Here is a 69341-nt window from a genome sequence, read left to right as displayed (position 1 = left end):
GTCATCTTTCATTTCTTTCTTCAATGTTTTATACTTTTCATTGTAGACACCTTTACCTCCTCAGTTAAGTTTATTAGTAGGTATTTTTGAGGCTATTGTGAATGGGATTGTTTTCTTGATTTCTTTGTCAGCCTGTTTGTGAGTGGCATATAGAAAAGCTGCTGATTTTTTTATGTTGATTTTTGCATCCTGCTACCTTGGCAAAAATGCTTATCAGATCTAAATGCTTTTTGATGGGGTCTTTAGGGTATTTCAAGTATAGGATCATATCATCTGCTAATAGAGATTTGAACTTTTCCTATTTGTATCCTCTTTTTCTTGCCTTATTGCTGTAAGAACCCAAGCATTATACTGAATAAGAAGGAGAGAGTAGACACCCTTATCTCATTCCTGATTTTAGAGGAAATACTTTGTTTTTTCCCATTTACTACAATGTTGGCTACAGGTTTGTCATAGATAGCCTTTATTTCATTGAGCTAATCCCTTATAGTTTCTGCATGGCTTTTATCATGACAGGATATTGAATTTTGTTAAATGTTTTTTGTAGAAATTTATCTATTTCTTTATTAGAATATGAGCTCTCAAAGAACTCCCTAATTATCCTCTGACTATTATGGGTATTGGTGAATCCTCTTTTTCACATTTAATGTTATTAATTTTGGTCTTTTCCCTCTTTCTTTTGGTTAATTTCACTAAGAGTTTGTCAATCTTGTTTATCTTTTCAAAGAACCAACTCTGTTTCTTCTATTCTTTGTACTGTTCTTTTAGTCTACATTTAATCAATTCTGCCCCAATCTTTATTATTTCTTTCCATCTATTGAATTGGGGTTTGGTTTTTCTAAGAGCTTCAGGTACATCATTATTCTGAGATCTGAATTTTTAGTGTAGGTACTCAGCTATAAACTTTCCTTTTAACACTGGCTTTGCTGTGACCCAAAGGTTCTGCCAAGTTGTGTTTTCATTTTCATTTCATTCTAGGGATTTTTTATTTCCCCTTTTATTTCTTTTGAATGATATCATTCAAAAGTATATTGTTCAGCCACCACATGTTTGGACATTTTCTGTAGTTCCTCTTGCATTTGTCAGACTTGCTTTATACCCTAAAATATGATCTATTCTAGAGAAAGTTTCATGGGCTATGAAGTGTGCATTCTGTGGCCATTGGGTGAAATATCCTGTAGATGTCTGTTACCTCTGTTTGATCTATAGTGCTATTTAATTATGAAGTTTCTTTGTTGATTTTTTTGGTTCAGATGGCCTATCTACTGGTGAAGCAGGGTGTTAACATCACTCACTATTATTGTTGGGGATTTATCGGTGCTTTATGCCCAGTAGTGTTTGTTTTAAGAAACTGGGTACACCAAAGTTCTGTGCATGTTTGTTTATAGTTGTTATTGATGGATTGTTCCCTTTATACATATGAAATGACCTTTGTCTTTTCTGAGTGAGTATAACTACTTCTGCTTGCTTTCAGACTCTCTTTCACATTATTCCTGTATTTGTCAGTGAGGTATGTTTCTTGTAGACAACAAATGGCTGGGCCTTGTTTTTTGATCTAATCCACCAATATTTGTCTTTTGATTGGACTATTGAAACCATTAACAGAGTTATTATTGAAAGTTTTATAGTAATTCCTGCCATTTTGTTGTTTTTATAGTTTTGGTTCTTTCCTAATTATCATTCTCTTTCCTACTCATATAGTGAGATTTGTTTTTTTCCTATATTTTCATGGTTGTGTTTATCTTCCTCTTCTATGTGTAGGATTCCTTTAAGTATCTTCTGCAGTGGTGGCTTAGTGGCCAATAATTCCTTGAATTTTGTTTATCGTGGAAGGTTTTCATTTCCCCTTCAATTATGAAGGATAGCTTTGCTGGATGCAGTAATCTATGTTTGCAATTACTTTCTTTTGAGGCTTAGAAGACATCATTCCATGCCCTCCTTGCATTTAGAATTTCTGTTGAGAAATCTGTTATTTATTCTAATGGATTTGCCCTTATATGTGACTTGACACTTCTCTCTTGCAGCTTCCAATATTCTTTTCTTATTCTGTATACTTACTGTTTTAACTATAATATCTATGGAGAGGTTCTTTTCTGCTCTTATCTGTTTGGTATCCTAAAAGCCTCCTGTATCTGGATAACTATCTCCTCAAGATTTTGGAAATGTTCTACTATTATTTTATTGAATATACTTTAAAAAGATTGAAAAGATTAGCTTGCACCTCTTCTCCTTCTCTGTTTGGTTTTTAGGAGCGTCCCAGAGGTTTCGCATATTCCTTTTGTACTTTCTTTTCTTCTTATCTAAATGTTCTAATTCATCTATCTTATCTTCAAGCACTGATATTCTGTCTTATATTGATCCAGTCTGTTGATGATGGTTTCAGCTGAGTTTTATTTGACTCACTGAGCTTTTCATTTCCAGAATTTCAACTTTATTTTTCAGGGTTTCTATGTCTTTATTAAATTCCTCTTCTATATCCTGCATTGTTTTTCTTACTTCATTCAGCTGTTTATCTGTATTCTCTTGGAATTCATTCAGGCACTTGTGTCCTGTTTAATTTCAGAGATCATTTTATAATCATTGTTTTGAATTGTCAGGCTCACATCCACTTCACCAAAAATAGTGTCCATAATTAAGTTGTTGATGTTTTGAGTAGTCATATTACCTTATTCCTTTCATATTTCTTATGTTTTTTTCATTGGGATTTGTACATTTGAGGCCAAGTTGTTGATTGGAAGTTTTAATCATCTCTAGTCTTTCAGTTGAAGTATTCTCAATGTTCAGGAAGGACTGTGTAGTGGCTAGTTTGAGGTGCAGTTTCTCACACTGCACTGGGGGTATAGCTCAATAGTCATTCATCTATATGTTCAGAGTACCAGACCTGATGCCCAGCACCTCTCTAAGGAAAACTAGCTGGAGTCCCTTGTAGTTCCTAGTGTAAAGGTTGTTGCTGTATATGGGGTGAGTGTGAGGTAAGTCCATTTTTGGACTTTCACTTTAGAAGCTTCCCTTGTTTGTGTACTGCAAGCCACTTTGAAGCCTATTGGCTGGGTAGATTCTACTTACCTCACAAGCTCCCTCCTCCCCCAGTTTGTGACTTCAGGAGCAGCAAGCATCCAAGCCTGTAGTATCTCTAGAATGCCTCAGAGAGCAAGGGAAGCAAACAGAATACTGAGTTCTGGGCTGGAGTGGGGGTAGACTGCAGAACTCAGGTCAGACTCACTGCTTTCAGACCCTGTCCAGTAGATCACCTACCTATAAGAGAGAGAAGGCTGGAAGAAATTGTGATATGAGGATCCTGGTCTCAGAGCTCTTGGTCCCATCTAGCAGCAAACACATATAGCCTGGAGGCAGGTTCTGAAGGTCAACATTTCACCACAGATGGGCTCAGTGTTCTGTTTCTACAGTGATACTCAGAGAAGCTCAGTCTCAAACAATAGACCCTCTCTCAAGATAGTGCCTTACTATAACTCAGAGACAATAGGAGCAACATTCTTCTCTGAAGCTAGCCTGCCATGCAGGAGCAGTCATACCAAACCCCACACTGGGTTTAAGGTTTAAGGAGGTGTGGGCTTATCCTGCAGTTAGAATTGCCAGTCTGTTGCCAGGGACATCTCAGCTTACCCTCACCCAGGAGTGCCAGGATTGGAGTTGTGGACTGTTTTCTCTTTTCTCTGTTGCTTTTCAGCTGTCATGTTACCTCTTTCTTGATTCCCAGTGTTCCTCCTCTTTATCTTCAGAACATAGTCTCTCCTTTGTTACCCTGGCTTTTCTCATTCACAGAGTCAAATGCTTGTAATCTTACATGTTGGCTCACCCATCCACATCTTTGGTGAAGAAGTCTTGCACATGTTTTAATAAAGCTGTTCTCTTTCTTATTTTTTTACTTTTAAGAGTTTTTTGTATATCCAAAATATTTTAAAACTTCTTCAACCATGTGTTATTTTAAAGTATGTTGTTTAGTCTCCAAGTATTTGGAGACTTTGTGGTTATCATTCTGTTAACAATTTCTAGTTTAATTCCTTAGTGGTCTGAGAACTCAGTTTGTATGATTTATATTCTTTTACACTTTACACAGTGTTTTTGTTTTAGTTTGTTTTTTTGAGACAAGATCTATGTAGCTGAGGCTGGCCTCAAACTTGCTATGTGGCCCAGGCTAGACTTGAACTTGAGATCTTCCTGCCTCAGTTTCCCGAGTGCTAGGATTATAAGTATGTACCACTACACCTGGCTTCAAGGTGTGTTTTATAACCCAGAATGTAGTCTTGGTGAATGTTCCATGTGAGTTTGAGAATAATGTGTGTTCTGCTGTTAGCTGCAGTATTCTACTCATGTTGATCAAATCTAGCTACTCAGTATTATTGAGCTCAATGGCACCTTTGGTAACTTTCTGCCTGGTAGATCTGTCAATTACTAATAGAAAGGTGTTGAAGACTTCAACTACAATGAGACTCATCTACTTCTTCTTGCACTTATCTATTAGTTAGGAATATACACATTAAGGATTGTTAAGATTTCTTGGAGAGTATTATGTAGGTAATGTCCTTTATTATTCCTGATAATGTCTGTTGTTCTGAAATCAGCTGCTTCTGGAGTAAATAGAGATACTCAGGCATTCTTTTTTTTTTATTAATTATAGCATGGTATACCTCTTTGCATCCTTTTTGTGTTTATATTTTTTTGTGTATTATATTCTAGGCTGAGGGTGTAGCTCACTGGTAGAGTTCCTATCATACTTGAGGCCCTGAATTCAATCCCCAGCAGAGCAAAAATAAGTAAATAAATTGAGTTTCTTGTAGGCAACATATAGTTGGGTCTTAGAGTTTTGGGTTGTTTATTTGTTTGTTTTTACCTGCTCTCACAGTCTTTTTTTCCCATTGGTATACTTAGACCACTGCTGCTTAAGACTATCATTGCTATAGTTAAATTAGTGTCTACCACATTTGTCACTATTTTCTATTCATGTTCCTCCTTCTTTATTTTTTTAATTCCACTCTTACTCTGTCTCCTGTGGTTTTAATTGAGCATTTTATATGATTCATGTTGTTTCCTTAGCAATTTATTATACTTAAACTGGAGGTTAAACTCAGGGCCTCATCCTTCCTAGGCTCTACCTCTTGAGCCACATCTCCAGCCCTTTTGTGCTGGTTATTTTTGAGATGGGGTCTTGCTTTATGTTCAGGCCAGCCCGGACTGCAATCCTCCTAATTGTACTTCTCTGAATAGCTGGGGATAAGGGGTGTCTGCCACTACACCCAGCCATTAGTTGTGATTGAGTCTTGTGAACTTTTTGCCCAGGCTGGTCTCAAATTGCTATTCTCCTGATCTCTACCTCCCAAGTTGCTGGGATTACAGTCTTGGGCCACTGTGTGCCAGTCAATACTTTAAAATTTTAAAGTGGCTACCCTTGATTTTGTCTACAGATTTATAAGCAATAATCCAAGTCTGCTTTCAGATAACACTATACTTCTTCATAGTCAGTGCAAGTACCTTATACAGGTCAAGCACCCCAATTTGAAGATCCAAAATGCTCCAAAATCTCAAAGTAACATGGTGCTTGAGAACTTTTGGGTTTAGGAATAGTTCAGATTTTATCCCTAATTTCTTAATTAGGGATGCTTAGTTAGCAAAATCTATGCAAATGTTCCAAAGTCAAAAACTACACCCATTGGCTGTTCTGAAAAGCCATCTTTGCAAGGCCACAGCCACCTCTGCAGCACCTCCTCCTCCTCCACAACATACTCCAGCAGCTTTCTCACCAAAGTCCCCAAACTCTAGCTTTCTTTTTCATCTGTTACATTGGATCACCAGTGTGTCCCACCATGTCAGATGTAGCTGGGGACACCAGCTCTGAGATCACCAAGGACTTTTTTTTTGTACAGATTGGTTTTTTTCATTATTATTCATATGTGCATACAATGCTTGGGTCATTTCTCCCCCCTGCCCCCACCACCTCCCTTACCACCCACTCCACCCCCTCCCTCTCCCCCCACCCCCTCGCTACCTGGCAGAAACTATTCTGCCCTTATCTCTAATTTTGTTGAAGAGAGAGTATAAGCAATAATAGGAAGGAACAAGGATTTTTGCTAGTTGAGATAAGGATAGCTATACAGGGAGTTGACTCACATTGATTTCCTTCTGCATGTGTGTTACCTTCTAGGTTAATTCTTCTTGATCTAACCTTTTCTCTAGTTCCTGGTCCCCTTCTCCTATTGGCCTCAGTTGCTTTTAAGGTAGCTGCTTTAGTTTCTTTGTGTTGAGGGCAACAAATGCTAGCTAACTTTTTAGGTGTCTTACCTATCCTCATATCTCCCTTGTGTGCACTCGCTTTTATCTTGGATCACCAAGGACTTAAAGGAGAAGGAAGTTGTGGAGGCAGAAAACAGAAGAGACAATTCAGCCAATGGGAATGCTAATGAGGAAGATGGAGAGCAGGAGGCTGACAATGAGATAGATAAAGGGGAAAAAGGTGGAGAGGAAGAAGGTGATGGTGAGGAAGAAGATAGAGATGAAAGCAGCCACAGGTAAATGGGCAGCTGAAGGTGATGAGGATGGTGATGTTGATACCAAGAAGCAGAAAACTGATGAGGATAACTAAACAGCAAAAAAGGAGAAGTTAAACTACAAAAAAGACCTTCTTGACCTATCCACCCTACACTTCCTGCCCCAGAATCTAAATGTGGTCACCTTTGAGTAGAGAGGCCCATCTGTCCACTGCAGGCAGCCCACTCAAGCTCTCCACCACCCACAAAACCACAACATGAATCTGCAACAGGGGAGGAAAAAACAAAGCTTCCAAGGCCCTGCTTTTTTTTCTTAAAAGTACTTAAAAAGGAAATTTGTATTTCTACTTACAGTTTATATTTTTGTACATGTTGTTAGGGGTCAGCCATTTTTAATGATCTCACATGACCAAACCACCCTTCAGAGTGTTCTGCGTCCTACTCTGACTTTACTTGTGGTGTGACCATGTTCATTATAATCTCAAAGGAGATTAAAAAAAAAACTTTGCAAGAAAAGGCAAAAACAAACAAAACCAATCTTATTCCAAGCATTCCAATAACTTTTTTGTGTGTATGTACTTAGCTGTACTATAAGTAGTTGGTTTGTATGAGATGTTTTTAAAGCCAAAGATAAAATATTCCTTTTTTTTCCCTTTTTGCCTATGAAGTTACTATTTACTTATTTATTTTGGCCTGCTTGATGTGTGAAATGATGTTGTCCACTGATAAATCAGAATTTTATTAGGCTGAGTTCTAACAACAACAACAAAAAAAAACCTACAAAATTTGAAACACTTCTAGTTCCAAGCATTTTTTGGGTACGAGATACTCATGTGTTATAACAAAATAATTCTAAACCTCCTCCTGTTCCTTGTATCACTGTTGTCATTCCTATCACATACATAAGTTATAATCATCAAATATATTGTCATTATTATTACACTGACCAGTTGTTTTCTTTTGGAGTAATTAAGGATAAGAAGAAAATTATTCTTCCTTATTCCCTCCCAATGCTTTCCCTTTGTGCAGCTCCTCAGGAAAATCTTGATCACTTTCCTTCTCTCTGAAGAACTGTTTTTGCAGTGCTGATGATCAAACCCAGGGCCTCACACATTAAGCAGGTGATCTACCAATGAGTTACACCCCAGTTCTGAAAAATTTTTTAAAACATTTCTTGCTGTTTATTCTATTTGGTAGAATTCACCAATCAAGCCACCTAGTCCTGGAATTTTCTTTGTTGGGAGATTTTTAATTATTGATTCAATATTCTTATTAGTTATTAATCTATTCAGATTTTGAATTTTTATCACTTAGTTTTAATAAGTTGTTCCTGGATTTTTTGTACTTCACTCATTTTGATGACTTATGTATTTGTAATATACCTTTAGTACTTTTTTCATTGTATTTAGCCAGTGTGTTGGCATAGTATTCGCTTATGTTATTTGTGTAAAATAATTAGTACTATCTGCTCTTTCATGTCTGATTTTAGTAATTTGAATATCTCTTTTTTAGTCAATGTAACTAACAGGTTGCCCATTCTGTTGATATAAAAAAATAAACTTTGTTTCATTTGTTACAAATTAATTCTGTATTTCATTAATCTCTGCTCTTATGTTTATTATATTTCTCTTCTAGTTTTCTGCATGCCTGAAAAATCAGCATTGTGTGTATGATGGCAAGGCCTGCCACCAGCTTGAAAGTAGCCAAGCCCACTTAGACCACGGCTGCATCAGCCTTCCTGGAGGTTAAGCACAGGGCCACACTTCCCCAGGCTGCCCTATGTGAACCAGTTTCTTGGAGCTCCTGTCTTTCAGAGTCAAAACCTTTAACCCTTGATGGGGAGTCTGGCCAATTCCTGAGATGCCTTCAAGGCATCTTTCCTGTTGTTCTGATTAAAAGTACTTGGCTTCTTTTTTAATCACACTAATTTCTTTAACACCTTCCTTGGCCTCAACTTTAAACCTGCTGCTTTTCTGGCTAAAGTTCAAGTTTTTCAAATCCTTCCTCTATGTTTTTTCCTGGTTCTTTCTGTAAATCTGGAAATAAGCAGCTAGCAATACTCATGCCACAGCCTGAATACTCTTCTTCTTTGAAATATCCTCTGCCAGACTAGTCTGTCACTATTAAATTCAGGTTGACACAATGTCTCATAATAAGAATAATAATAATGAAGACAAGTCCTTTGCCTCAGTGTAATAGAATATGGCCTCTAGTGAAGCTCCCATCTGAAACTTCATGAGCACAGCCTTTATTCTCTGCATTCCTATCAGCACTCTGATCTTCTGAACTCCCATGAGAGTCAGGGATTGTCTCCTTTCCATTTTTTAGGGATTCTCTAGCCTGCATCTCAAAACTTTCCTAAACTCCTCCCACAAATCAATTCCAAAGGCTTCTGAACCACATTGCTATGTATAATCACAGTGATATGAGTCAGCTTGGGATGTAGGCAGCTAGGGTAAGGAAAATTGCCAGAAGTGGGGATAGCCAGAAGATAAAGAGTGCAGGCATGGCAACGCACATAATTCTTTAAGAAGAAGATACAAGACAGAGAAGGGGGAGAGGGAATAACCTTGAAACAATGCCCTAAAGAGAATGGATAAAAACCTCAAATCATGTCATTTCTTGGGTACCCTCTCTTGGGATCCCCCAACTCTGGGGATCTACTCTCCCACTTTACACTTTTCAATCTCAGTAAACTCTCCACTTTACACTTCCCCCTTGAGTCTGAACTCATCATTCTTTGCTAACTCTTGGACATGAACTTGGTCCACACCTGACACTGGTATCAACAACACCACTCCCGGTACCAATTTTCTATGTGAGTCACCTTCTATTGCTGTGACAAAATACCTTAATGAATAACTTAAAGGGGGAAAGGTTTATTTCAGCTCATGGTTCAAGGTTTCAGTCCATGATTGGCTGCCTTGATTGCTTTCAAGCCCATGGCAAGGCAAAAGCATTAAAGAGGATGGGCATGGTGGAAGAAAGCTGATTACCTCATGGCAGCCAGAAGCCAGAGAGAGAGGAAGAGTCCAGGAACAAAATATACCCTTCAAAATCATGCCGTCAGTGACCTACTCCCTCTTACCCAGGCCCATGTCCTAATAGCTCATTCAGCTATGAACTTATTCATGGACTAATCCCCTGGTGTAGTAGCCTCGTGATCCAACAATCTCTCTATAGCATCACCAACTGGGGACTGAGACTCCAATATATGAGCCTTTGCTGGGGGATGTTCCCTATCGAAACCATAGCAATGGTCAAATGATGTGAATGGACACCCATATTCATGAGAGCATTATTCACAATAGCAAGAAGGTAGAAACAATCCAACTGTACATCAGTTGATAAATGGACACATAAAATGTGGCACATGCATAAAATGGAATATTATTCAACCATAACTAGGAATGAAATTATAGCATGTTCTACAACATGGACACTTGAAGACACTAAGTGAAATAAGTACTAATGAAAGGGCAGAAACTGTGTGATTATTCGAGGTCCTGTTCTGTCTCTAACTCATAGAGTTGTTCTAAAGCCAACCTTAACCCATAGAAATAGAAAGTAGAACAGAGATTGCCAGAGACAGCTTGTAGGGGGAAATAGGGACTTGTTTAATGGGCAGAGTTTTTGCTTGGAATGATGAAAAGTTGTAGAAATAGGCAGTGGTGATAACATTGTGAGTGAACTTACTGCCACTCAACTGTGTGCTTGAAAACGGTGAAAGTGGGAAATTGTGTGTCTGCTCCACTGTGAGGATGTAAGAGGATCTGGCTGTGACATCTGTCACCCCATTGATTACAAGCGTTAACTCAGCTAGTCTGGCTGGCTAGGCGGGTGTCCCCTTCCTCCCTCACTACTCCATGTTTGTCCCTCCTGAAGCTGCGCGCTCGGTCAAAGAGGATGACCATCCCCAATAGAGGAGGACCGTTCTTCGTCAAGGGTATATGAGTAGCTGAGCTTCCCTATTAGAACCTCCAAACAAGCTCTGTTTCACTATAATGAAAACAGAAAACAATTTTTAAAAACCCTAAGGAAATCTTAATAAATTATGGCCTATTAATTCATTATTGGTAACAAATTTATCATACTAATGTAAGATATTAATAATGTGAAAATGGGCATATGTATATAGGAACTCTTTATATTATCTGCTCAGTTTTTTGTAAATTAAAATTCTTCTAAAAAAATTAAGTGAATTGGGCTGGGAATGTGACTCAGTGGTAAAGCACTTCCCTTGGGTGGCTGAGGCCCTGGGTTCCATCCCCAGCACTTTAAAAAACAAAATGCACATATTTTTAAAAGCAAAACCTTCACATTGGTCCATTGTGGGGTATGTATGCTCACCTGTAAAATGACCTCTGGGGGTAGGAATTTAATGTACTGCTTCTGAGGGGCAGCCCAATTCGATGCATAACAATAACAATCCCAAGTTGGCAAAATTGTATATGGAAAAAATGAATAGGGAATAAGGGTAGCATGAGGGCTATCTTTGTGCTCATGGACTATTTCTGCAGCTTGATTGCAATGATACACTGCACCAATATTAATGCTCTTACTTTGAACTCATGCTGTAGTTAGATAACAACACTGGTTAAGTGGTGAATGACACATGGGTCCTCTGGTGAATCTTTACAGTCTCCTGTGTATCTATATTTCAAAATAAAAGTATGATGTGTATTTGCAGATATTCTCAGACTAAAACAACTAAGCAGCTTCAAAGACAAAAAGAAAATTCAAGCTTTGAGAGAAGTAAAAAAGAGGACACACATAAACCTTCAACACAGAACATCCTCAGAACATAAAAAGATGGAACAAAGTCTTCAAAATTCTGAAGGAAAATTATTTTTAACCTGGCATTCCATACCCAATCAAAATATCTACCAAGTACGAGGGTGGAATAAAGATACATTCAGACATATGAAGGACTGGCAGTGTGGCTCAACTGGTAAGAGCACCTGTCCTAGCAAGCATGAGTTCAAACCCCAGTACCTCCAAAAAAAAAAAAGATATACTCAGACATATGAAAAAAAATATGGGGGGAAGAAATATCCCATTGACCTTTTCTCAAGAAGTTACTGGAAGGATGTGCTCCAGCAAAACTAAAGAGCAAATGAAGAGGAAGATGTACAGTCCAAGAGACAAAGATCCAACCAAGAAAGTGAAGAGGAATTCCCAGGATAAACAGTAGCACAAAAGCTAGTCGGTTCACAATGAGCAAGTGTCTAGCCGAATACTGTCACTATTAACAGAGAAGCCCATACTTTCCTAAAGAGAGGCTAGCAACCTCCACTTATAGAAGTTCGGTGAGAAACCTCAGATAAGATGGCTCCCATCTCAGGAGACTAATTTCTTTTCATGTCTTCCTGTGGGATCCTAAATTGCAAAATGTGGATGCTAATTCACATGTCTCACTGAAGGCTACTGGGATGAAGCATAATGGGCAGCTGGGTGGGATGAGGTACTCTTCACTTGGGGGATGGCTTCATGCTTACCTCGAGTTCATGAATGGGTACAGGTTGTGATGGAAGGCAGGAGGCACACTTTATCTTTATGGTCAGGGGGTTTAAGTCCTGCTTTTGCTCCTCAGTCATGATGGGAACTTCTGTTTTTAAAGTCAAAAAGCAATCCAAAATGTTGGCAGACTTCTCACTGCCGCGATTCAGGACAGTTTGCCATCCTGGGAGGAAATACAGCATTAGTCCTGTACTCGTGACAGCCCAGGTATGTTCAGAGGGGTAAAGTAACCTGAGAAGAGCTAATGATAAACTCAGAATCCAAAAGGAAAACTTGAAAGAAAAGAAAAAAAAGAACTGAGATACCAGGCATGGACTTGGACACCTGAACCTAGCACTCAGGAGGCTGAGGCAGGAGGCTCAAGTTCCAGGCCAGCCTCAGCTACACAGTAAGGCCCTGTATCTTAAACCAAAGACTGGGGATGTAGCTCAATGGCAGAGTTACTTTCCTAGCACACACAAGGCCCCAGGTAGGATCCCCAGCACCACAAGAGTAAGAAAGAATTAGGAAATGCCCACAGGCAGCATGTTATATTCCAATTTCTCAAACTAAAGTCCCATCAATTCCCTCTGATGACTGAATGTTTCTCATTTAATTTTTGTCATCTTGATACATATTTCCTGAATCATCTGGGTATGCATGCCATCCTAGAACCCTGAGTTCATTGGCCTGGAGTATGGCCTCATGCTGAGAGATTTCAAAAGCTCCCCAGGTGATTCTAGAACCACAATTCTAGACCCATGCTGTCCTCTATATAGTACCTCCTGGTCTATAATACCTCCTGGCCACATGGGTGATTAGAACTTAAATTAAAACTAAATAAAATTTAAAGTGCAGTTCCTTAACCATGCTGACCACATTTCAAGTGTTCAGTGGCCCTGCGTGGCTGTGGGCTACTGCCCAGGTAGAAGACAATACCCTTGGGTAGAGCTGCTCCAGGCAGAACAGTACAACATCAGGAGCAGTAATGTCAGTGTGTGCACAGGGGGCTCGGGGAGCCAACTGTTCTAATGAGCACAGAGATCTGTGTCTAACATAACTGGCACATTTCAGCCAAACCTATATATGCATGCCCCCACCATGACAATTTTTGCAACTGTTCAACTACAAAAAAGGGGGAGGGGTAAGTTGAGGCACTTCATGGTACACAGATATCTGTGAGAATGCTTTTCCTATTAAAAAGGGCCCTACCTACATTTTACCAGTCAGAGACATACCAGGGTAGGCAAAAATAAAATGAAATAAAATAATTAAGGCAGCTTAAATTTTAGAGGCAGAGAAATATGAGTTCAGATCCCAGATCTGTTACTTATGTGACAAGCTAGTCTTTTTGAGACTCAGTTTCTTCACATAATACTTTTCTCAGGCTCAGAGGGCTAAGAGAGATGGTGAAGATGCTAGGGGTGCTACCAATACACAGCACATGCTCAAAAAGCAATCAGTCCTTTTCCTTTCAAAGTGCCTGTAAATGTATTTCTAGGGCACATAAAAGCCAAATTGCAGGTTGGCAGAATGGCTCAAGTGGTAGAGCATGTACCTAGCAAGCATGAAGCCCTGAGTTCAAACCCCAGTAACTCAAAACAAAACAAAAACAAACAAAAAAGCCAAACTGCTCTCACTCAGGGAGAGTAGTCACTTCCAAAACAAGCCATGAATAGGTGAGCCCCCCATATGCATGATTCTCCTTCATGAAGCAAATCAGAGCTATAACTAATTATGGTTTGAGTTCTATAACTTAGTAAGCTATTTCAAATAAGACACTGCCCAAGACAGAAGAAATATCTGGAACAAACATGTGCTGATATCATCATTAGGAGTTTGAGAGATGGCAGCCATAACTCAGGTCTCTCAACCTCGGACATTTGGGGACTGCTCGTTCTTTGAGATAACCATTCTTTGAACTGTTGGATATGTAGCAGCAACCTGCTAGATGCCAGTAGCATCCCACTCCCAGCTGTGATGACCAAAGTGCTTCCACATACCATCAATGGCCCCCAGGGACACAACTCCATGTTGAGAATCTTATTCCCAAGTGAAGGAAAAGGTGGGGCAATGTTTATGTTCCTTCAAGTGCCCTCTCCAGACATGTGTTAATGTCATTTGCTCTTTAAAACAAAATTTTGTGGTTGCTGTCACCTCTACTTTACAGATGGAGAAACTGAGGCCCAGAGATGTTAAGTCATCATCCAAAATCTCTTGGCTAATGAATTGTGATGCCAGCATCCAACCCAGTTCAACTTGGCTCACCATGGCCCTCCATTTTCTACCATTTCCTTTTAAAATAAGAGTTCACAGCTGGGTGTGGTGGGGTACACTTTAACCCTAGCTATGCAGAAAGTGGAGGTAAGAGGATCACAGGCAAAAACATGAGACCCTATCTGAAAAATCAACCAAAGCTGCAGGCACAGCTCAAGTGGTAGAGTGCCTGCCTAGAAAGAGCAAGGCCCTGAATTCAATTCCTAGTACAACCAAAAGAGAAAGAGGAGGGGCAGGGAAGGAAGCAAGGGAGGGAAGGAGGGAAGGAGGGAAGGAGGGAGGGAGGGAGGGAGGGAAGAAAGGAAGGAAAGGAAGGAAGGAAGGAAGGAAGGAAGGAAGGAAGGAAGGAAGGAAGGAAGGAAGGAAGGAAGGAAAAAATTGATTCCCAAGCCTGAAATCCTTCTAAAACCATACTGGGATTCTGGACAACCAAAATCTACCATGAAGGTCATAAAAATCTATGGCCTAATTTGAAGTTGAGGATGTAACCTCATGTCATTATTTTCTGGCAAAACCAGACATCATCTGCATTTTGAAGCCAGTCCCAGTTTATGACTATACTGTCATCCATGTAAGGGAGCAGATTTTCCTTGCTGAAGTCCCAGTGCCCTGCACCAGCCTTCCCAATGTCCTGGAGAGGCAGCTGCTACCTCCCCATCAGCCCCCAGAGTCCTACTGTGTGCAAGGTCTCTTGCTATCTCCTGTGACCCCTAAGACAACACTCTGAGGTAGAAATTATCACCCCCGCTTTATGGATAGGAAAACTGGGGCCCAGAGAGAGCAGATAATGTGGTAGTGAGTGTCTGGGTTGGGATTCGAAGTCTGTTTGTCACCAAGGTTCTTGCACCACCTGCCATTTGCACATCGTGGACAGCACAGGCTTCAGAAAAGGGCTGCACATTCCTGGCTCTCCCTGTGAGCCAGGTGTCTTGTGAGGTTCTCCCATCTCTCCCAGCAAAGTGAAGGAGCAGTCAGCCGGGCCAGGGAGATGAGACCCTGGAAGTCACTCACATTACAGCACTTGTGCACAAGGGATTCTGAGCCACAGGGAAGTTAAGGCAGTTGGAGACAACCAACTTTAGAGGAAGGCTGGTTTTCAACACTCCACTTAAAAATGAAAACTGAGGCTGGAGTGTGGCTCTGTGGTACAGCTCTTGCCTAGTATACTGGAGGCCCTGGTCCCACCACAGCACTGAAAACAAGCAAGCTCAAAAGTTAATAGTATTTTCTCTGGGCTGGTGGAGTGGCTCAAGTGATAGAGTGCCTGTCTAGCAAAGCCTACCAAGCAGGAGGCCCTGAGTTCAAGCCTCAGTACCACACACACAAAAAAAAGTTAATAGTATTTTCTCAAAATGTATCACCATCAATCCAAGAGCTGTGAAGATGATGACTGTCCTGACACTTGTGGGCCTGACAAGGTCAGACTAGAGCCTGAGCCTCCACATAACAGCCAGCAGAGGACACACATACCACCTGCCAGTCAAAAGCCCCCCATATTATCATGCTTTAAACAAAATTGCATAATTTTACCAAAATATATTCTTATCTTTCATAAAATATATGAACGTAATTATTGTTTACCATAATGTAGAAAACTTAGTTTAAAAATTGTGGTAAATCTTACAAAGCAAGAGACCCAAATCCTTGTTCTGCCACTGACCAGTGTGGCCTTGGGTTAGTTGCTTAATCTCCCTGAGTGTGACAGTGAAGACCCTTGTCCCCAACACCACCACCACAGGTTCACTGAGAGGAAAATGATGTACATATGTAAGACACCGGATATATGCTCAGTAAAAACTGGTTCTCTTCCTTCATTCCCTTTACTAGTTCTTGTAAAAAAAAAAAACCTGTAGGAAAGTGTTCATAAAATGCAGTGCCTATTTAACAAATAAAATCATGCCACCTATTCTTGCAGGTTTCCTTGGATTTTGGAACCAAACAGACCTGGGTTCAAACCCTGACTTTGCACTTACTAGCTGTGCGATCTTGGGCAATGTACCTGACCTCCCTGGGCCTCTATTTCTTCCTCTGTACAGTGGAGACAATTACGCCCACAATCCTGAGGTGGCAGTGAGGATGATAGATGGTACAGAGCAGGGGCTCGATCACCAGGAACATCCCAAATATGGACATGTGTCACAAGACAAGCAGAAACTGTCAGGAACTATTAGCTACCAGCAAGGAGAGGCATGACTGCCAGCTGGAGGGAGAAGGCACTCTGCTTCCAGGGCTCTGCTAGCTTGGAATCTGTTTCCTCTTCTGCTCGAGATTTCTTCCCTCTCTGAGGGCTTTTCCTTTTCCACTCTGACTCTTTCCCTTTAACTGTGAAAGCAAACAAAGAAGTCTATGAAATGCTTACAAGGGACCAGGAATTCAGCACCTACCTGCAGGGCCTGGAGGTGGGTGGAGAAGGACCTCAACACTGTTGGCAGGGTAAGGAGGCCCAGCTCAGAGTAACAGCCAGTACTGGGGGTCCTGCCCCAAAGCAAACACCCAGGGTCCTCACACAAGTACACAGATGCTCACCATAACAGTGCTGGAGACAGTAAGACATTAGGGAAATTCAGTGCCCTCAACAGGGACCAGATAAAGGATGACACTCCATCTAATGGAGTGCATTGCAGAAGTCAGAATGTGAGTGCTGGACTTACATATGGACATGAACAAATCTCAGAAATAAAGCTGACTGTAAAGAGCAAGTTGCAGGAAAGTTTGTGGGACATCACACCATTTCTGTACCTCATAAAACAAAGATCAGTGCGAGGGGCACCGACTTTGATCAGGGAGGGCATGCTTTCTAAGAACAGGAAGAAAAGGGCACTTACACTCTATTACCTTTATTTCTTTCAAAAAGAAAAAATGAGAGAAATGTGGCAAAATTCAGCACCTAAGTTGTGGGTGCATACTTGTGTTTTTCTTCTGTGACTTTTCTTATCTTTATTCCAAAATAAAAAAGAATGGCTTGAAAATCTCATCGAACGCTTAAAGCAATTTTAAAAAGGAGTGATGCTGTTTAGTCTGCAAAGGGAAAACTCCAAAGGAGTTGAAAGGTTTCAGATGTGAAAGTGTGGACTAGTTTTCACAAGCCTTAAAACACAGACAAGTTTTATTCATGTCCATACACTCAGCAGAGAGCCAACTCCCAGCCGCTTCCCTGTGCAGACTCAGATTGTTGAACCAGAGCCAGGTCATCAGAAGGAGAAGACAGGTTGAGAGGTGAGGAAACAAGCCCTGGTGACTTGCAGCAGCTGTAGCTGGACAATGAAATGGCCCATCCCAGGAGGCAGCAGTGACATGGGGCTCTAAAGTTCCTACCTCATACTAGACACCCAGCTGCTTACTGAAAATTGGTGAGGGGATCTAGGCTGAGCATGAGGACTCTTGTCTTTCCCCAGTCTGTAACTAGGGTTGCATGGCATGAGCAGGCCCCATGACATGGGAGGCTGTGTCCTTTCCACAAATGGTTTGTCTTTCTGGGAGTCTTTCCATAACCCCAACAAGCCATGTACCCACCCCACCACAGCAGCTCTCCTATAGAATTGTAACTGTTACTTGAAAGTGTCCACCAGGCGGTAGTGTCTCCCTAGGCCCAAATCATGGATCAGGCAAACATAAACATTGTGGAGTGGGTTAGGACCAGAGGGATAGGCTGGGATGGAGAGATGGGTAAGGTGAAAGTGCATGTAGTACAGTATAGCACTTAGTCAGATACCTTACTGAATCTTACTGAAGTAGCCAGATTTTGAAATATTTCCTAATTTTCCAAGTCTAGTTATATTATAAAATTTCAAGTTCCAGGACAGCCTGGAACTATATTTAGTGAGACTCTGTCTCAAAAATTTCAAAATCCCATCCTCACTTACTTTGAGACCTATGCCTTTCTAATATGTTGGTTAAGCTAGTTAATGATGTTTTCTCAATTGATTCCTTGATCTCCATCATGGTTGTTCCTGCCACAGAAGTAGTTGGTGGTCTTGAAGTATTCCGCCTAGAAAATCCACAAAGAGAAAAGTTAATAACCATGAAAACTCAGAGGCCAGACCTGAGACTCTATTTACTACACTAGATGAAGATAGATGTTTCAAAATAACATTTTTTGACCAGCCTCTCAAACTCAGTGTGCATGTGAATTGGATGGGGATCCTGTCAAATAAAATGTGCATTACACCTCAGGAGCCAGGGGAGGCTGGAGACTTGAGTTCTACTGAGCTCCCCAGAAGTGCTGACCCAGTGGTCTACAGACCACACTTATACCATCAAGGTACAGCCAACTAGGAAATGTAATGGAAAACAATATGCTTTTATGAAAGTAGCTAAAACTATAACATCTAGGAATTCACATATAGGAATTGCTACAACATCTACAGGAAGGAGGAACTAACTCCAGTAAAGGTCATAAAAGAGGTCTGAATTAAGTAAAAGGATATGCCCTGATCATTGATGGGCTAATGTGACCACAAAAAATGTCAGTTCTTCCCAAATTAATCTATAAATTAAATGCAAAAACAATTTCAAAAATCAAGATTGTTAACCAGGCACAGTGAACTTCACCTTTAGGCCCAGATACTTGGGAGGCTGAGACAGAGGATTGCTTGAGCCCATGAGTTCAAGGCCAGCCTGGAAAACATAGAAAGATGGACAGAAGGAAGGAAAGAAAGGGAGAGAGGAATGGGATGAAAGAGGAGGGAGAAAGACAGGAAAGAAAGACAGAAGAAAGGAAAGAAGGATGGGAGAGAGCGAGAGTGGGGGGGGGAGGAAGGAGGAGCAAGAGAGGAGAAGGGAGGGGAGGGGAGGAAAAGGAAGGAAAGGAAAGACTGTCCAGTGGTACTTGCTCTGGTTCCTCATCACATTCCCCAGACCAGCAGCAAGGCTTCCGCTCCCCATGTCTCCACAGCACACAAGGAGCCTCCTTCTCCACACACTTCTCAGGCCACCTAAGGCCCCAAAGACTCACAGCAGGAAAGGCCAAGGCTCAGGAGTCTGAGGGTGTGGGTTGGAATCCTTGCTTAACCAAAAATTCTAGTTTTATGACTTTGTGCAAATCACTGAACCACTCAGTCACCTTGTGTCGAAAATGGAAAAGTGAGCATTGTATCCCGCTAGAAAGTTATTTGAAGGCAATGTGTTTATGAATTATGGACTGTCTAATTTGTATCAAAACCATCATCATTGTGCAAAATCTCCAGATGGTGAGTGGAGATCCAGTGCTTGGTGAATCCTGGTAAGGAAAGTGAGTCTCGTGGAGGAAATGAAGGCGAAGCTGCAGCCCTGCCAACACATGGTTAGTGATGCGTTAGCATGATTTCTGGTTGCCAGTGAATCTGATCCTACGCATAGGATGCACAGTCTTGTGTTTCTCATCTATGGATGAGTTATGAAAATATATAATGGTTATACTGATCATGTCAACTGACTGCTAAAATGGCACTCTGATGTTTGCTTTTCACTGGGCCAGACCACAGGAATGCCTAGCACCTCTTTCACGTGAAATTCATCTACTTAAATGTCTGTACTGTGGAGAGAATACTGTACTGACTTCTGGTGTAGTATATGTGTGCCTGTCATGTGAGAAAGGGGTTACAGATGTATGAGTGTAATGACTTGCTAATCTTTCAGGATTCAGAATTACAGAAAGATGAAGAAAAACCAAATCTTCATTATTTTTTTTAAAAGTGACCATTATGAGGATCAAATGAGAAGAAATGCTGCAGGCAGGAAGTGCAATCCTGGTGCATGTGCACATAAACATGCTTCGCTTTCTTTCTCTGTTCCTTTCATTTTGTCTGGATTGAGTGAGTGCAGCTTAACAAGAATAGGGCCAGTATGACCACTCCTCCCCCACAATAACATGGTTCCAGCCTTACCGAAATGAGGTAAAATCATCAATTTTGAGTGACTTTTCATATTCCTCACTATTCCTGGAAGAAGTTTCAGGCTCTGCTTGGTGAGAATCTGGAAATATTAGCAAATGTCACTAAACTTCTTGTTATGTGCTAGTTCACTACAAAATGATGCCCCTTACACATTTCCGTGGTGCTGCATGCAGGCAAAGGGCCTGGTTCACGGTATGCATTCAGTAAAAAAGGTTTGCCAGTAACACCTGAGTGACTAAATCATGAGTATACAAGCAGAATCCTGCATGAATTTATATATTGCCCCCATAGAGAAAAGACAAAAATCTATTGCATATCAAATTGTTGCTTCACCACAGTTTACGAGAATGTAAACTCCCAAGATCCCCAAGCTCCCACATATGGGGAATGACTATGCAAATTGCAGTCCCCCAGAAGATGCAAGACTGTTCAGTCATCACAAACAAAGTTAATGCAAAGTTCATAAGAAAACAGAAAAGTGCTTGTGATGACACATAAATAATCTCAGAATACAGAAATACTGTTCACATCCAGGGTAACTTCATATTAAAAAAAAAAGTTCAAGAACAAAAACAAATTCACTATACCATGGTAACCAAAGTGTTATACTAATTACAACTGGTGATGAATTTTTATTTTTCCTGCTTTTTTACTTTTCTATACTCACTGTATCTTCCTTTAAAACATACATTTACTTCCACACTAAGAAAAGGTTTTTTTGTAACAAATGAGTTATAAAAAAGAACAACCAAGAGTGAGCCTCACGTGCATACTCCACGCAGCCAATGTTCAGCTTGTCCACAAGCTTGTCTCAACTCACCTTGTGGAGACTTTGAGTGTTTTTCTGCCTTTTCTTGTTTTCCTGGTGCATACTCCTGGTCCCACTCCTCTGTGAGAGAGTTGGCTTTCTCAGGACCCATTTCAAACAATCTTTTCTGATTTAAAACCAAATGTCTTACTTCCTCTAGAATACAGGAAAAAGGGCCATGGGCTAAGTGGATTAGAAATTCCTATGAGCCCCTGCTGTGTGCAGTCACTGCCTCCTGGTGGACCTGAGTCCATCCAGATAAGCTGATGGCTAAGTAGGTATGGGGTAAGTAGGGGTGGGTCTGCCACCTGGAGCTGTGGTGTGCGATGCTGCCTCCAAATACCAGGAACTCAAAAGAATAACCACACACCTGCTTGGGCAAGGTGCTCTTTGGCTTCTGCCAAATGAGACCATCAAGCACTTGAGTGACTGTTCAAAGAGTCATTGATCTCACTGCAAAGGGGGACAATACCATGTAACCCACCACATATCCCTGTTCTATAGATAAGGATCTGGTAACTTTCTTGCCATCATATCTGGTCCTCGGAAAAGCCAGGCCTACATCACAGCTCCCGTCCCCAGCGGGGGAGTCATCTCCCCTTTCCCTTCCATCAGTAGGGGGCCTTGCAGGTTCTTGACAACAACCAAGCATGGATGGAATTCTGAATCGAAGGAGGGAAGGAATGAGTACAGATAAAGGAAGCCACAAAAAGAAGTGAAGATGAAGTGAGATTTGATTCACTATTGAAAGACAGATAAAAATTTTGAAGAAAGAGATGAGGCTGTGAGCTCCAAAGGCATGGCCTGCTGCCTGAAGGCAGGGGCTATAATCAGGAGAAGCCAGTGTCTTCAGGGATTATAAATTACAGCAAGGCGTCAGAAGGATGGGGACAGAAGCAAGGACGAAGCCTTGGAGAACAAACCATGAAAAAATTCTCAAGGCAGCTGTGAAAACACACAGAGTGAAGTGCCAGGGTTTAAAGGGATGACACAGGAAGGTCAGGCCATGGTGGCAAGGGAGACAGGCAAAAACCAGGTGTAGAGCGAGCCAGGAGCAGAGGAAGAGATAGTGGCTGGGTGGAGAACTAAAAAACAAATTAGGCAGGAATACCAAGCAGGTGTTGGGGGAGGAGTCAAGAACTGAGATTTAGAGGGTTCAAGAATGATATCACCTTCCTCCAGCATTGAGAAACCAAGAGGCTGAACAGATGGAAGCAAAGTGAAATGCTGGCCCTATAGGGATTGCATTAAGGCCATCAGCCTCTGAGACGACCTACCAGATAAATTTCCTGTCCTCTGTAATGAAATAGACCTCTTAAGGTATTTCTGTACTCCTGAGAAATGAGTGCCTATAAGGTATCTATGCCAGTGTCAAAAGGCAGGGTTTAAGACAGGTGCACTAGTCCCATGGAAGGCAGGTAATGGTGACAGGCATATGTTTCTTCTCCTTTCTGTCATCTATTCCTAAATTGTTTTTATGAGGTGAATATAACAGCTCTTTTCATGAGAAAAACGTATTTAAAGTAAGAGGCCATGATGCCAAACTGGAGGCTGTGAGGAAACTGGAAGCTGTGAGGAATGGCTGGGGCTCTGGTCTCAGGCTCATTCAGCAGGCCCCAGACTCTCCCTGCAGGGCTCAGAGTGTAGCTGATCCTTCCCAACTTGTCTCCCATGGCCCCTTCTCCAGAAAGCTTTCCTGATACCCTGGCCTCCTGCTCCAATGTGAGCCCAGGCCGGGGCAGATGTGGACCACAAATTGTGGCCCAGCTGTTCAGGTTGGGTCCTCAAACCAGCCAAGGGTGTGTCTGCCAGCTTACTAGAAGCCCACACTTTGAGAACATGAGACTTTCATTTGGTGCAGGTGAGAAAAGTTACCTGTGTCCCATTTTCTCACACAGGGACCCTATAATTAGTAGTTCAGATTTAAATCACTCAGGGTGATTTTGGTCCCTAGGGACATCTGGCAATATCTGCAGGTTTTCATTGCCATCCTGGGAGTCTGACATGGCCCTCTGGTGAGAAGAGCCCCTATCATCTGCAGGAAAGCCACACAATGAGGAATGGCCTGGCCCAGTGGCAACAGTACAGATGAAACACTAAAGTCCTGAGATCACGGTGTGAGAGTGGCCTCTCAAGGAGGCTGGAAAACTGGAGAAAACCAGTTTCCTGGTCACACAAAATTGGGATCCGATTCTGCTACCCCCATTGCAAGTGAGGGTCTCAGATGCTCACAGCAAAGTGAGGCTCGTTATGTTGCCTGGAAGCCAAGCACAGCAACAGTGCCAGACCTCCAATACCCATGTCTCCTAACAGCTCTGAACATCAAGTGCACCTTCATTCAGGTTTTAAATTCTCATGGACAAGTCTTGCATGAGAATGGGCCGCTCCCACCACCTTGTCTGGGCTGCCAGAGGAGTAGGAGTAAGTCCTATTCATCTTTCCCGTTTTACAGATGAGAAACAGATGTTCATGGACTTGCCCATGGCAACCAGCTAGTACAAGACAGAGACAATATTGACTTCAAACCTTGGGTCTTCTCACCCCTCCAGGCTCATTCCCTCCAGGACAGTTCAGAGACTCTGACATTGCCATATTTGTACAAGTAACCATCTAGAATGAGCCGGACAAGGTGGTTCACACTTACAATCCCACTACTCGGAAGGTAGAGGCACGAGGATCAAAAGTTCAAGGCCAGTCTGAGCAACTTAGAAAGATCCTGTCTCAAAATAAACCTTAAAAAGGGTGAGAGACTGAAGTGTATCTCAGTGGTAGAGCACTTGCGTAGCATGCATGAGGCCCTGGGTTCAAGCCCCAGCACCACTTCAAAAAGAAAAGAAAAAGTCTAGAAAGGGCTACATAAAAATGTTAGTACGGTTGTCTTGAAATGGAAGAATTTTTTATTCTTTTTTCTCTCCCTTTGTCTCTTGTTTTCCTGGTGGAGGATCGAACCAAGGGTGCTCTACCACTGAGTAAAGCTCCTATCCAAATTTTGTCCTTTGTTTTTTGTTATTCTCTAACTTTTTTCTGTGAATATACAATATTAGTCCAGGGAGACAGACAATTGTTGTGGACCATGTCAGAGCTGCCCTGATGTGGACAAAGTGTTCTGAAAGGTGTTGGAGGCACACAGACACTATGCACCTTGCGTAGGGAGGCTCTTCCCACACCAGAGCACATGCTGGAGGGATGGTGTGTGTACACATGAAGGAATTCTGGCTTTTATTCCAGAACTATAATATCCCTCATCTAAAATGCTTGGGATTCAGGATTTTTTTTCAGATTTTGGAGTGTTTACACATATGTAACACAAACACACACATATACGAGATGTCTTGGGGATGGAGCTTGAGTCTAACACGAGGTTCATTTATGCTGCCTGCATGCCATATACACATGTTCTGAGGGTAATTTCATACAGTATTTTTGGTGCACCTGCATTTTTACTGACCTGTCACCTGGAGTGGGCTGTGGAACTTTCTGCTTGAGGCATCAGAGATGCTGTTTAAACTCTAGAGTTCTTTGGATTTCAGATTTCTGGATGAAGGATGCTCTACACGTGCTGAAAAATCACATCTCCAGCAACATTTCAAATAAAACCAAAATCTCAGACTTACCATAAGATCCTGTGTCCTCAGAAAAATCGGTGGCCTTTAGTCGATAATACCTGACTTTCTTTGAAACCTTGTCCTTGGTGTCCCAGAGCCTCAAGATGACCTTGTGCAAATTTATTTTCTTTAATAATTCCTTTGTCACGTTGATATTAAAAGTTTGGCTCCATGACACCCAGATTTTGTTACCTTCTCGCCAAGGCTTCATGGTCTGTGAAACAATACCTTTCGAGTCTAACTGTGGGGAGGAGGAGCAGTGTGCAGAGCTTGGTAGCCCCCATCAGCCTGGCCCATCAGCAATGGAGCCAGCATGCCATCCTTGCCTGTCTGGCTTCTATGCCTGCCTCTCTTGGCTCTGAACTCACAGTGGGACATGGGGTCCACTCAGGCCTCTGGGTTCCTCAAAAAAAATAAAAAGCAAAGCAAATTCCCATAAATAGTGTCCTCTCTGGTTACTTCTAAGCAACGACCCAGAGCCAAACCCTTGGCAGGGGTGTGCTTGCACATGTATACACACAGTCATGCACACATGAGTAGGTATACACATACAGGTGCACACACAAAGAAAGAAATTATAAGAGCTGCTGAAACTTTTGAAATACTCAGGAAATTATGGAGTAAAAGTACCTAAAGGAAAAATCATGCAGCTGAGTGCTACTCATTCTTAGGTGAGTGCAGATTCTCACTCAGGAAGTCTGGGGTGGCCCCAGGATCCTGCACTTCTAGCAAACTCCAGGGCTGTGTATACTTCAGGTCCATGGAATACACTCTGTGCTATGAATATTGCACTCCACACACCCTGTACCTTTGCTCCTGACTCCAGGAATACTTTGGCCACTGTTGGAAATAGCACTATATCGACTATTTTAGGTTCTTCATCATTGGGCAGGATGAAATATTCAATGTGGTAGAAACGGCGAGCCTTTGCAACACGGCTTTCCACTTTAAAGTGTCTCTTATATTTATCAGTGAAATTTGTGAATTTTCCTTTTTGATCTAGAAGAGAGAGAGTTAATGGACTTGTTCTGTCACCACAGCTCCCTGGAGGCAAGACAGAGTGCCATGGTTTGGAAATGGCACCCAAAGTCCATGTGTTAAAGGCTTGCTTCAGTCTGTGGTGCTACTGGGAGGTGATGGAACCTTTAGGAGGTGGGCCTAGTGGAGGTAAGTTAAGTCACTGGGGTGTGCCCTTGGAAGGTTAGTGGGACTGAGCCTCTCCCTTCTTTCTGCCTCCAGGCTGACATGCGGTGAGCAGTTTCCTTCCCTCACACTCCCACCAAGATGTTCTACCTCACCAAAGGCCCAAAAGCAACAGAGTCAAGTGACTGAAACCTCTGAAAACATGACCAAAACAACCTTTTCCTCCTTATAAGTTGAGTATCTCAGGTTTTGTCACAGTGATGGAAAACTGACTAACACAAAGAGCCTGGGGCTGTGGGAGGCTGTGTAGCCCTGTGCTGTTCACCCACTAGCTTGGAGGAGAAGATAAGTTCCAGTCCTGGCCAACAGAGTAGCAGAGCCAGACTGGGCACCAGCATGCAACATTTAAGTGCATAGTTCTGAGAGAGGTATCTCCTTAGGTGTTTCATGTTGGTAGCCTCGCTCGTCTCACTCTAGGCCCAGCTCTAAGAAATGAGTCAAAACCAAATAAATACAACATGACTCGTATGGTAGCAGCAGTTTGAACTGGTTTCTGAGATACAGTGAGGCAGTGCAAATAACTCTGCCTGGGATGGTGAGTGCAGTCTCCCCAGGACCTTAGCAGAGTCTTCTGTAGTGAAGTTGGCAGATATGCCTAGCAAAAACCCCATGAGAAATGCTGCCAGAGGCCAGAGCCTAAGGCACCCCACTGTCTGCCACAAGCTTCAACGGAACTGTCTACATTGGAAATTTTCACACTATATGAACTCCACAAATATTTGTTTGGGACTTTTTTTTTTGAGATGGAGGGTCTCACTACGTTGTTCAAACTGGGCTCAAGTGATTTCCTACCTCAGCCTCCCAGGTACTATAGGCATGCACCCCCAGACCCTGCTCTCCATAAGTATCTGATCCAAATTTCATTCCACCAAAATAGGATTCTTTTATGTGACTTTTTTTTTTTGGCAGTACTAGAGTTTGAACTCATGGCCTTGTGCTTGCTAGGCATGTGCTCTACCACTTGAGCCACTCTGCCAGCCCATGACTGTTTTTAAAAGCTGGTTTTCTGGGGAGGAGGGGGGCAGAATATGTTTGTTTGGGGACTGGGAGGGACATTTTTTTGCACTTTTTCAGGGCTTTTGTTTTGCTTTTTAGGGTGTTAGGGATGAAATCCAGGACCTTACACATGCTAGGCATGCAATTCTACCACCCAGCTACACCCCCCACTACATGTTGTAGATTTAAAGTCTAATTTTTTAACCAGGAAACTGCTACTGTATGGACAGAATAGCTAGTGTTTGTGCACAGCTTGGAGTAGAGCACCACCTGCCAGTCCTAGGTAGCCAGCACACTTTTCTGTGAAGCTTTCTGCCCCGAAAGCTTGTGGCCTATGTTCTGATTTGATCCAAGGTAGAGTGGACAGAGCCTCTCATTTTCTGTTGATGGAAGAGCAAATTATTATAACCCTTTTGGAGGTCAACTTAACAGTAACTGTCAAACAACTTTAAGGGCATACCTTTAACCCAAGAGCTCTTGGAATTCAGGCTACAGAAGTACCCACACATGGGTATGCACAAAAATATATGTATAGGATGTCTGTTGCACAATAGTACCTTAAATATCCACCAAAAAGGGGTAGAATAGGGCTGAGGTATAGCTCAGTGGTAGAGTGCATGCCTAGCATGTGTGAGGACCTGGGTTCAATCCATGGAAAGAAGAGGTCATCACATAATGACAAAAAGTTCCACACACCAAGGAAATGGAGCAATTGTAAATATGTTCTACACCAACTAATCAAACAGCTTCCAAAATATCTGAAGCAATAAGAGAACAAGCTGCAAGGAGAAGCTGAAATCAGTCACCATGAGGGACAGTTAAATAGAGAAGGGAAGGGAAGGAAGAAAGGGAGGATGGATCAAAGTTTATCAATCTGCCCCTAATGTTGAACTATGTGACTTGCTTTGGCCAAAGAGACATTAGCAGGTAGGAGTCACCGAGACACTTGCTTGTGGAAATGAGCTTACCCTCTGTGTGCACCTGCCTTTGCATGACAAGCAGCTATCTGGGAGGAGGATGGAAGACACATGGACAGAGCAGAACCACCATCCCAAAGCCCAACCTGGATCCATGCCCTGAACATACAGGGAACAACAGGTTCTTGTTTGCAGTCAGTGAGTTCAGGGCTTGTTTTGTGGCAATAACTAAATCAACATCTTGTACTCAGAGATTTTGATTCAGTGGATCTCAGATGTATTTTAAATGAGGTATTGGGTGATGCACAAGACCAATGCCTTAACCTCTCTGTGGTTTCTTTGTCCATAAAAACCAGATGGCATATCACCTACTTCTTAGGGCTTTGAGAGGATGAAGTACACTGAAGCCACAGAGCCATGCACATGCCTAGCCCATCCTTGAGCTCTGCTAAACTTGCTGTTATTTTTCTGACCTGTGATCCCGGCTGGCATCAACCACCCCATATGGGGAGGGCAGAAAAAAGATGCAGGTCAGTAGGGCACCCCCGTTGGCAGAGGATGCTGAAATTCTGCTTTAGCATCTACCTACATTAACCGGGAAGGCCAGCGAGATAATGAATTTGCAGGGGACAACGTGGGGCACGTCGGAGTCAAATGTGCTGGCAGTCTCCACGAAGGACCCCATGCTGCTGTACTGGTCATCAGAGTCAGACTCCTGGGCCCTGGCCCTGGCCCTCAGGTACTCCTCCATATCACAGTCGCTCAGTGACTAGTAAAGGCTGGCCAGGGAGGACATGGGCTCCATGCTTGCCCGGTCCTCATCCTCCCACTCCCAGGCGTGCAGCGACATGCTGGCAGCGCCGACTGGCAGTGCTGCCTGTGGAGAATAATGACTCCATCACCCTCTGCTGTGGGAGCCAGTCGGCCGCCTGCAGGAAAACCCACCTTTTACTCCCTTCTCTGCCTCCTCCCACGAACTACCCAGGTCTGGACAGTAGACACACAACAGATTTGGAGAGAGTGGCCTCCTGCATTATCATGAGCTACCCGATTCCCCGACCCGAGCCGAGCCGGTCATTGGGCGCCTCTGGAGGGCCTGGCCCGGTGAGCCCCGTCCCGGAGGCGAGAGGGCTTGGGGAGGTGACGCAAGGCGGGCTCGGGGACGATGCTCCCCAGCACAACAGGCGCCTGTCCTCTGGGGCAAGGGAAACCATGCCGAGGACAGCACCGGCAGGCGCCTGGCGAGACCCCCACGAAGACGAATGTGTTCGCTGGGCTCAAGGGCACAGCCCAAGGTTCTTGGAGGCAGAACCCGCGCTAACGCTCAGAAGGCTGCTGGAGCCCCGCGAGGCGAGGAGTCAAGAAGGGACGTCCGGCTGGGGGAGTCCCCGCTGGGGTCAGGGTCGAGGGGTACCTGCGAGTGGGCGCGCTGGGCCGCAGTTCAGACCCTAGCGTCAGATCCCACGCCTGCCCCGCGCGGGAGGCTCCAGGAGCCTCGCGGAGCGCGCGCCGAGAGTCCTAGGGGAGCAGCGCCCTTTTGTTTCTCAGTTGCCCGGAAACCGGAGGCCGGGGGCGGGGCTCCGCGGGGCGGGGCTCCCCTTCCACCAGGCCTTTGAGCACAAATGAGTTCTGGTGAGCAGATGTGTACACTCTCAGACACCACTTGCATTCACTCATTCATTAGTTCATTCACGCAATCTTTTAGGAACTCCTACTCTGAGCCCCTGATCTGGACCCATAGTATGCAGGGAGGGGTTTGCTGCAACCTCCCTACCTGCTCCATCAGCTCCCACCAATTTTTTTTTCTTTGCTGTCCTGGAATTCGAACTCAGGGCCTCGTGCTTGCTAAGCAGGAGCTCTACCACTTGAGCCACACCCACTCCCTTTTTGCTTTAATTATTTTCCAGGCAGGGTCTTCCCTAGGCCTCTCAGTAGCTCCTACCACAGGTGCGGGCCACCAGGTGACTTTTCTCCTGACTGGTTTCGAACAGCCAAACAGGACAAAGTAGTGACCCCTTTGTCAACTGCTGTACTGAGGTATGTTCTGCTCTGGGAACATCCTTGCCTATAACATGGGTAGAATCTGGCTTTGTGTATAACTCTGGTTTTAGATGTTAAACCCCACCATTTGAAAAAAGTAAGAATTTGTTTCCTCTGCCACTATGCACCAGAAACATTTGTCCTTTTGGCAAATTCCTACTCATTCTTGAACACTCCTACCTACAGGGAGGGAGTTAGGTGCTCTGCCTCCAAACCATTTTGGACATTTTTTAGGTTTGTTTTTAAATGATAAAAGTAATGGCGATTTCACAAAAAGTTTTATACCAATTTCACTTCTTGGCTTGTACCTTAGAAAACCACTGGTGTACAGGATGTTCACTGCATCATTGATTAGAAAAGTGAGAAACTGATATTCACAGCCTATCAGGCAGGACCAATCACTAAACAGAGTGGAGGAAGCACATTGGAGCATGTTATGTAAATATTCACATGTACAACACCACCACCACACCAAACATTACCAAGAACTTTCTACAAAGACACCTGTATGGAACTGCACAGAAGATGAATGCCATTCACAATCCTTCTTTTCCGCCTCGCCCATTGAGCCTCTCTGGGCGGTGGTGTATTCAGTTATTCGACAAGCATCTTTCTCGCTCCTTTGTGCCAAGCTTCTGGGTTCAGGGGCAAGAGAAGTGAAGAAGGCCCAACCTCACCCTTAAGGGGCTCCCTGCCTAACGGAATCTCTCAGGACCAGGCCTAGAGCCCAAGTGAGAATTAACCAGGGTGACTAACACGGTGGCCCAGACAGTGATTGGCCACCAAGTCCCTGTGGGGACCAGACCCACTCTAAGCTATTGAGAACAAGTCACTGGACGAGCTACCGACCCGGTCCTGGTTTCTGGGATCAGTCGATAAACACACAGCACTGTGTCCAGTCGTGTGCCAACAGCAGTGCTGGGTGCCAAGGGCCAAAGGAGGACAGGAAGATCCTCTACCCCAAAAGGACCCTAAGGTAACCAGGAGAAAGCTGACATTATATCGCCACCCCCCCCCCATACACAAACACCTTAGCCCAGTCATCAGATCCGAAGGAGTAGCTTCCAGGGGCCATGTGTGGTAGGGGAAGAGCAGGTGGCACCGGTGCCGGCTAAGCGGGGGTGGGGGAATGCACTGACGGCGACAAATCACACTGGTCAGATGTAGGGTTCCTGAGAGGAGGCTACATAGATCGCCCCGTCACTCGTTCTGAGGCGTTTGTTGGGCACCCTGTGCCAGGCTGGAGTAGGCTTTGGGAAGCAGTAAAGACACAAAACTTCCACCGCGAGGAGCGCCAGCCCAGCGAGCAGATGCCAGGGAGGGCGGGAATGCTAGTCTCAGGTGCTGAAGCTGTTCGGCAAATCCTGGAGCGACGGTAGCTGACACCGGAGAGAGGCCAAGAAGTCTTGAAATTTGGAAATCCCTGTTTCAGGCAAAGAGCAGCAGACGTGCTTCGCGCCCCAGCTTTCCTCATCCATAAAGACATAGGGATAGATAATTAGAGCTCCTCGTTAGGAGAACGCCAAGATCAAATGATCTCGGCGAGCGAGCCTCAGATGTGCAGGGATGGGGGCACTCACCTCACCTCCCTCTCCCAGCCTGGCAGGTCGACCTCTGGAAGAGCCAGGCGGGTGCCGCTGAGGCGGAGGCGGGGCGCGGCGGGTGCAAGGCGGCGGCGCAGGAGCTGCAGGGCGCGCTGGAGGCGGCCGAGGCCCGCGCGGGGCGGCTGCAGCGCGGCCAGGCCGAGGTGAGGCGGCGCGCAGAGGAGGCCCAGGAGGCCGTGCTGCGCAGCCTGCGCCGGGTGCGGGAGCTAGAGGCGCTGGCACGGCGGGTGCCCGGCCTGCAGCGCGGGGTGCGGCGGCTGGAGGCCGAGCTGAGCTGCAGCGCTACAGGTGAGCCTGGCGGCCGCGTTCTCCAGCCTATGCTCTGCCTTTTATCCCTAGGCTCTTGCATTTGTGAAATCATGCTGAACTTGGCTGCTTGGTCCCCTCCATCTATCCATCCACCTTCTGTTCACACACAAAGCCCCTTTGTCGATCGCAGTTGGATGTGTTTGCTCTTTGCTCTTCAATGTGATCCTGATAATAGCTATCAGTGACTGAGCATTCACTGTATACGGCTTACCTCATTTGACCCTCACCACAGCCCTGTGAGGCCAGTCCTGGAATGCCCTGTTCTTCACAAGAGAAAACGCTGTGTAGCTCCATCAAGGCAGGAAGCTGAACTTGGGACCAAGGTTCAAATCCTGACAGAAGTACTGACAGATGAGTGACTTTGGGAAGTCACCACCCTCACCTGAGCCTATTGCTCTTGGGTGCAACACAGACTTGAGCTCCACCCTGCCGGCCAGAGTGGCTGCAAGAGGCTAGGACCTGCCAGGCATGAGACAGGTCCTCAGTAACCAGAGCTTCCTCTCCCTTCAAATCACAAGGCCAGGGGCTGAGTACCTTCTCTGAGACTGGAGTCATGCCTGGCACCATGCCTGGTCCCAGGAATGAGACTGTGAACAAGACAGACCAAAATCCCGTGGTGAACAGCCACTAAGGAGTAGGAGACATGTGGCAGCAGGTGGGATGGAAGCCAGGAAGTGTCCCCCAAGTGACTCCAAGCTAAGAACTGAGGGTGGTGGGGGAGTAAACTTGGAAGGTGGTACAAGGACCTTGAAGTGTTTCCCTTAAGAGAACCTGACCCAGGAAAAGTTTTTAGCAAGGGGAGACAGATGCAGATTTGCATTTCAGTGAAGAGTTGCTGGGCTTCAGTGTTGACTGAGGGGGAGGAGAGGTGAAGCACAGTGGGAGACAGTGAGGAGTGCTGCTAGGGAGGGGAAGATGGCCTGGCCGGGGCTAGGCAGAGCAGACAGAAGAGTTGGCTTTGAACCTCTGTCCTCAGAGGAGGGGCCCATCTGTGACTTCTGTGGTGCATCTGTGACTTCTGTGGTGCATCTGGAAGATGAGAGGGAGGCCTCAAAGAGGCTGCCTCCTGCAGCTCCAAATGTTTGGCTAGTCGCTTCCTGTTTGCATAGCTGATCAACTAAAGAGCAGGGCTGCTTGGCGTGAGGCCTATGTCCAGCCTTGGAACTTTCTCTAAGAGGAGAAATAAAGGTTCTCTCCATTTTGCCTTAAAGTCACAATTGGTCCTTTACGGCATGAATATAAGAGTAACTGTGAACACTGGGATAGGACTTTATAATAGAATCCTATCCATGGTACCATTAACCTTCACAAGACAATGCAAGGTAGAGGTTTCATCACCATTTTAAAGATTATGGGAAGTGAGGCTGTGGAGGTCACACAAAAATTAGGTGGATGGAGCTGTCACTTGTTTCTCTGCCCCTGTAAAAAAGTGTCCTTTAAACTCCACCCAGTTCAAGAAGCTCTCAGGCCTGTGGACTGACTTACCCCAAAGCTCTTCCTCTTTGTAGAAAGGAAAGAGGAGGAGACAGAATTAATTAGCCACGGTCATGTATTGAGCAACAATATGCCACACACGATGCCAGGCACTTTCCCCATGGCAGTGCACGGCACCTCTAAACCACCTTGAGTGTTCTTCTTACCTGAATTCCCCTTGAAAAAACTGAGGCCAGTGAGGAGCACTTGCCAGGGTACCTCGAGTGACTACCCAGCGCAGGGTTGAAACCCAGCCTGCACAGTTCAATACCTCATACCCCTGGCTAGGTTTGGTTACATACACAGTCTTCTTGGGTTCTCCCACCTCAGAAACATCTACAGGACACCTTACATACTAGGAGGGTGTATTAGTCAGACTTCATGTCACTGTGACCAAAAGGCCTGACATAAACTTAAGTGAGGAAGGGTTTATTTTAACTCAGGGTGTCAGACATTTCAGACCGAAGGCCTTGGCTTGGCTGATTCTGGCCCTGTGTTGAGGCAGAACATCAGAGTAGCAGGAGCATGTAGCAGAGGGTACTCACTCATGGCGGCCAGGAAGCAGAGAGAGAGAATACAGGAGGGGGGCAGGGAAAGATGTATCCCAAAGACATGCCCCAGTGACTTATTTCCTCCACTACGCCCAACTCCTACTTCTTGCCACCTCATAATAATGCCTTCATACCGTGAATACATTAAGGGATTCATTGATCAAGTTAGAGCCTTGAGGATCCAGTGACTTCCCAGAAGCCCATCAGCTGCCAACCGAGCCGTGTGGGGACATTTCATATTCAAACCATAACACAAGGGCCATGAGCTGCATACATCTCTGTTTCTGTACATTCCTTTTCATCCTGCTCAGCCCTGTGTTATGGGACCCTCTTTAATCTTAAACATACAATGGGACTCAGTACCCATGGGTTCCACATACATGATTCAACTTACTGAGACCAAAAATACACAGAATAAAATGCATCTGTTCTGAATATGCTCAGACTTTTTCTTGTCAGTATTCTCTCAACAGTGCAGTAGTAACAGTTGTCTCAGCATTTCCATTGTATTAGGTATTGTATGTTGTCTAACGATGATTTAAAGTAAATAGAAGGGCTGTGTAGGTTCTGTGCAAATACTGTGCCATTTATGGAAGGAACCTGAGCATCCGAGGGTTTTGGTATCCACAGAAGGTCTGGAGCAATACCGTACTTACTTTACAGTATCTTGGATTGCAGCAGTAACTGAGTTTCCTCTGGTGTTTTATGTCTGCTGCCTCAGGAATGGCAAGTTTCTGGTGTGCTGTGTAAATTTGGACTGTGAGCCCATCTTTGGTAGAGCCGTGACTGATTTGGAACAAATCCCAAGGCCCATAGGAGGAATTTTGATAGTTTTGGCTCATGGAAGAAGCAGCTGTTTGCTGGCCTCTGGCTTCACACAGAGCCCACTTATCACTGCACAGGCCTGGTTGTCTGTGGCCCTCCGTGGGCGTTGCAGCTGCACCTTCTCTCCCCATACAAGCTGGAGGCCTCCTCTTCTTGTTTTTGACCTTGTATCTTTGTTCTTTTAAATAGCTGTATTTTACCCAGCATTTCTGTGTATTCATAGAAAGAAGGGGAGCTTCCCATACAACCTTTGTCCACCATCTTGACCACCAACCTAGAAAAAAACAGCAAAAACTTAAGCAACTGGAGACATCCATTTATTCACTCAACAATACTTTCTAAGTACCGCCCATGGACCAAGCCTGTGCCTGATACCCTGTGGACAAAAGGGCATGGACAGTCCAGTGTGCTCAGATATTCAAGGGAGCTGGCCGTGAACAAGCATGTTAGGACACAATGTGTCACATGCAAAACAGCCAAAAGAAGCCACTGCTTTGAGTGGTAGAAGCCCAGTCCACACAGGAGAGCCTCAGAGCCTCAGGGGCTCAGGCTTCCAGGCAGGGGAGAGCCCAGGAGCTCACCTGGCCCAGCCCCCTGCTGAAAGAGGCATCCTCTCCAGGGGAGTGCCCACCCTTCGTGGCCACACAATCCCTGTGTCCCACCTCTGCTCCCTCCTCAATCCCATAGGATGGTGCATCTGGGCCCAGCACAGGTTTGTGCCTAGCAGACTGCACTGGTGACTTGGGAAAGACGTCATGTCACAGTAATGCAAGCTGCTTGTTATGGAATATCTGCATCACCATTCATAAAATGCCACTTAGCTTGCTCTGCTGCAGACCCAGGTCCAGCCACTCCCCATCTGTCCTCTGTTTTCTCTTTCTTTCCTTCCTATCAGAAAGGTCTCTCAGATGAGTGCAGAAATCTTAACACAAACTGACTTGGGTGAAAAAGAAGTTGATTTCACAGTGAAAAATCTAGGCATGCACAGCTTCAGGTATGGCTGGATCCAGGTTCTCCAGCAGTGTCACCAGGACATGCTGAAGCTCCACTTCACGCTCCTGATGCCAAGGTAACTCCAACGTTCTGAGTCTGGAAGATAGACTGTTCGGACCCAAGCCTCAGTGGGCCAACTTGGAAGCACACAACCCCAAACCCGTCATGTAGGCAAGGATAATTTGATTCTGTAATTGGCCAAATATCAGTCACATACTGGAGTCAGAGCAAGGCCCCCTGAGCTCTAGAACTGAGATCCTCCCAGAGGAACTGAGAGAGTCCGTTGGACATGCACAGGCAACATACACCCTCCCTCTCTGAGCTCACAGTCCCCTTCTAGACTCAGGGACAGTCCACCAGGGTCAAGCAAGGCTCTCTAGAGAGTGAGGCCCAAGGAGGAAATTGGGTCACACCTTGGACAAGATCATCTTGAATGGGATTTCCTAGCCCCTGCTTGTACTGTTCAGGTGTTTCAGAGCATGGCAGAGCCCACTGGAGAAAGCATCAGCATAGTGTCTCTGTGCCCCAGCCCAGGCCTGGCACAGCAAGATGCATGTGAGCAGGTGAAAGGAGGCAAGAGCAGACAAGTGGAGGCTGTCCTCAGACATGTCTTGCCAGGCAGGGTGTGACTACCTGGGACTTTGGCAGGTCCAGTGGCCTAGTGTTGCTTAGAGAGGCAGTACCTGACCACCAACCTAGGGGTAGTACTGGACCTTGGAGGGGTCAACCTTGGCCTTGGGGTGGAAGGTCTCAAGTGAGTTCATGGCCTTTCCTAATCTCAGAGGCTGCTGGTGTCTCAGCCATTTGCCTGGCCAGGCCTTCCCTGCTCTGCAGCAGGCCTTCAAGACACCTGGGCAGGGGTAGGAGCCCAAAGAGCCTGCAAAGAATGTAGAACCACTGCTCCAGCTGGAGCAGGGAAGAGGGCAGGCTGGCCTCTCTGGCTTTGTTGTATTGAAGGATGAAAAGGAGAGAGGGAGGAAGGCAGAGGTTGGTTCAATCCACAGCCATGTGGAGGGGACACAAAGATGAGGCCATTTGAGGGCACCTCCTTCTGCCCCTGGGCCAAGCTGGGGGTCAGGTTCCAGTCAGGGAAGGAGCAGAGGGAGGGTGAGGTAGGGCCTGGCATCTATGCCATTGTCCTGGGAGGTCCCCTGGGCTGGTTGACCACTGGTGGGAACAGAGGCCTTTCCTCCAGGGACAATACCCGGGGCTCACAAAGGGCCAGGGTCAAGGTGCCCTCTGCAAGCAGAGGCTCAGAAGGCTGGCCCACCCGATTGGAATCCCAGCTTTCCCCCACATTACAGTGGGAACTTGGGCCACCCCCTTCACCTCTGTGAGCCATTCGTCACCCACAGAGTGGATGGCTCTGCTTCTGAGTCTTGGTGTAAATGCTGAAAAGGAGAGGCAGTGGGGGAGCCTTGAGAGTACAATCTGCAGCAAGAGTCTCTGTAAGCGGGATAAAGACAGCAGCACTAGAAAACTCAGTGCTAATGTGCACAGAGGACCTAGCGTAGTGCTAAGCATTGAGAAGTGCCCATAAAACTGGACACCACGTCTTCCCTTATCACAGAGCCCACCAGGTAAAGAGAGCCCTGTAAATAGTAATGGTGGTGGTGCTTGGTGCTAATAATCAGAGTTTATCCCCCAGAAAATCCTCTGGCTATGGGCACAACCCAGCAAGCAAAAGAACTGCTTCCGTTGAGTGTGGCAGAGTGCAGAAGAATGCCCAAGTAACACTGGTTAGGCAGCAGGGCATCTCTTGGTGGGGGGCATATTTGAGCTGGGTTCTGAAGATGGGCAGGACACTGTAGGTTTGGGGCATTGTAGATTTCATTCTGCCTGAAGGTTTGTAGAAGAAATGGTGAAAAATAAATATACTACTTTTGGGTGGAGGGAAATCTATGTTGAATTTTTAGTTCCTAATGACTGAAACCATATACCAAAAAAAGAAAAAAAAAGCAAAGGGAGGGGGATATTTATTTATCTACAAGAAATCTTGAGAGCCTATAGCCTCAGGCACAGCTGCATCCAGGGGCTCAAGGCATGCCTGTATCTCTCCTCTTCTATTTCTCATCTCTGTGTTCCTCTGCTTATCTCTGTTTTCAAACCAGGTAGCAAAATGGCTACCATAATCACCAGATAAACTCCTGTCCCCAGCCACCATCAACAGGAAGAGCTTTTCTTTCCAGTGGTTCCAGCAAAGTATTAAGATTAACTCTGATTTTTCTGACATGAGCCATACCCATCCTGAACCAATCACTGGTACCCAAGGTATAGACTATGCTGATTGGGGTCCTTTGGGTCTTAGGCCAATCACTGCCCAATCACAGACCTGAGTTACAGACTCACCTTGTCATTGCAGGGACCAAAAGAAGGGGAGGGGTTGGTCCTTGAAAGAACAATGACCCCATGACACTTGCAGGCACTGTGGCCCCAAGGCCATGCTTTTCTTTCCCATTGCCTCAAGCCCAGCCAAGAGTCTGGCTGGGGAAAGGCCAGATGTCTGTATGCTGAGACAGGTACACCAGCTGCCAAGGACTTCTGGTCTGTATTGGTGGGCAGGTGGGTTCTCTTGAGGTCTAAACTGCTCAAACTCAGAGGCCCAGTAACAGGTGAGACAAAGACTCTTCATTTTGTCTCTTCATGGTTTTCTGACAGAAATAGCCATTGTTTTTTCTTTATTTAACCAAATTCTTCCCAGGGTGTAGAATACATGAGCTGCCCAGGGTGGGAGAGAGGCAGCCATGAGTGAGACATGGCCCCAGCCCTCACAGCTGGGGCCCTTTCCTCCCCTGTAGGGGAGACAGCTAACCAACAACAGCAATGAATGAACAGGTGAGGGAGAGGTGTTGGGGTGCATGAGTATCAGCCCATGATGCTGTAGTGAGTAGCATGTCAACTGGGGCCTCACAGTCCTGGAGGCTGAAGTCTGGGTCAAGGAGCAGTAAGATGGCTTCTTCTGATCCTCCTCCTCCACTGCTCGATGCTGCCCTCACAGCACCTTCTCTCTTAGTGCCTCTGTGCCAGAGTTCCCCAGTCATACAGGATTCCACCTAAGGACCTCATTTTATCTCAACCACCCCCACTATAGACCCTGTCTCCAAATGTAGTCATTCTGAGGAACTAGGGGTCTGCACTTCAATGTATGGAGATCAACCCATCCAGGTGATCTCTCCTAAGAGATGATACGGAATTAAGACTTGAGTGGTCGCAGGAAGCCAGTGGCTTGTACAGTTTGGGGCATGGGAAACCAGGCAGCAAAAATCCAGGGCTGAGCATGAGCTCACAGTGTCTGTGTTCCCTGCAGAGGTCTGAGCAAGTTGGAACCTGACCTGGATGAGGACTGACCAAATGAGGGGGAACAGGCAAAGAGTCCAGATGTCCCTCCCCGTGGTGTCCCCAAGTCCTACTGGTCACAGATCCACCTGCTCCTCTCCAATGACACCCACTGCCTGGCCCAGCCCCAGCCCTACCCCTGAACCCATCCCAGGCTCCTAACCAGTGTCCCAGCTCCTCTCTGGCCACTGGCCACATGGGACTAGGGTGGTCTTCTGAACATCCACATGGAAACTTTGACTTCTCCAACCATGACCATGCTGCAACTCCTTGCCACGGTCATGACAGCCATGCAGTCCACCACAGCAGCCACACTGATCATTTTGTCCCTTGAGCCCACCAAACCCCTCCGAGGGCCCTCTGAATGTGCTGCTCCCTCTGGGGCCCCCTAGCCACTCCTGACCTGTCACCTCCATCCTTCAGCCAGACACCCCACATGTCAGCCTGCTCCCTGTCACCTCGCACAGTCCTCCATCACTTGTTATCTTTGCAACAACTTCCTTAAAGTCTGTCTCCTCCAGGAGAAGGTAAGGGGCCATTATGTCATTAAGGACAGTGGCTAGCTTCATGACTCCTCTGTGATAGATCAAATGCAAAGTCAGCACTTGGGCAGACAGGACCTTCAAGGACACTTGCTCCTAAGAGACAGATGTCCAGATCTGCTAGATATTCTCACCATGCCTAGTAAGGACAGTGGGGACCAAAGAGCAGGACTCTCAAGGGATGCTTCCCACCCCAAAGGGCTTCCAAGTTCTGTCCCCATGCTCCCTCCTCATGGTTTATTTTTGACTCCTCCTCTTCTTCCTCCTGTTGTTCTCTTGTTTTCACAAGCAGGGTTCTGCTTCCTGCGAGGCTTCTTCACTCAGGAAACACCTCTTGGCAAAGGAAGCCACTGTGTAGAACACAGGACCCCCCCCCAGGGTAGGTTCGGGGGAGGACTGATGGCCTGGCCACCCACTCCAGCCTCCAGCAGCCCTGCCTGCAATCTGGTGTCCTGACAACCCCAAGGTTTCCTGAAGCTTCAGGGGCACTGAGTGGCTCAGAGAGAGAAGCAAATAGCCATGCTTTTGTCCATCCAGAAGAGGTTCGATTCAGTGTCATCTCAGTTTTTTATTTTGGTTTTTGATTTTTGTTCTGTTTTGGAAGTTTTGTTTCTTTAGTTTTGTTCTTGCTGGTTGGTTGGTGGATTTTTTTGGTTTTTGAGATACAGTCTCACTTTTTTGTGGAACTCCCAATCCTCCTGCCTCAGCCTCTTGAGTGCTGATCGTGGGCACGGCCACCACACCCAGCTTTGCCTTGACTTCGATGTGACACAGTGAAGTGTCCTGTGGTTGCTCTGAAGGTGTTTTGCAGTTGTATTAAAATCTGTAATCAGTTGATCTCAGGTAAGATGGTCCTGGTGATGAAGTGGGCTTCAAGAGCAAAGCGAGGCTTCCGTACGAGAAAAAGCTTCCCGTAGACACTGCTTCCACCAGGCCCATGAGTCAGACTGCCCACTGTCCTCCCAGTCCTACACAAGGGCTGCCTCTGGTGACAAAGCTGTCATCACAGAACCATGTTTGGTTTCTATCACAACCATGACAAATAACCACAAACTAAGTGGCTTGAGACCATGCCCAATTGTGACCTCAGAGTCTGTGGCCAGAAGTCCAGGCAGCTCAGCTGGTTTTGCTCAGAGTCTCACAGGCCAAAATCAAGAGGTCCTTGGCCATATTTGGGAGTGTGGGGAAGAATCTCCTGCCAAGTTTATTCAGGTATAAGCAGAACCCAGTTCCTTGTACTTGTTGGAATGAGACCCTATTTCCTTGCTATTCTATCCAGTGGACCCCTTCTGTTCCAGCCTGCAATACCTGACCCATGTCTCCTCTCCCTTCAAATCCCTTGATTTCTTCCTCTATACCAGTCAGGAATGGCTAAACTCATTCAGGTCCCAGGAACTAGGGTGTGGAATCTCAGGGGCCTTTCTTAGAAGTTCTACCTACCCCAGAGAGGTGAACACAGTGCCACCCCTGGGAGGCAGACAGGTCACTGGAAGTGAGGAGAGAGAGGCAACAAGTGTCACCAAGGCTGGCCTGCCAGGGTTTATTGTGGTGAACACAAAAACCACAATCAGTGGCTGGGGGTCTGATTTTTGTGGACAGCCAGGGAGGCCATCACCCCAACTCTACACACCCCATGTCCTCAGATTCCACCAATGAACTTGTGTCTTGCAGAGGTCACAGTCTCCTTCTGTATGCCAGAGTGGTCTTTCTGTCCCACAGGTGGGGGTGGTTTATTCCATTGCATCATTCGGTGCTCTTGACAAGTCCACTGGGTGCTGGCTTGCCTTGGCTCCAGGCTGCTGTCCTCAGACAGGGCTCCACAGAGAACAGAAGTCACCAGTTAACTCAGGGATGGCAAACAGCAGCCTGAGGCCAAATCCTGACCCATGATTGGTTTTGGACAGTCCACAAACTAAAAACAAGATTTACATTTTTAAACAGTTGAAAAAACTCAAAAAGGGCTATTTCATGATGTAAAAACTCTTGAAACTCAAATTTTAGTTTCCCTAAATATTTTATTGAAACATAGCCATGTTCATTGTTTATGAATTCTTGTTGCTGTGTTTGTGCTACAATGACCATGTGGGCTGTGCAGCCCGGAAACATTTACCACCTGGCCCTTTACAGAGGAAGTTTACCAGCCCCTGGATTAAATGACAGCCATACTGGGGGTGCAGCTCAGTGGCAGAGTGCTCCCTAGTAGGCTCAAGCCCCAAATAAGGAATAAATGGCTCTGTCCTTATGACCAGTATGCTGTCACTGTGGCCACTAATTCTGACACTATGGCATTCTGAGCAGGAATCTTGGAAGGGACAGGCTAAGAATGGATTTTCCCCTCTTCTTCCCAATCCCCTCCTTCCCTGCAGGAAGTCCTGTGTGGTTTCTGTGTGCAATCATCACCCCCCTCATCCTTGGTTCCATTACCTGTGGTCAGTCACAATCTGAAGATGGAAAATGCCAGAAGTCAGCAACTCCTAGGTCTAAGTTGAGCACTTCCCTGAGCAGTGTGATGCAGTCTCACGTTTCCTGCTCTGTCCTGCCCACAAGGGCATCAACCCTTCATCAGGTTTACCTGCACTGTGCATGCCCCCTGCCTAGTCACTCAGCAGCTGTCTCCATCATCACTGTGCTTGTGGTCAAGTAGCCCTTCTTTTACTCCATACGGTATCTTTTTGTGAGTTGCTGCTGTTAATCTCTAAACTTTACCACAGTACATGTAGGGTCCAGTACCTCATCAGGATAGGCATTTGCAGGAAGCACTGTGAGGACTCCTCCTCCCATAGAAGAGGTGTTCTTGCAGTATGTGTGATTTTGTCTGTTTTCCACCTACATGGATGACACAGTACTCTGCTGCTTCTCTTCTCATCAGTGCTGGGGTCAGAGCCACCTTGTTGCCGTGTCCCTCTACTCACTGCCTCCCCCTCAGTGTAGTCCCCACATCCTCAATGTCAGTGAGCACCCAGGCTGCCCAGCCTCCCACCTCCCAAGGTGGCACCATGCCTGGTGTGAGAGCGCCCAAGAGAGGAGCTGCTGGGCCTATACAACCAAGGTGGCCCCAAACCACACAAGACTTCTGCGTGTCTTGCTGGACATGCGTGCTGTGGAAAACTTGTTTCTACTGTAATTATCTGAGATCAGAGTCTAACTCTGCTCTGTGCATAAACACATCTTTTTCACAGTTTAATGTACAAAGAATTTTCTAAGAATGCAAGGTTTTGTGAGTTGAGGAAAGGTTATACTTTGTTTTGTTTGGAATTTTCCAAGAGCTGCTCCTCATTTCAGAGCCACATCACAGACAGTGAAGACACCTGTGGTCCTCACCCAGCTGAGGAGGAATGCCTGTGTCCGCTGGAGGTCATCAGGCTCAGACCCCATGAGCTGTGTCCACCTGTTAGTGTCTCCATCCAGCCAGCCATCCGACTTACCTATTTACCTACATATCTGCTTACCTATCTTTCTATGCACTTATCTGATGTATTTTTTTAGCCTATACTTCAAAATGCCAAATATAGGAAAAGTGTCAACATTCAAGTTAATATAACCTTATCCCTCTTAAATTCAAATTTATCTATTATAAATAGACTTAAGTATCTGAAATACCTAATGTCTGAGTATTTATATGCTGAATCACATAAAATTCTTTTTCATACTTAAATTGCTATTAGGGTATCATTACACTTATTTTTCAAAGTAGGTATAAAAATATGACATACTATTTATCTAGCTTATTTTGAGCTCCAGAGAGATGTTCCAGAATGCCCACCTAAACTAGTCAGCGTCCATCACTGTAACAAAACACCTGAGGGTAAAGGGGAATGATAGACGGGGTGAATTCAACTGTGAATATTGTAAGAACTTTGGTAAATGTTACAATTTACCCCAGGACAATAATAAAAAAAATTTTTTTAAGTCAACTGTAATGTAAAAAAAAAATGCTTGAGGAAAGGTTGGGACTGGGGTTGAGGCTCAGTGTTAAGGCAAGTGTTAGCATGCCTGAGGTCCTGGGTTCAACCTCCAGCACAACACGGGAGAAGGTTGATTCTGGCTCACAGTTTTGAAGGCTTTTCATCCATGGCCAGCCTAGCATGCTGCTTTGGGCCTGTGGGGAGGCAGCACATCATGATAAGGGTGTGTGGCAGAGCAAAACCACTCACCTCAAAGGCCATGTAGCAAAGGAAGAGAAAAAGGCACCAGGGAGTCCACAGTCCCCTTCAAGACCACACCCTCAATGACCTGAAGACTCCTGCTAGGCCCCACCTCCTAAAGGCTCCACCCCTTCCCAGGAGCACCACGCTGGGGACCAAGCTTTTAACACAAGGACCTTTGACAACATTACAGATCCAAACTATGGCAGAGTAAGGAGGGGCTGGTGGAGTGGCTCCAGTGGTAGAGTGCCCTGAGTTCAATGCCCAGTACTGCCAAAAAAAAAAAAAAGAGGGTAAGGTATGGTGACATGGCTTAAGTGGCAGAGCACCTTCCTAGCAAGCACAAGGCCCTGATTCAAACCCCAATACCCAAAAAAATGATCAAGGCAAGGAAGGCCAAGGGGCAGGAAAGAGCTAGAGCTTCCTCTGTGCTGGTGTCTAAGCATTTGCCAGTCTGGGTGTCCCCAAGATCTGTGCCATTCTTTGCCATCATCTACAGAGTACTGTATTAGTTAATGACTATTTTCCCTTAAATTGGCTTGCTTTTACTTAACTTTTTTCTTTTTGTGTGCTGGGGATGGAGCCAGATCTTGCACATATGAGGCAAGCGCTCTGCCACTGAATCACACCCCCAGCACAACTTAAATAATCTTAAAAGGAAGTTACATCACTGTCATAAAGTTAAAGCTGAGATCAATGTGCTTATTATCCTTAGGAGACATTATAGTCTATGCGTCACTATTAAAACACACAACGTACCTGTTCATCTGAGCGCCACCTAAAATCACCTCAAATAATAACTGCATATGTTTAGAAGCTCTGTGTTATTTCGGTTCATCTTCAGGACCCCAGGTCCCAGCCCAGGGCAGAGCCCTGTTATTGCTTACCATGGCTCAGAGACGGGGAGGGAGCTGAGGAGGTCATGCAGCAAAGCCACAGTACTGCAGGGTGGAAGCCGGATTTGGTGGCTCCTGCAGCCAGGCTCTATATCACAGAGCCAAGGGACAGGCCTGTCAGATGGTGCTGCCAAGATGGGAAAAGAGAAGAACAACAAGATCTGGCCCTTGTCAGGCTATGTAAGCTGCTGGGTGGGCAGCCATATGTGATCATTGACTGCAGCAGGAGGAAGCCATCAGAGGCGAGCCTGGGGCTCTGGGAGGGTGCAAATGAGGCCAGCTGGAGGGGACATCCAACCAACCACACAGGAGGTCTGTCAGGGAAGGAGGGTGTGAGAAACAGTGGGCAGCCACCACCTGCTTTCACTCCAGCAATGACTTCTGGACCACAGTACCTCTGCAGCTCCCAGACGCCTCCCAGAACCTCCAACATCTCACAGGAAAGCTTTTGAGGCCCAGTGGATAGGTTTGCAGGCAGGGAGGCATGCTCATTGCAATGCCTTCTCAGAGCTGGTTGTCTCAAGGACCCTGAGGAATGGTCCAGTAGAGAGTGGGGCAGTGGTGGAAGCAGCTGGACACCAAGTACTAGGTGAGCAGCACAGCCCAGCCCTGGAAAATGTGGCTTCTCTGCAACATATTTGACTCCTTGGAAATTTCCATAGCACATTCTCCCTGTCCTGCTTTCCAGTGGCCTGTGCTCAGAGGCTTCCTTATCCCAACTTCATCACGTGACCTGTGTTCACCTAATGCAGATGGCCACTGGTCTGAGTCCTTCCAGAGCTTCTCTGCTGTCTGGCAGGCACACTGAGGTGTGAGGACCCTTCCATCTCTGAGGTATGCAGCTTGGGAAGGTTACTTCAGCTCTCTGCTTTGGATTCCTCCTCTGAAACATGGGGACAATGACGGTAGCTATCTCATTAGGTTTAAAGTACTACAACATTGCCTCACAGCTGGTTAGCACTCTGAAAGGCTTAGCTATAACCATGCTTGCTGTTCATGTAGGACCCTGTACCTGGACAGGGTTTCTGAAACCTCAGAGTTGTGTGTGGAGGTGTAGTGTGGGATCCAGTCCACTCCAGCCAGCCTATGGTAGGAAACTCTTGGCTGTTCCTCATCTCATTTTGCTTCTCAAAGCCCTTAAATAGTTTAGGGGGAAACAAAGAAGCATCTCATAGTGGGAAGATGCAGATATTGTCTGGTTTAAGCTCAAGCTCTGTAACTCCACCCTCTGAAGTCCTTCTCACATCGCTGAACCAAGAAATTTATTTCCAATGCAGCCCCTTTCTTCCTTCCTTCCTTCCTTCCTTCCTTCCTTCCTTCCTTCCTTCCTTCCTTCCTCCCTTCTTTCTTTCCTTCCTTTCTTTTTCTTTTTCTTTTCTTTTTTTTTATAACAACCACTTATTTATTTCAGGACATAATCTACTACTTAGACTAGTGGATAACACTAAGTTATAACCTTGTTTAATTATCTATAGAATCTTTTATTTTTTCAAAGATAAGTTCTAAAAATCACAAAACCACACAGGTTAGTAACACACACCAAAATGAGATTTAAAATGTAAGTCATGGCTCTCATTAACTGTGCTCTACTGTGAAAGATGCTACAAGAATACATACTAGACTACTAGCTGTTCTAAAATGTTCGAGTTGACAAGTACCCAACATTCTCCAGCATTTATAGACATACCTGTTGTATAAAGGGCCTTTTGTGACTAGAACAAAGAGAAACAATCCAACTTTATTCTTTTTGTTGTTTTTTGGTGGTTCTGGGGTTTTAAGTCAGGGCCTCATACTTGCTAGGCAGGAAATCGAGCACTTGAGCCGTGCCCCTAGCCCTTTTTGCTTTAGCTATTTTTCATGTAGGGTCTCATGTTTTTGCCTAGGGCCAGCCTCAGACCACGATGCTCCTACCTATGACCTCCCTCATTGCTGGGATCACAGCCCTGTGTTATGACACTTCAGTTTTCTCAAGGCCTTTTCCCCAACTTTTCTAGAGATAACGTTTAAATATCACATATTTCAAACCTTCAAATTAAATACATCCTCATGGATTCAGGTATCAAGTTGATATATTCACATATATCCTTTCCAATTTCAGACGAACTAGACATACATTTAGAGCTGTATCAATGTATCAAAGCCAAAGACAACCCAACTTCAGATCAAGAAAAACTGACCTATCTGTAGCATTTGACAGAGAAAACAGAGCTAACGTGGTCCAAGAACACGCAAATAACAAATCAAACATAACCAGATGGTAAAGACTGGTCTTCAAACAGTAAAACAATGATGCCGCTTGCTTGAGACCTCTGGGTACAAAGCCACACACGCATACCTTAGTGCCACCAGCACTGGCTCAGCTTCCTTCCCTGGGAGAGCTTTGGAGCCACCAACCTGTGCTTTTGCATATTTTAGTTTCTGAACAGCTCCAGCTTGACCTTGGCATCTTGTCCAGGCTTCTGAGTAAGTCACAGCAGCACTCACACATAAAATCAGGTCTGGCTTTTTCCAGGGCAGAGGGGGAACTTATGTTACAACACAGAGAAGTCATGGGTAGGCAAGAAGCTCTACCAATTTCTCTGAGCTATTGAAGTATTTGCACAGTGTAGATAGCAGGGTGCAACAGCAGTCAGCCCTAGGCCTTTGACAGCTAGGTGGCAGCACAGGGGTCAGGGCTTAAGTGTTGCAGCTCCACTACCCACAGGTGTACTCTAGGTACTTCTTGCCCCTGACCATACTGGTCAGCTTGCTTCCTCCTTGCCACTACTGCTTCTTCTCTTCCTGTTACAGATCAGGAAAGGTGGAAAGGTCCCTCAAGAGAAAGCCTTTATTGAGACCTGATACGGTGACAGCAGAGTGCTCCAGAAAGGAGCACACCTCCCAGGTGCTCACAAAGGGAGTTGAGCAGCCTACCTATATAGCAGGGGTTGGGAGGAGGTCCTGCACCAATCACAACAGTCCACTTATGTTTACTCTAATCACAGTATAGCCATTATGCAAATAAAGGTTGTGTTTGCACCAATCACAGGTCTTCTGTTGGGCTGAAGTGCAGTACAAGGTAGAGGAACCCACTTTTCCCTGGGACAGAAGTTAAGCATTGTTGGAGCACTGTTAGTCTTGCTAAAATACTATTACTGATAAACATTTATTGTAAGCACCCTTTTGAAAGTGCTTTGGCTCAATAGAAGACCACCTGCTACAACTACCACTTCCATGTGGGCCAGAGGTGGGCAGCACCTTTGGCTGATGCTAAGCCCTGGGTGAACCTGAATAAGAGTTAGGGCTCATAGATCACAAAAGCTCAGGCTCACCCTTGACTTTAGGTAAAGCCTGACCTAGCAACTCATATGACGTTACTAAGAACCCTGTTCCTGGGGGGCCGCTTTAGGCTTTGTCAGTAGCCCCAGCATCTAGAGAGTCCTTTCACCCCCATCACAAAGGGTGTCACAGTTCTGGACCTGGTCCTCAACCTCTCCTAGTGTGAGACAGCTCCACATGTCTCATTGGCCCCTGAGTCAGTTGTAGATGTGGGGGTCCCAGGAGGCTGTCCAGGTGCCATCAGCCTCTGAGTGCTGAGTCCACAGGAGCCAAAGCCTACACAACCCACACCCCACCTGCACCCCATCTACGCCACCCACACCCTGCCCTGTGCCATCTGTGCCCTACCTGCACCACATCCTCCCTGTGCCCCACCAGCACCAACTGCATCCTGCCTTGTGCCACCCACATCCCACCTGAGTTACCTACACCCTGTCCTGTGCCACCTACTCCCTTCCTGCTCTACCCACGTCCTCCCTGTGTCCCACCTGCTCCCTGCCCTGCACCACCTGCTGCCCACCCAAGTTGCCTGTGCCAGTTCCTCTGGCCTTTCCCACCTGATTGTCACCCACTGCTGATCCTCTGACAGGTGGTTGCTGCCTGTGGAGCTCCTGAGCTCCAGAGTTGAGGCCCAGGGTCTTTGTCCAATCAAATGTGGTCCTGGGAAATCCACCAAAGTGAACCCACTTAAAATGGGGACTGAAAAGAATGAAAAATAAGACTAAGATTCTTTAAAATGAGCTTATGGTACTATCTGTCTAATAAAAACAGGCAATATTTTCATTCATTCTCTTTTAAAAAGTTTCATGACTGAAGTACAATGCTCTCATTCTTAGACCAAACACAGAATGTGTCATCCTGTTTCTTACTTTTGCAGTTAATCAGGAGGCTTCCTTTGTTAGTTTTCTCAGTCCTCCATGTCCCTTTTGGTCACATAACCTTCATCCTGTTGATTTTCTCCTCTCACTTGCAAAGTGGCCCACTCTTGTCTCCCCTGCCCACAGGTCAGAAGGTCCTAAGCTCCCAAGATCCTCACGAGCCAGCCCAGAGCTAGAAAATGAGAGTGGCGAACCTGAGGACCATGGGACCAGAGACCCAGATGCCTCTCCAAAGGGCACCTGGCAGTCAGACAGCAGCTTGGAGAGCCGAGCCCCAGAGGAAGGTCTGTCTCTGCTCATTCTGCTCCAGGCCCATGTGGGTCCCCGCTGCACCCCAACCCTCTCCCAGGCGCCACCAGCACTAATGCCACCATCTGGCCCCACACAGAACCCTGCTCCCCAGCCATTGAGCTGGCTTCCCAACCCCAAGAGAGCCCCTTCCCAGGCCATCATCATAAGCACCTGGACCTTAAGAACCTGGTGCAGATGGAGTATCTCAAAGGGCTCACCTGCTCCACCATAGGCAGGGCTGAGTCTCCATCCCCTACACCTGTCCTCAGAACCCCTCTCCTGTCCCTGGTGCAAGCACCACATGCACACACACCAGGGGATACAGATTGAGAAGGGCACTGTCACTATTGGAAATGCATCACCAAAAGGTCACAAAACAGTTACCTGGTTGTGCTTCTGCCTGGGACACTTAAGTAGGCAGAAGAGCCCTAGGAACCATGGCTGGAAAGGCCAGGCTGAGCAATGGTGTCTGGGACCAGGGCTCCCTGAGTCTGAGGTCCAAAACCCACCAAATGGCCAGGATCCACTGAGAGCCTTAAAACACAGACACCAGGCCACCAAGATGCCCTGCACTGAGGAGAGCTCATAACCCGTTTTGTTTTAAACTTCAATCACAACAGCACTGTTTGTGTACAAACTTCAGATCAGTGACCAACGCCACTCAGGTTAAAAAGGAACTTTTGGTCACATAACTGACAAGTCCAAGTAGGTTTCAGGCAACCTGTGGGGCTTGGCATGCTGCCCTGCACTGATCTGGTCTCAGTCCACCCAGTGTCCCCAGGCAGAGGCAGCCCCGCTCCCAGCAGCCCAGAGGTTCTCCACCCAGGAAGAGGACAACCTCCTCCCTGCAAGCTTGAGTCTTTTCTTGGCCCAAGTCTCACTGGCTCCCAAGGGTCCCGAGCTCTTCCTGACTCTGTGGCCATGGCCAGGTGGGCCTACCTGTGATTGGCCACTGGACTCACAGCTCCTAGCTGAGGTACAAAGGGCCAGCATCACTGAGGAGAATCAGGGCTAATCCTGGGGACAGGGACTGACGATGACAGAGAATACAGGGTGACCACAGCAGACTTGGGGTTTCTAGTGCCCAGCAAGGCCGGAGCCACAAAGACCCAGCAATGTTGGGAACCACAGACAGTCACATGTGGGACACCTCCTACCTCTGCATCCTCCGAAATAGGAGAATTGAAAAGCTGTCTGACCTGGTGCCCCCACCCTGCAGAGCCCAGCTCCTCAAGGGTGGCACATTCCTTGGCCCAGGTCCTCTGTCACAAAATGGAAACTGCTCCCTAATGAGGCCACAGGCATGCCTGGCTGTGTCCTAGGAGAAAACAAGGCTGTCTCCCCCAAACCCCTGTGTGGAATCCCAGGGAGTCCTGAGCCAGTCACATGGAGAAGTTACACCCACATGGGACCTCACCTCACAGGAGCCTGGGACTCAGGACCCCCAGAGCTCCTCCCTACTACCATCCACATTTCCCCTGGGGCAGGCTGGCTGGTCCCCACACTGAGTCCCCTGTCCCCGCTCCAACAGTGGACGAGCAGCTCTTCTGCTCTGTGGAGGGCCAGGCCACCTCTGAAGAGGAGGATGAAGAGGAGGAGGAATGGCAGGAGGAGCAGAGGCCCTCAGGCTGTGGCAGCCAGTAAGTGAAGGACAAAGCCCCAGGAAGGCTGCACTGTGCAGGCCCCTCCACAATGGCAGCTTGAAGCTGAGCCCTCCCAGGCTGACCCCCTGCCAGCCCCTCTGAGGCTGTCTGTCACAGGGCAATGACAAGCCAACCACAGCATAGGTCAGGATTAAAGGCAAGACCTCTCAAGTCACAGCCCCCCGCCATTCCCTGGCCACTGTCCCAGACTCACTGGCACTCTCAGCCATTCCCAACCACTGCAGCTATATTTACTTCAATACAGCATTTATTATACAGTGACCCAGTGCATGGCAAATTTAAGGCTCTGCAAAAAGAACAAACAAGACAATATCTCTGCTGTCCTGGGTCCTCTACTCTAGTGAGTGTGACAGGTGTGAAAAAGAGCCAGGGCGGAGGGGGACAAGGTGCTGGAAGCACCTCTGTGAAGGTGCTATTGAAAAGAGACCTGAAGGAAATGCAGGAGTAAGCAATGCAGATGATCTGGAAAGAGCATTCCAGAAACAAGAACAGCAAGTGCAAAGGCCCTGGGGCATGTTAGAGGGAGAGTGAGAAGGCCACAGTAACTTGGATAGACTGAGCAGAGGGGTTGGAAGAGGGTCACAGAGGTCAGGGGTGAGGTCTTTGGCAGTTTCTGTGTGTGACTGGGGGCCACAAGAAGGTGCTGGGCAGATGGGTACTGCACCCTGGCTTTGATTTTAGGAGACAGGCCTGACGATGAGGCCTGTTCTCTAAGGCTGGAGCACTAGAACAGCATCGCTGTGGGGACAGTGCTGACACTCTCCTCTGCAGGTGCCATGATCAGATGGTCAAGACACCCAGGACCTACTCCAGCCACTGTGGTAATGCCAACCACACTTGCACCCTGAGGGAACTGGAGGCCCACATCACCAGGCTGGGAGAGCAGCGGCAGGCCCAAGGTTGTAGCAGGAAGGCCCTGGGCACACCTGGAGAGGAGGTCAGTAAAGCCCCAAGATGGAGTCTGTCACGCTGGAAGGGCCTGAGGTCCTGGACCCCATTCACAGATGCACACATTGGCACTCAGATGTGATTTCCTTTGACTCAGATGCAATGGGAACTCTCTGGGTTGCAGGTTACAGGGTCCCATCTCAGATTAGCTCAGATGCAAAGCAGGAACTTATGAGAACATGGGGCTGAGAACAAGGTGGCACGAGCCTCAGGAACAGCTGGGTCCAGGGATTTTGACATAGTCCTACAGTCTGTTGTGAATTTCTCTGGTTTCTGGCCTCACATTCCCTGGCTTCAGAGGGGTGAGGGAAGGGGAGACTGACATCTCTAGTCTCTGCAGACCAATGAGAAACCCCAGGGGGAAAATGAGTCTCAGCCTCAGGCAATACTGGTGGTATGAAGGCAGGTTCTGTGATTGACTGCCCACAGTCAGAGGAAGTGATGTAGCAAGAAGCAGCAGGAGGGATGCTGAATACCCAGTAACCTCTAATTTCAATAAGACCTCTTAGCACTTGTCATTTTGTCTGTCTGGCCTGTAGCAACTTTTCATGTCCCTAGTGGCTAAACAATGCCACTGACAGCTGTCCTTCCACTGACCCACTGCACTTTTGCCTACTGGTTTTGATATAGGATCATTTTACACTTACATCTCTGAAATTCTAAATGTGCTGTTAAAGATGTATGGTTGGATACTATTCTAGCTTTGTAAATAATAACTTAGAAATGATACCACCTTCCACACACAGCACATAAGCTGTGCTGGGCACTGACATGCCCTCTCTCATTTAAGATCAAGGGCAGGGGCTCAGTGGTAGTGTTGCCTAGCACAGGATGCCTGGCTTCCATCCCCAGCACAAAAAAATAAAAGTGGGTCAGGCACCAACCATTCACTCCTGTAACCCTAGCTACTCGGGAGGCAGAGATCAGGAGGATTATGGTTTGAAGCCAGCCCAGGGAAACAGTTCGTGAGACCCTATCTCAAAAATATCCATCAAAAACAGGGCTGGCAGCATGCCTTAAGTGGTAGAGCACCTACCTAGCAAGTGCAAGGCTCTGAGTTCAAACCCCAGTACTACCAAAAAAGAGGGAAAAAAATGAAGGAAGGGAGGGAAAAAGTCATTTTACGGTCGAGGAGCACAATGAGATAGGTAAGGAATGGTTTGAAGGAAATCATTGCTCAGAAACTGTGCCCTCAGCCACATCAGTGTGCCCATTAAACCACAGCAGCTACTCTGCTCCATCCTCTGGAAAAAGAGAGCACTGGGTCCTGTTTAGGTGACACCCGTTAGAGTGTGAAATCAGAGACCAGACAGAAGAAAGCAGGCCTAAGTACTGAGGTGAACTGGACACTTTGATGTTTGCAAAAGGAAATGATGAATGTCAGCCACTTGTGGTACACGCCTGTAGTCCCAACTACTGCGGAGGCTGAGGCAGGAGGATGGCTTGAGCCCAGGAGTTCAAGGGCAGCCTGGGCAACATAGCAAAGCCCTGTCTCAAAAGGAAGAAAGGAAGGAAGCGAAAAAGCTGAATGTCATTAATGGGGAGCCAGTGTGGCTGCTTCTAAGCCTTCCAATGAGACAGAGTCTGTACCACCTGTGATTCTGGAACCTCTGCCTTCAGGGGGAGTGGTGGTGCACAGGGTTGGGGGGAACCTCCCCTATAATAAGCCTGAAAAATCTAAGAGTTGTCAAAGGACAAAATCATAACAAGTTAGTTTTAAGATTATAATTAGCTTCGTTTGTGAGTCTAGAATCAGGCAACACCTCACTCCATCTAACAGTATGTTCCAATGAGCTGAGCCAAGGATGTTAGTTTTGTAGATAGAAAAGACTGAAGACAGCAGACACAGAGAGCAGTTGTTCACTTCTAAGTCACTGTCCCTGTGAGGTGCACAGAGGAAGATGGGATAATAGAAATAGAACTGGTTTACTTTGTCACATCTTCTTGTAAGGATTATGGCAGAGGGAGCAACTGGCCTGGGGAAATCTGTCCACCCTCTCCTGATTTCTCAGAAAGTTTCAGCTTAGTGATATGCTCTAGGCTGAGGGGCTCCATTCTGATCTTTAGCCTGCTCTGTGGGGGCCCAGGCCAGGAGCTCAGTCCTAAACAGTGGCTTCCCAGGATTGCTATTGAACAGAACTTAATTCAGATGAAACTCAACTCACCAGAGCAGGAGCCAGTGCTAACCAGCATGGCACTGCCCTCAGTCCTGACTCTAGGCCTGTGTGACCTTGAGAAGGTTACTTGATGCTTCTGCACCTCAGCTTATTTATCTATAAAAAGGCAGAATATAAGTATGAGTACACACATATGCAGTGGGTGGCCACAGTCCCCACCATCTGGAAAGACATTCTCTAGCATTCTTGTGTTAGGTGATCTCATATGTCAGGGTTTTCATCCATATTCTCACCACCATGGCTCAGCCTTCCCTGAGGCCTTGGTCTTGATGGCCAGATGTCCTTCAGGAAAGCTACAGCCCCTGTGCTGGGAAAGGGTGCTGATCAGTGATGTGCAGGGCTGGAGGCCACCTGGAGGTAAACTGTCAGTCACAGCTATTGCCTCTTTTCTGAGTAAATTTCAAGACTACAGGGTTGAAAATGAGCCAAGTCCTCACTATGATGGACCAAGGCACAGGACCTGTGTCCTCCTGCCCAAAGCCACAGCACACCAAGGCAGCCGCCTCCTTCTCCTGTCTTTGTGCCAAGGGATGCTCACCAGATGCAGGCTGGCTGCATGCCTGCATTAGAAGAAGATGGCCATGGGACGCTCCACTGGCATTCTGGTGGATTCGTGGCTCTTCACCACCAGTACACACTCACTGCACACGTATAGCACACACGTGTATTCTGCCTGTTTTACAGGCTCAGTAGCCTACCAGTACCTTCTTTGTCTGTTTAAGCTAGCCAGGTGGGTTTCTACTGCTTGCCATCAACCAAACTTATTAAAAAACAAACCAGAGCCCTGAGTTCAAACCCCAGCACACAGAAACAAATCAAAGGCTTAGAGAAGAGGAGGGAGAACAGAGCCCTTAGAATAGGAAAGAAAAACCCATACTCTACGTCAGTCCTGCTCACCTTGCAATTTGGGGCCAGGTACTCAGCTTCTCTGGGCCTCAGCACCACCCTGAGATAGAGCATGGTTTACTTGCCTGACTACGGGGCAAGCTGGGGTAGGCCAGGAAGATGAGCTCTGTGAAAGCATTAGTCCTTACACTGAGACCCTTTCCCTCCCACCTCCTGCCTTCCCGCAGGCAGAGCTGCAGCAGAAGGTGGTGGAGAGCGAGCACCTGCGGCTGGAGCTGCAGATGGTAGAGACGGAGCGGGTACAGCTGTCGCTGCTGGAGGAGAAGGTGGTGGACGTGCTGCAGCTCCTGCAGAGGCTCCGAGACTTGGTAGGCAGCCCCGGAGTTGTGGGTAGGAGGCTTGCAGGTGCCATCTATTTGACTGATGGAGGCTCGGAGAGGCCAGCAAAAAAGAGGGAGTTCCCAGGTCATGTTAGGATGCTGGGGTTACTGTGAACTAAAGGTCAGAGGAGGACAAATGAGTTGTAAGCTGCTTACAGCAGCAAAATCACTAAAGAGAAATGAAGCAGACCACATCCACGCTTTTCAAAGAAATGCAATGTAACCAAGTCCATTCCCCTAGGATCATGGGTGATCCATTTCCAGTAATGCATCACCATGATCTGCCGTGCTGCAGAGTGAAGGAAGAAACTGTGCACCACCTCGACAGGCACAAAAGGCCACTGAGCCAGGACTGTACAGCCAGCATGAGGTGGACACAGGGTCCAAATCCTGAGCAGGATCTTTGCTGTGCCTCAGGCTGCTGGGGACACAGGGCAGCTGATGTCACCCAGTGTCACCCAACCTGGGAAAGCAGAGAGCTGCAGATGGGTCCTGAGGTGCAGCATTCCCAGTAGAGGCCTGGGCCATGCAGCCCAGCGAAATACTGGGCCACCTCCAACTGGGTGGCTTTGGGCAAATTTCTCTCTCTCTCTCTCTCTCTCTCTTTCTTTCATTTTTTTATTTGTTTTTTGAGACAGTGTCTCACTATGTAACCATCCTGCCTCAATCTCCAAGTGCTGGGATTACAGACGTGCCCCACCATGCCTGGCTCTTTTATTTTATTTTTTTTAACATTGCTTTTTATTATTGGTTAAAATGGTTCAAATGAATGATGCATAAAAGCACTTCTTAGTCATGGTTATTTCCCAAGTGCTTATGTCCCACATTAAGGCAATCCTTAAATACATGGTCTTTGGTGGGATAGAGCCTGCACACTGTTCCATCACCCCCCAAAAGTCTCTGAGATGCCAGTGTGCACAGCCTGAGGGCAGGAAGAGGTGATGGGGAGGAAGGGATGATGGAGCAGGAAGGGGTGATGGAGGGCAGGAAGATGTGATGGGAGAGGAAGGGGTGATGGAGGAGGAAGGAGTGATGGGGAGGAAGGGGTGATGGGGGCAGAAGAGGCGATGGGAGAAGAAGGGGTAATGGGGGCAGAAAGAGGTGATGGGAGAGGAAGGGGTGATGGGGGAGGAATGAGTGATGGGGAGGAAGGGGTGATGGGAGACAGGAAGGGGTGATGGAAGGCAGGAAGGGGTGATGGAGCAAGAAGGGGTGATGGGAGAGGAAGGGGTGATGGGGAAGAAAGGGATGATGGAGCAGGAAGGGGTGATGGGGGAGGAAGGGGTGATGGGGGAGGAAGAGGTGATGGGGAAGAAGGGGTGATGGAGCAGGAAGGGGTGCTGGGGGAGGAAGGGGTGATGGGAGAGGAAGAGGTGATGGAGATCAGGAAGGGGTGATGGGAGACAGGAAGGGATGATGGGGGAGGAAGGGGTGATGGGGGAGGAAGAGGTGATGGGGGAGGAAGAGGTGATGGGAGAGGGAGAGGTGATGGAGATCAGGAAAGGATGATGGGGGAGGAAGGGGTGATGGAGGAGGAAGGGGTGATGGAGCAGGAAGGGGTGATGGGGGAGGAAGAGGTGATGGGGGAGGAAGGGGTGATGGGAGAGGAAGAGGTGATGGAGGTCAGGAAGGGATGATGCAGTCACTTTATTGAGCCCAGGGAGCTCCACAGAAGTCACTGATCCAGCCCTCTCTCCATTTCTTTTGAAGAACATATCAAAGAGAGCCCTGGGAAAGATCTTGCTGTGCACACTGGACACTTGCAGGGACCCCACACAGGGTAGGAGAATGCCCCATCCCACAGAGCCTAGTCAGCTGCTGGGGGAATCCTGACCAGGAAACTCCAGCACTGCCCTGAGTGTCTTGTCTGCAAAATGGTGACATTGTTCCTGCCTGAACACTGCAAGGGATAAAGTCTAGGGCAGACTTCAGAAAGGGAAGAAAGCTGTTTACCAAGAGCAGAGATGCAGAAGCCCCAGGCAGACACACAGACAGAAGCCACAATGGTCACATCCAGCAAGGGGACTGTTCAGGGCTGGCGTGCTCACTGGGCTTACTGTGGGCCAAATTCCGGGGAGGTGTCTCAGTTCCCCCCACATCCTTCTAGCTGCCATGTAAGGAGGGAGTTATCGTCCCCATTCCACAGATGAAGAGACAAACACAGAGGGTCAGGTGCTGGCCACACCTAAGGCCTGGGTTATTTCCCAGAAGCACTAAGATACAGATCATGCTGCTTGGACAAAGGTCAGGGCACCAGATCTCACCAGGGCCAGCCACACCCTGCCTGAGGGCATTGCAGGCTGATGGGGAGACCAATGGTGTGAGCCTTTGCTTGTTGGCCCTTTCTGGGGACCTGAATGGTCCCTGACATCCAGGAGGAGAAGGAAGCATGTGCTAGAAGCCTCCTCTCAAAGAGTCCTCAGTGGAGGAGGGACACCAGGGAGAGGGAGATAGCTGGACAGGGCTGGGAGTGGTACCAGCATGGTGGTGGCAGCCCCAGGGAGGAGGAAGGGAGCCCTGTGGGGCTGAAGCAGACTAATGCTGCTTCCTGCTACCCTTTCTCTCCAGAAGCCAGATCTGGTCCCTTGGCCATCCTGGATACCCTGTACCAAGCCTTGGCCAGCTGCGAGCTCCTTCAGAGACAGCCATCAGCAGCTGAGGGTCCTGCACTCACCAACCCCCTCCTCATCTCCTGCTGAGGTCCTCAGCAGGATCAGGCAGCCTGATTCTATGGGACCAGCCTCCTGATCATTCAGACCACTATCACACTGCCCCCCATGGCCAGCACACCCTCCACAGATGGTCTGACCACTGTCGCATCCTCAGAATTCTGGAGGCCCTGACTCCTTCGAAGACTGGCAGCCACCCCTTTCTTGGGTTCCTCCTACATTCCCCTTGCATTCCTACCATCAGACCCTATGATGAAGCCCCAGTGTTGCTAGATGAGCCCACAGCTGATGCTGACTCCCTTGCCTGGCCCTGTGCAGCTTAGAATCTCTTCTATAAGGCCCCAGGATTTCTCCCCCACCCCCAGCACTGTCCTCTTCCACCAGCCTGCAGGCTGCATGGGAGCCTGAGCCCAACCTGGAGGACACATCTGGTCCACTGGGGATCTCTCCACACCCAGAAAGTGTTAAAGACTATGAAAGGCCAGGAAAGTTCAGGGAGGGCCTGGTCTCTAGGCTTCCTGTAGAAGTTGGCTTTGAACACACTTTAGAAGAGTTAGGATTTGGATGAGCAAAGAGAGGAGAAGGGTGTCTGATTTGTGGTAACAGCAAGAACAGGAGTGTGGTGTTGGTGGGGCCCCCATACAGTACCTGGAGTCCTCCTTCCATCTCACATTCTTACAGGATTGCAGCAAGATTAAGACAAGACACCCAGTCTCCCCAGTTTAGAAATCACAGAGGAAAGAAGGACATGCTGGCTTATAGTACAGTGTGGTGAAATCAGCACTAAAACAAGAAAGAAGTATGAGAGGCCAACCAAGGGGGTATGTCTGAACTGCACAGGACAGGATGCAGGTGCACCACAGAGGACAGAGTGCACCACAGAGGGCAAGGTGCATGATCGAGGACAGGGTACACAGTGGGTCAGCAGGAAGGAGAAGGTCTGTCTGAGCCAGCTGGAGAGAGCCAGGTGGGGCAGCTCATGGGGTCTTGCTGGCAGACAGAGATCTGAGAGTTGGCACAGACAATGGGGAGCTAAATTGCCATGTTGAGGTTAGATGGGAGGCAGGGAATGAAGAGGCAACACAGAGCTGTGTACACAAGAGGGCCAACAGGGTCTAAGCCAGAGCCACAAGTGACTGAGGGGTCAAGGGGCAGCCACAGGGGAGGCCTGGGAGCAGATGCATTCCCATTCCTAGGTAGGGACAACAAGGAAGAAAGGGGAGGGAGGGGCTGGAAGATAATATGCTGGGCTCTGGCCTCAGACCCCAGCCCTGGACATCACCAGGGTTTCTGGGAACCAGGCAAAGCTCCTGTTTTCAGTGCTCCTCTGTGGCTGGCCCAGAGGGCCACCTCTGGTCCAGGTGGAACAGACCTATTTGGAAAGGGCCCCAGGACTCCTCTCAGCTCAGTCTAAGCCCCCCGGGCCTGCTCCTGTATCTGTGCCACCTGAGCCCCTCCTGGAGTCCTGCTCAGTGAGGGCTGCCTCTGCACCCTGCTCATGCTCAGCTGTGGGCATTGACACGCATGCCAGAACTCAGTGTGCACAAGTGTGTAGGTAAAAACTCAGGGGACCCCAGGGGACCCCACATGTCAGTGAGTCTGCCTCCAGGAGCTCTGCTAGATCCTCACAGGGAAAAGGAAGAAAAAGCTTGTGCCTCCAGAAGAGGGAGAAGAAATGTGACCAGTATGAAATTCATATCTGGGCTTTGGTTTTGGTTTTTGTGGTGTGGGGAATTGATCCCAGGGCCTCTTCACACAAGGCCAGGACCCTATAGGGAAACCATGGCCTCTCTTCTTTTTCTTTAATCTCCACTGGGTTTGAATTAAACTTGGGGCTAGGCAGACCTTGTACCACTTAGCCATGCCACCATCCCTTGTGCTTTAGTTATTTTTGAACAAGGTCTTCCATTTATGCCCAGGCTGTCCAATTTATACTTCCCACACAGCTGGATGACAGGTGCATGCCACCATGTCCAGCTGTTTATTGGTTGAGATGGGGTCTCTCAAACTTTTTACCTTGGCAAGATTCAAACCATCATCCTCCCAATTTCTGCCTCCTGAGTAGCTAGAATTACAGGCATAAGCACTATGCCTGGCTCCACTCTGTCTTTTTTGGTTTTTTTTTTCTATCAAGGCCTACCCTCAAGAGAAACTACTTTGCTAGAGCCTGACCAGTGGAGATTTAATTAAGAGTCCACCAACCTGAATGAAGGGAAATTCCCAGTCCTGGTCCCTCAGCTGTCCTGTCCCACCTAAGAGAGGAAAATCTGAGCCCATACAGCCCAGGGCATGGCCCACTAAGAGACTGAGACCTTATCTGAGCACTGTGTTTTGCTTTGTGTTTCATGTTTTGTTTTGGAGACAGGGTCTGATTTTGTTGCTCAAGCTGGTTTCAAACTCCTGGGCTCAGGCAATCCCCCAGCCTACCAAGTCGCTGGGACCACAGGTGTGTGCTGCTGTGGCCTGGCTAATCCCACCATTGCAGAACCATTTCCTTTCCCACACCACACCCTCACCACAGCTCCAAAGGCCAAGTTACTGGAGGTCCTTCTGCCCAGCTACACTTCAGCAAAAGACGGCAGGACACGCTGAGATGTAGAAGGCAGAGCTAGAAGAGATGGAGCTAGCACAGGAACAAGAGCAGGTATATCAGGGAATCTGGAATTGTCAGATTGGAAATTTAAAACCACTGTGGCTATTAACAGACAACAGATCGATGGAGGCAGAGGATGAAGAGAAGTGCCAGTAATCAAAACCCCGGACAGAAGTGGAGAAGGCTCTGAGGGACTCCTTGGTCACCTAGACCCAAGGAAATGCAAGCAGACACTTCCAAAACTGAGGAGAAGATGAGCGAGAACAGAGTCCAAGAACTGACAACTACCAAAGGTGTGACTTCAGTGTGGTGGGAAGAGAAAGAAATGGGAAAGAAGTGACTTAGAACCACCCCAAATTACTGTCAGACACAAACACAGGTCCAGAGAACACAGCAGAATAAATACAAAAATAAAAAATAAATTTAGACGTACACTAGGCATCTCACATTCAAACTGCAAAAATCTTAAAAGAAGCCAGAGGGGAAGTAGCACCTTACCTAGCAGAGGAACAAAGATGGGAATCACATCCAACTTCTCAGAAACTGTGCAGGATGCAGGCAGGAAGAGAATGGAAGCTGGTGTGGCAGCCATACCTGGTACCCCAGCACTCAGGAGGCTGAGGCAGAAGGATGAGTCCAAGGCTGGCCCAGCTGCTACAGAGTGAGACCATCTCAGAAGACAAAAGGCACATTAACAAAACAGCCTAGAACTCATTGTAGCTTTCAAATTTATCCTTTAAAAGTGAGGGTGAAATAAACCCTCTTAGGCAAACAAAACTTTCTTCTTGACTTGCAAAAAATAAAGGAAATTCTTCAGACAGAAGGGAAATTACAAAGATCAAAAACTTGGTAAAACAAAAATCTTCATTTTTCATGTTTGTTTTTGGTCTGCAAGCCGTGTCGTTGAGATGAGTAACAGCGAGGGCACAAGGAGAGAAGAGGAATTAGTGATGCACCTAAACAGCCTATGAGGCAGCAGCGTTCTTCAAAAGTGGTCCTGGCTGAGTTGTAAGAGTACATTGCAAACTCAATGGGGAAGTAGCTGTTAACTTGTAGTTAGAACAGCCCTATCATGGGAAGAGAAACTTCATAGGAACTCTATGTGGAAAATGGGTCAGCAGAACTATTGGCCAACAACATGGAAATTCTGTTGAATTATTTTGGAGTACTAAAAGAGGAGGTAAGCATAAACATGTTGCAAATGGAGATATTGGTGAAAAATACACACATGTGCATGCTACATCAGCTCAGTACTGTATGGCAAATAGGAAGGAAGACCTAACAAAATATATTTTCTTATATGACAAGGGTTTGATATTTTTTGTTGAAGTCACATATATCAAGCATATATATATACATATACATATATATATACATATACATATATATATATATAACCAAATAACCTCGATGCTTTATTGAAATAGAAATTCTTTCATTTGTGGTGAGCTGTTAAGCAAAGGAAATTCACAAATACGAATTAAATGAATTGTACTTTAATTGACTTTCCACACTCTGTCCCTAAAATTTCTCATTCTCTTCCAAGATTTAATTCTTATGCAGATTATATCCTACAGTATAGAAAACAGTGCCAAGGTGTCTGGTTTACTAAGAAGTTATATATTCAGCTCTCTTTCAATGTATTAATAAATTCTACTACTATAAAAATGGTTTACTTATTATTCCAAATTCTGGCTACCCTGAGTTTCTAAGGGACTTGATTATACCACCCAGTCAAATTTAAAAACAAATCTTAGACATGGTGTCACAAGATCAAGGAATTTTCACAATGAGAATTTTATATAAGCAACCATGTTATACCCATGCTTCTTTCAGTTCCTATTGACCACAAGTCATTTAATTTCATAAAACTCTGAGTTGTATTTTTCTTCTTTTTTCTGGCCTTATCCTCAAATATGTGCACACATTCATGTGAATGTGTGTGGGATATCTGTATGAGACCATATCAGAAAAACAACATAAAGCTTAAAGGGCTTGAGGCATGTGTCCAGTGATAAAGATCATGCTTAGCAAGCATAAGGCCCTAAGTTTAAAGCCCTGTACCACAAAATTAGTTAAAAAGGACCAAAGCAACCATTCCCAAGCCCCTCAATCCCCACCCATGCTTATGCACTGCCTATGTAACTGTGGTGAATAATTTATTGTACATTTTCTCAGACCTCTGTAATGTACAATTATGCATAACTACCTATTCATCCATATCTATGTACATAATCATGTATGTTTGTATTCCTACAAAATATTCATGCACATGTGAATGTGTTAAGGAGGAAATACTGAGCCTAACTTTAGAATTAGCCTATACTACTTCTTAAGCCTAATTTCTTTGTTCCTAATTTTTTTTAATTATGAAAGTTACATATGCACAAAGTAAAGCTTCTGACAGTATAGAATGAAAATATATATTGCTTACCTAGAACTTGTTGTTACTGAGCTGAAATTTCAAAAACATATTGACTTACATCTTTTTAGTATCTGCCCAGTATTTTATTGGTTGTTGTGATGATTTTGATCTTATCCTTTTTCTGTTTCCCTGTAGTGTTTTCAACAGATAAGTTAAAAATAAAGAAACCACTGGTGCCAGGCATAGTGACTCACACCTCTAATCCCAACTATTTAAGAGGCAGACATGAGAAGATGATGGTTTGAAGTCAGCCTGGGCATAAAGCTAGTGTGTACCCATCTCAAAGAACAGTGAGTTATGGTGGTTCACACTTGTAATACCAGTTAGGGGGGAGGTGTAGATAGAAGGCTTGCAGTGTGAGGTCAGTATGGGAAAAAAGCATGAGACCATATAGAAAAATGATTGAAACTAAAAAGGTTTGAAATATGGCTCAAGTGGTAAAGTGACTGCCTAACAAATGTGAAAACCTGAGTTCAAACCCAAGTTCCAAAATTAAATAGTCAATTATTTCTCTCTTTTCCATTGCTTTTTTCAGAGAATAAAATTCCATCCATATCATTTATCATCCTTCTGCCCCATAAAAACAAATGTTTTGCAGAACCCACATATGAAGCCATCAGAAACACATACTGAGTCAAATCTTAGTACATACTCAAATTTCAGCACTTAATGCTAAATTATCCATTATGTCTAACTAGCAAATATTTTCACTTCCGAAAAAGAATAATCTCATTTAGTAATCAAAGATACATAACTGTGATAAATGTCCTTGCTCTTGGATGTCAACTAAAATATTTTTATTCTATTTAGCTTTAAAGGATTGTCATTGTTGAAGACACTTGCTATTTATGATTTAAACTGATATATTTTTGTTCAGAAATGAGATTTTTGTAATACCTCTGGTAATTTTTGAAAAATGTTCTTCTAGATATAGTAAAAGAATTATTTTATAGTGCAAAACCCCCCAAAAGTATTAAAATAAAAGTAACTAAATATATAACTACTCTATCCACATCCTAAGATTTTAAGCACTTTATAGTGTTGACCAGGTTGGCAAAAGCAAACTTACAGAACTCAAGGGTCGCAATATGGAGTCAGTCCCTGAAAGGTGGGACCTCTCTTCACAGTTCAGTGCCTGGTCAGTTCCCCCATCCAGATCTTGTAGCAGTGCAAGTCTACTTGGCTTGGCCAGACCTCGTTGCTTCACTTCTGGACTATCATCTCCAAGGTTTGACAGAGTTTGAAGGCACCTCCACATAGGGGAATGTCCAGACATTTCTAGCAGCAGATTTCCCCACCCCTTCTAACTGAGGTATCAAATTTCTATCTTAACTAATGCAAAAAATATCAAGTAGTGAGAGAACCAAGTTTGCAAATGTACTAGGTACATGGAGGGTGGTGTATTTGGTCTGGACTTTCACAAAGCGGTAATATTTCAGGGAGGGTAGAACAAACAGTATCACAACTTTAAAAAAGGAAACAAAAACAAAAGACACAAACTCATTTCCTTATGACTCTTAATTTTCACCACAATCTTCACTTCTCAGGGCAGTAATGACTTTTGAAACTATGAAATATCTGTGACATCTATAATCAAATACATGCAATAAAATTTAAGAACTAAGAAGTACTCAAAAGAAATAACTGCTTAGCCTTAGCTCCTGAGCTAGGAGGATTTGATCTGTGGAAACAGGGAAGGCCAGCAACCTGTCCCAGTACACACACACAAAAGGCTCTGATCATACATAGCTAATCAAGCAAGTATACAGTTTTGGAAGACAACTTAATTTATCATTGCTTTCAAAACATATGTGATTGCCTTAATAAAAGAGCTTTAATTACAGTGAATTATCTCATAGGTACTAAAGTAGAAATAACTGTGTATTTATGAATCTTGAATTTTATAGTGTCAAAATAGGATTTCTTTACACTTGAACACTTGTAGCAATGATGTAAGAGTGTGGCAATGCTTCAATCCAAATCTTCCTTCATGCTTTTTTGTTTATCTGTGTATGTCCATACATCAACTTAAATTATAAAGCCTAAATGTGAAGGTACAAAAAATGGCACATTCTCCTAACCATAAACTGATACAGCAAAAATAAAGAGCACAGAAGATGTGATGCTGAGACTTTTGGAGCTACTGGTTACGGCCCTTTGGTATTTGGTGAAGTCACTATTAAAAATGCCAAGTTATTTAGTTTTCAAATTTGAGAGAGGGAGGGAGGGAGACAGACACACACACAGAGAGAGAGAGAGAGAGAGAGAGAGAGAGAGAGAGAGAACTAGTAGCCAATCATTTTGCTTCTATCCGTATCTCATCTATCTCATCTTAAGCTGAGCTCAAAAGCTTTTAGCTTTTGCCATTTACTTGCAATAGCAATATTTTTCAACATTTTTTTCAGTTTGCCAGATCATAAGCATAATTCTTATTCTAAAGCACTATCATTAGTGTAAAGGAAGAACAAAACATTCAGTGACCCACACCCCTGAAGTCACAGTACTACCTACAGTAAATCTAGAGCATCAAGTTTTTTTTTCCCTGAAAAAAGGCAAAAAAGACTTCACATTGCATGATACAGCAGATATCCTAAAGCAGTCAAACTATCAGAGGGAACTGTTGCTGTATAGCCTTACAAACAATTTACCTTATTAAAATTTCCCCAGTCAGAAAATGTGTTTCACACAAAACATTTTCCCCCTTCTTGCATTTCACTACCTTACACATCATATGAAAAATCATTAAAAACATCTGCTACATATTTTAAAAAGTCAAAATTTCAACAACTTTTATTGACTAGCTTTTAAAAGCCCTATGCTTCTGTTTTACAAGGCATACTAGATCAACTCATTTGGTCAAAGCATCCTACATTAGTTTGAACTAACTTTTACTGAAAGAGTTACAGCATCAAGAGCTAAGGCAAACTGAAATTCATAGAAAAGCAGAAGACACTTCACACTATTGAAAGAAAAACAGAAAGCTAAGAAAAGACATTGACAACAACACTGAATTACAGCAACATTTGCACGGCCAGTACAGAACACCATGGGTGAAGTCAGACAATTGAAGATTCAGAAAGCCCATTTCATACAGCTGAAAAAATTCAAATTGAACAAAGCCATAAAAATCTGTTCATGCACTTGGATAAGTCTTTGTGTTCTTTGTGCATGCCCAGAAAATTGAAGCTTTTTTTCTTTTCTTTTTTGCGTTATAACATTTGCTAAAAATATTTTTTGTAGTTGTTTTTATGTTTTTTACTAACATAAACCTGTTTAGGGGAAGAATTGCTAGATGAATTTGAGGATTTTATGTACCTTATAGAACTTATAGCAAAAACAGTTTTAATTGATTTCATTATAAATAACATTTTCAAGAGCCTGTACAAAACTGTCAATAATTTCTTAAAACATAAAATTGATCAGAAAAATCCATGATTGTTCATCCTTCACACCCTTCTTCATGTAAAAACGCCCTTCTGTACACCTCACAGTTACTTATTAGGTTGAAAGATATATGGACAAGTGTCATTAGACATCTCTATAGACGACTGCTGCTGACCACTTTCTTCCTCAACAGGAACTGCTGTCATCTGCATGTGCGTACTGTAGCAAATAGGCATCCTGCATGGCTGACATTACAGGCATGTATTTTCCAATTCTTCTTAGTGAAAGATGACTCATCTGCTGGGCCAGGGGGCTGAATATAGACACAGGCTGCAGTGACATGGTGTGTTCTCACTGAAGGACTGAAGGACAGACTGCGGGAAGTCCCAAAAGGGCGATAAGTGGTCAAGGAGACACTTCTCCTCCCTAAGAAATGCCTGTTTGCATCTGAAAGGCATCTCCATCCTCAGGCAACGCAAATAGGCTATAAAACCCCACTCCCCACCCTGGCCCAGGGGATCACCGGTTTCTGGGTCTTCCTGCATTCTCCAATACGCAATCTTTCTCTTCTCTTTTCTCCAACTAAATTCTCTACAAATAAAATCTTTCTGACCTCTGCTGATGGAGTCTGCCTGTGCTTTCATTCTCAGAGCAGGCTCAAGAACCCTGAGCATCTGAAATTCCTGCGCGTGTCATCCGTGCATCATCACCAAGGGAGATAAGATGGCACCAGGGTGCTATAGGATATGTGGTTGAGGCCACACCTAAGAAGGACTCTGCACCTGGTAGGCAGATACAGGAGATGCAATATAGGATGTAAGAGAAGTGTGAGTGGTCATTCGGTTTGTAGCAATAGTGTATAGTAAAGGATAAGACCATTCCCTATAGCAGCTGTAGGTGGGTCAGTTGTGAGTGTCAGTCCAGCCTTTCCTTCTCTATGCCATGATCTTCCATTAGGGATGTATTTGTTTAGATTCTGTCTCTTCTGTCCACCATCTGCAAACTTGCACAATAAAGGTTTCGTAGGAGCAGAAACTCCTGGTGAGGTCTTACTGAATTTTTCATTAAAGTGACTGATTACAGCTTTGCATTTTTCAATCCTGGCAAAGCCAACACCACGACTTGTGCTGCTGGAATCACATAGTGTCCTTGTAGAAATAACTGCCCAAACGGCTTGAGCACACTTTCAAATTCTTGCTCTTCCATGGACAGTAACAAATTAGAAACACACAGGTTTGTAGGACCTTGTTCCTGCTGCTTTGCCATTTGAGCTTGAACCCCACTGGTCTGCAGGGCTCACGCAACTTTCTGATCTGCTGCAGGATAGCCTTTGCATTTGTTTGTCGTCTTATCTAAAATTGCCTTTGTTGAGACTATTTTGCCATATGGTTAGTAGAGCTTCGCCAGGTCCTGGTCAGTGGTGTGGGGGCAGGCCTCGGATATAGAGTTTTGCTTACTTGATCCCATCCTGAATTGCTGTTGCTGCTACTGTTGTTATTACTGCTGGTGGGGCTGGGCCATGGTGTGCACCGGGATCAGAGACTGCTACTTGTGGTAGGCCGTCCTGCAGTTATCACTGGCCCTGGGGATGGCATTGCCCCTGGGGAAGATCATCTCTGCAGGGGCAGGCAGCAGTGGTGGACCTGGGCCTGGAGTGGAGTGGGGGAGGGGCCAGTGTGGGCAGAGCAGGGAGGTTCCAGGGGGAGGGGGCTGTGGGCTCAGCTTCTCCTGTTGACTTCTTATTCTCTCATGTTTTTTGTGTTGTTTAAGCAATTACAAATTACAGAATATTTGCTTATCCCTCCAAAGTTGAAGTCATACTGAAAACTTAAATGGTCAATGATTTTCAAATTAAGAGGATCTGAAACTCTTTAGTTGTTGTTCCCACAGTGAAAACTATTCGATGAAGACAAGTAGAAAAATACACACTCAGGGACTTACTATGAGTAATTATGCAGTTCTAATACAATCTTGAAGTTTCAATACGAATAATTTTTAGGGAGAGATCAATTTTTATTACATTTGTTGAATTGTATTACATTTGCTTCCTAGGCTTAGGACAGTTGTTTTAAAAGTTTTATTTAAATATGTAAAGTAGATTAGGAAAGCATTATGTCCTGCATAGTGACATGCTTAAGTTTTGTTTTGAAAATAGCTGTGACAAATTATAATTTGTCATCCACTCTTTCCCTCCAGGGGTAAAGCCCAGATGTTAGTTCACTGGTAAATATTAAACAAACTATTTTAATAGCATTATTTTGATATTTCCTTTGTACATACTATATTGATTAGACTGACTTTCAAAGCATTTACATATACCAAAATGACATTTAATACTTCCTTTTAGAGGAGTGGAAAATAATTCTCTGACAGTTTATTTTACTACACTTCTGATAGAATAGACAGATACAGTAAATAATATAATGGCAACCATTTCTAAGAAGCTATTTAGAAATATGGATTGCTCCTATTTTCTTCTAATAAGTAGGTTTGATAATTTATTATGAGGTTGCTTAAATATCATTTTATCATGCAAAACCAAAAGTCTATTATTCTTCAATGCAGTTTGGAGGAGAAAATGTTATTATATAATTCTCATTCTAAATTGTAAAGTAAATTGCAGAAGGGTAAACATTTACATTGTTTGTAGAGATTTTGGGAAATCTAGAGATATAGCCATTTAAAATATATCTATTTTATACCAGTAATTTGTAATAGATAATTGTACTAAAAAAGCCTGCAATTTTTTAAAATGTAGAATGCTCTAGGTTGTTCATGGTACAGCTTAATTAAAAATTCTTTTCCTAGCAGTGTGCCAGTGGCTCATGCCTATAATCCTAGCTATTTGGGAGGCTGAGACAGGTAGGATCACAATTCTAGGCCAGGCTGTGCAAGTAATTCAGGAAACCCTACCTACAACTTAACCAGAGCAAAATGGGCTGGAGGTGTGGCTCATGTGTTACAGCATGTGCTTTGCAACTGTGAATCCTTGAGTTCAACCCCAATCGCAAAAAAATTCAGTTCCTAGATTCAAATAACGTTCTATATACCTTTACTTAATGTTTTAAAATTTTCATACAGAGGAAATAAGAAATTTCTAATTAATGCTTAAAGTTCTGATGAACACATAGAAAAACAATTTTAAAGCTGAAAATGCAGGCTCTCCAAAATGTGTGTGCACTGAACTTCATACATTGAGGATGTAGACTTTCAACTAATTTCATTTTTTGTTGTTATTTATTTATCTATGCCTGGCTTATTGACCGAGAAGGGGACTTGCTAAGGTTTTGCCAGAGTTGGCCTTGAATTATAGTCCTCCTGTCCTCCAGGAGTGAAGCACCATGACAACCCCAAACTTTTCTACATGGTTACA

At 45.6% G+C, this 69341-nt stretch overlaps 2 protein-coding genes and 1 pseudogene across 2 annotated transcripts; 1 reads left to right on the top strand and 2 right to left on the bottom strand.

Moving 5' to 3' along the window:
- Positions 1-16446: 16446 nt before the first annotated feature.
- LOC109678910 (uncharacterized protein CFAP92-like) lies at positions 16447-28531 on the bottom strand. Its single transcript, XM_074080591.1, is given in 7 exon segments — positions 16447-16601; positions 18143-18267; positions 20144-20231; positions 20973-21114; positions 24558-24779; positions 25374-25564; positions 28267-28531. Coding segments are annotated over 7 exon segments (1188 nt in total).
- Positions 28532-28719: 188 nt separating this feature from the next.
- LOC109678909 (EF-hand and coiled-coil domain-containing protein 1-like) lies at positions 28720-58077 on the top strand. Its single transcript, XM_074069542.1, has 9 exons — positions 28720-29101; positions 31320-31613; positions 35553-35643; positions 48718-48875; positions 50414-50522; positions 51318-51483; positions 54745-54885; positions 56608-56677; positions 57466-58077. Exons 1-9 carry the CDS (start codon positions 28720-28722, stop codon positions 57594-57596), a joined length of 1542 nt encoding a protein of 513 aa, XP_073925643.1. The 3' UTR covers positions 57597-58077.
- A 7998-nt stretch (positions 58078-66075) lies between these two features.
- On the bottom strand, positions 66076-67594 carry LOC109680036 (RNA-binding motif, single-stranded-interacting protein 1-like; annotated as a pseudogene).
- Between the last annotated feature and the right edge of the window lie 1747 nt (positions 67595-69341).

Source organism: Castor canadensis, chromosome 1, assembly GCF_047511655.1.
Source record: "Castor canadensis chromosome 1, mCasCan1.hap1v2, whole genome shotgun sequence".
In the NCBI taxonomy this organism is placed as follows: domain Eukaryota; kingdom Metazoa; phylum Chordata; class Mammalia; order Rodentia; family Castoridae; genus Castor; species Castor canadensis.
The sequence above is the reverse complement of the archived record's forward strand: the minus strand, read 5'-3'. Positions and strand labels throughout refer to the sequence as shown.

What these genes read in the sequence shown, in the direction of transcription:
- LOC109678909 (XM_074069542.1), top strand. Translation starts at nt 28,720, where the DNA reads ATGAGCTACCCGATTCCCCGACCCGAGCCGAGCCGGTCATTGGGCGCC. An exon ending in CACAACCCCAAACCCGTCAT is followed by an intron (nt 35,644 to 48,717) that starts GTAGGCAAGGAT and finishes CCCTGCCCACAG; the next exon opens with GTCAGAAGGTCCTAAGCTCC. An exon ending in CCCTCAGGCTGTGGCAGCCA is followed by an intron (nt 50,523 to 51,317) that starts GTAAGTGAAGGA and finishes TCTCCTCTGCAG; the next exon opens with GTGCCATGATCAGATGGTCA.